At 53.5% G+C, this 68,031-nt stretch overlaps 4 protein-coding genes across 11 annotated transcripts in view; 3 read left to right on the top strand and 1 right to left on the bottom strand.

Annotated features, from left to right (window-relative positions):
* The first annotated feature begins 5,174 nt into the window (after positions 1–5,174).
* Positions 5,175–28,340, top strand: LOC125625796 (semaphorin-7A-like). 3 transcript variants are annotated; one of them, XM_048828305.2, is made up of 14 exons: positions 5,175–5,776; positions 8,314–8,453; positions 9,196–9,258; positions 9,938–10,036; positions 10,458–10,566; positions 11,354–11,452; positions 12,575–12,714; positions 13,067–13,242; positions 13,974–14,082; positions 16,628–16,832; positions 17,744–17,859; positions 18,449–18,621; positions 21,580–21,632; positions 23,260–28,340. In XM_048828305.2, the coding sequence occupies exons 1-14, from the start codon at positions 5,698–5,700 to the stop codon at positions 23,595–23,597; spliced, it is 1,899 nt and encodes a 632-aa protein (XP_048684262.1). In that variant the 5' UTR covers positions 5,175–5,697; the 3' UTR covers positions 23,598–28,340. The 3 variants fall into 3 exon arrangements, with proteins under 3 accessions (XP_048684262.1, XP_048684263.1, XP_048684261.1); XM_048828304.2 differs by having other exon boundaries at positions 5,178–5,776; positions 21,577–21,632; XM_048828306.2 differs by lacking the exon at positions 21,580–21,632 and having other exon boundaries at positions 5,177–5,776.
* A 4,064-nt stretch (positions 28,341–32,404) lies between these two features.
* TDRKH (tudor and KH domain containing) lies at positions 32,405–46,745 on the top strand. 6 transcript variants are annotated; one of them, XM_075122878.1, is made up of 14 exons: positions 32,405–32,473; positions 34,450–34,598; positions 35,149–35,255; positions 35,655–35,838; positions 37,305–37,444; positions 37,791–38,097; positions 38,866–39,032; positions 39,242–39,414; positions 39,835–39,899; positions 40,155–40,306; positions 40,667–40,801; positions 41,626–41,686; positions 44,815–44,998; positions 45,328–46,745. In XM_075122878.1, exons 2-13 carry the CDS (start codon positions 34,475–34,477, stop codon positions 44,937–44,939), a joined length of 1,740 nt encoding a protein of 579 aa, XP_074978979.1. In that variant the 5' UTR covers positions 32,405–32,473; positions 34,450–34,474; the 3' UTR covers positions 44,940–44,998; positions 45,328–46,745. The 6 variants fall into 6 exon arrangements, with proteins under 6 accessions (XP_074978979.1, XP_048684417.2, XP_074978980.1 ...); XM_048828460.2 differs by having other exon boundaries at positions 44,815–44,994; XM_075122879.1 differs by having other exon boundaries at positions 44,878–44,994.
* Positions 46,746–47,838: 1,093 nt separating this feature from the next.
* On the bottom strand, positions 47,839–52,056 carry OAZ3 (ornithine decarboxylase antizyme 3). Its single transcript, XM_048828822.2, is given in 7 exon segments — positions 47,839–48,081; positions 48,770–48,855; positions 49,830–50,005; positions 50,463–50,528; positions 50,530–50,590; positions 51,685–51,884; positions 51,886–52,056. Coding segments are annotated over 7 exon segments (894 nt in total). The 3' UTR covers positions 47,839–47,947.
* Positions 52,057–63,061: 11,005 nt separating this feature from the next.
* Positions 63,062–68,031, top strand: part of MRPL9 (mitochondrial ribosomal protein L9) — a 5,649-nt gene continuing 679 nt past the window's right edge. The window contains exons 1-6 of the mRNA XM_048828476.2: positions 63,062–63,214; positions 63,514–63,673; positions 64,503–64,627; positions 65,850–65,900; positions 66,115–66,216; positions 66,937–67,020. Coding sequence (XP_048684433.1) covers positions 63,110–63,214; positions 63,514–63,673; positions 64,503–64,627; positions 65,850–65,900; positions 66,115–66,216; positions 66,937–67,020 — 627 coding nt within the window. The 5' untranslated portion in view covers positions 63,062–63,109. The remainder of the gene's footprint in view (positions 63,215–63,513; positions 63,674–64,502; positions 64,628–65,849; positions 65,901–66,114; positions 66,217–66,936; positions 67,021–68,031) is intronic.

Genomic DNA, 68,031 nt, shown 5'->3' on the forward strand with positions numbered 1-68,031 from the left:
CCCTCCCCACGCTCCCCCTGTGAGGGGAAAACTGAGGCACAGAGATTTGCTTCCAAGTTATACTGTAAGTCATTCAAACTGGGCTAGAGCACAGGACATGCCCGAGTCCCAGGCCCTGCTTTAAATCTCTACCCCTCTGCCACAGCCGGGAATTGAACCCAGGAGTTCTGACTCCCAGTCCCCCCTGCTCTGACCACTAGGCCCAACTCCCCTCCCAGAGCTGGGAATTGAACCTGGGAATCCTGACTTTCCTTCCTCCTCCCTGCTCTCACCTCTGCCCCCCAATATGCTGTAGCAGCCATACCCAGCCCAGGAACAACTGGGCTGATTCCCACAGGGCCTGCACTGTTCCCAGCATTTCCCTGGGGCAGGCTGGGGTGCAGAGTGCGAGAGGGGGCTCAGGGCAGGGGGTTGGGGTGCAGGGTGCAGGAGGGGCTCAGGGCAGGGAGTTGGGGTGCAGAGTACAGCAGAGGGCTCAGGCCCCCTCCCTCAGGGGCCACAGGGACGTGGTGCTGACCGCTTCCGGGAGTGGCGTGGGGCCAGGGCAGGCAGGGAACTTGTATTAGCCCCACTGCACCACAGGGCTGGCAATTCCGCAGGCCGGATCCAAAGCCCTGACGGGCCGGATCCAGCCCACGGGCCGTAGTAGGCCAAAGACTCGGAAAGCCAGTTTTAACCCAGATATATTTAATTAGCTCGCTGAAAATGCATTGAAGAGTGCCATACAGTCTGTGTGTTATTCTCTGCACCATGCAATGGGAAAAGGTTTTACGTGCATCTCAGCAAAGCACAATTCACGCTATCGAGCAAAGGATCGATAGTTTCTTCCCTCTACTCCCATTCCCCCCACCCCATGGGCTTCCTGACAATCAATTAGAACCTTTGCTACTCAGTACCAGGCCAGGACGCCGGGGTTCTCTTTCCAAAGCTGCCATGTGATTTGTGACCTGGAACCGCTCTGCAGGCCTCAGTTTCCCTGCCTGTACAACAGGAGGTAGGTGGGTCTCATTCCTCCAGGTGGGGCTGCGAGGCCTCCTTGTTAGCAAAAATCTTGGCTGACAAGGGGCTGGAGAGATTTTAGGGTTTGTTATTCTTTAGTCTTCCCTGTCATTTTCTGTCCCCAGCGTTACAGCCAGGCAGGACAAATCAGCGCAAATGAAAAGAGGAAGCTGTTTCTTGAGCCTCAGCCTAAATCCAAGACCCAAGCAGTGATTTGGAACTTGCAGAGGGAGAGAGATGCCAGAGTACCTGTGTGATGGCATGACACTGCAAAACACAGATCTCTCATAAGGGCAGGGTGCGCAGGCTGTCAGACGAGGGAGCCCATGTTCACAAACGGCCCAGGCTGCAGGGAATAAAAGAGAAATAGCGGAGGGAGCCTAGGCTGGGCTTAGAGAAGAAATCAGGACTGGAGGGAGTTGGGGGGAGAGTCAGCCCAGTGGGAAGGGAGCAAACTGTCAGCAGAAGAGATGCTGCTGCCCAGGGTTTAAACACTGAACAATTCCCGAGCCAAGCGCTGGTTCCCCAGAAATCAAAGCAGGATGAGGAATGGACTAACTACGGATTGCACAGTGAGTCAGTGCTGGGGCTGGGAATAGCACCCAGGAGTCCCAGCTCCCATTCTCCCCCCTTGCTCCAACCACTAGACCCTACTCCCCTCCCAGAGCTGGGAATAGCGCCCAGGAATCCTTTGTCCCAGCCCCCCTGCTCTAAGCACTAGACCCAGCTCCCCTCCCAGAGCTGGGAATAGCGCCCAGGAATCCTGACTCCTCATCCCCATGTTCTAACCACATCCCTCCCCTCCTAGCTCCCAACCCACCCCCAACCGCTAAGAAGACCCCTCCCCTCCCTGAGCTGGGATTAGAACCCAGGAGTCCTGGTGCCCCTTTCCCATGCACTAACCACTAGCCAGGAGTGCTGACGCCTAGCCTGAGTCCCTGCCCTGCCCTGCCCTGCCCTCCATAATGCAGCAAAAAGAGCAGGGAGCGGCTGTAGATTTACAATTGCTAAAGCCCTGAAGAGCTCCATTCCCCACGCCCCAAACACACCCAGCAGCACAGACTGAGCTCCCCGCCCCCTCCAGGGCAGGGGGAGGCCCCGAGCTGGGTCAGCTCCCCATGCCAGGCAGGAAGAAATGAAAGAGTCTTGCTGGGCGCTGTGGGCCCCGACCCAGCCCACCCGTGGCGCTTGTCCAGCCTGGAGATGGGTGGGGCTTAGAAGGAAGGATCCCGGCTCAGTTTGGTGGGGGGGGGGGGGGGAGTGTCCTGGAGGAGAGGGGTACAGGAGCCCCGGGAAGAAGGGGGTTTCTGCTTGGGGAACCTGCTTGAAAGCCTTGGCTGCCCAGACCCTTGGGGAGAGGGAGGGGGGCTGGTTCTTGTCTGGGGCTCGGCCTTGGCATGTTGGGGATGCCCCCGACTCTCTGTGGCTGGATTACGTTACCCCCATCAGGGGGGCAGATGCTATGAGCAGCAGGGCTGGACTCTGGCAGGAACCATGCCCACCCTTTCCTCATGGGGGCTGGAGGGATATAACCCTTTACAGGCCCAGTGCTGGGGCAGTCACCCGTCTCCCTAAATTCCCCCTTTGCTCCAGTTCAATAACAGGTTTTAAATGGCTGCTGTGCTCCACCCGGAGGCAGCTGCATGTTAGTACCGGAGAAGTCTTTCTAATATACAGACTCAAGCACTTTCAGCCCCCCATGGCTAAGGGGAGAGGTACAGGCAGTGACATGAGACATGGGGAGTGCCGGGGGGCGGGAGAGGAGCTTATTCAGTGTAATGCTACTGAAAATGCAGAAGACAGGCTGTGAAAGCATTCGAACCCCTAGTCACTTCCAGCAGAACCGACCCGGGTTGGGGAGCACAGCCAGGGGGTCGGAGAAGCTGAAATTCTGTCTGCAAAGGGGCAGAGGAAGGCAGTGAAAATGATTAGAGGATGGAAGACCCGCCGTTCGAGGGGAGACTGAGAAGACTGGGGCTGTTCCGCTTGGAAAAGAGGTGAATACGGGGGGAAAGGACAGAGGTCCATAAAATCATGACCGGTGTGGAGAAAGTGACGAGGGACGTGTTAGTTACCCCTTCACAGACCACAGGAACCGGGGCCACTCACTGAAATTAATAGGCAATGGCTTTTAAACAAGCGTACGGTATTCTTCACAGAACGCAATTCTTCACAGTCAACCTGTGGAACTCACCACCAGGGTATGCTGTGAAGGCCAAAAGTATAACTAGGTTCAAAAAGGAAAAGTTCCTGAAGGATAGGTCCATCAATGGACATTAGCCAAGATGGTCGGGGGGGACGCAACCCCTAGCCTCAGACTGCCAGAAATTGGACTGGACAACAATTGATCATTCAAAATTGCCCCGTTCTGTTCATTCCCCCTGAAGCAGCTGGCCCCTGGCCACTGTCGGAAGACAGGATACTGGCTAGGTGGGCCATTGGTATGACCCAGTGTGTTCTTATCCTCGTTTTGCGTGGCTAGGGCTCACTCGGGCATTCAGAATGCAACGCCTTCATGGCTTCGCTCCATGCTCCATTGTCCTGGGCAAGGCCCAGCAGGAATAACCCTTTGGGAAAGTGCAAAGATAAAGAGCTCCACGCATCGTTTGCAAAGCTGGTCTAGTCCAAAATTAGACCCCGAACAGCGACAGATGAGCGCTCTCTTCTGTGGAGAGGTTGGCAGGCGAGGCTTGGATATCGGCAGTTCTAGTCCCCAACCCACTGACTCCCACAACTGACCTCTTCAGCCCAATCTGAGACATCTAGAGCCTGATCTTCAGAGATCATAGAATATCAGGGTTGGAAGGGACTTCAGGAGGTCATCTAGTCCAACCCCCTGCTCAAAGCAGGACCTATCCCCAATTTTTGCCCCAGATCCCTAAATGACCCCCTCAAGGATTGAACTCACAACCCTGGGTTTAGCAGGCCAATGCTCAAACCACTGAGCTATCCCTCCCCCAATGGGTGACCCACCAAACCAGCTGATGGCCAGGGGAGCCGCTTCTCTGAAAACCAGGCCCTGAGCATCTCAAACTGGGGCCCCCCAAAGTGGAGGCGTCGAAAGCTGAGTGGCCATTTTGGAGGTTTTGCACTTGGCCTCCTTGTGTCATCAGTGGGGCAGCTAAACGGGAAGCGAGCGAAGATCGCGGGCCTGGTTTTAGAGTCGGGTTTGTGGGCCCAGTTGGGCTCACGTAGACACCCGCCCAATTTTGCTTGCCAACCAGGTAGTCAGTCCTTGAAGTCACAGCAGCTGAGCCCATGTTTGGTTCTGGCCCCAGAGCAGGAGGCTGGGCGCGGCACCTGGGAAAGGCAGCAGTCACACAGCGGGAGGAGTGCTTGTAACCCCTCCGCTGTGTGTATGCCCAGATTTTAAATGGCTTTAGTGCCATGGGCCTGCCTCTGTTCCTGCACTCAGGGGAGAGACAAATCCAGTGTTACCCCCACACCCCTGAGTGGGTCACCAGCAGCCCTGACTGAACCTGGGATTTCTGGATCTGTACACAGGCACCTTTACTGCCCGAGCTAAGCAACTTGGGTCTGTTAGGTGCAGCAGCCGATCAACCCCAATATGTGAGGGACAGAGTGTTGCATACGGTGGGTGCGGGTAAGGCTGGCTTTGCCTTGAAGCCACCTTTCTGCTCCCAGTATTCTGGGGCTGTGCAAGGCCCTGCCTCGGCCGCAGCGCCCATTAGAGCAGCCCTGAGGCTGCTCGATTTTACGCTTTACTCCCCACGGAAGCAGGGGCTGGGCGCAAGGCAAGTGCAGAGGCTAACCTCAGCTCCAGAGAGGTCCCCTGCACAGGGGAGAGTCTTAGGGGGGGCACAATTTCAGCCCCTTGTATAGCCCACCAGAGCAGCCTCAAGGGGCCCTGGTGTAGCCAAGAACTAGGTCCCTTCTGTCTAGCACTGGGCCCATCACCATGGCAACCTGTTCCTTTGGCAGAGGCCTTTTAACTAGGGGAACTAAAGTCCCTCCTCGGCTTTACAACTCACCTGCTGTCTGGGTTAGCATCAGCTCCTGCCAGCTTCAGAGCTCCCCCGATCCAGTGAGCATCATTTACTAGGCAACCCTCCTGGAGTCCTCCCGGACGATATATGCTGGGGACCGACCTTCCGGCCTCAAGTGATCCTGCTTAGGCAGTTACACTGGGGGGAGAGGGGGCACTGATTGGGCTCAAGGGTAGGGGGACGTGGCCTTTCTGCACTAAAAGAGGTTTCATGCTGAAACCAGGACAAAATGCGGAGCCTGGCGTCTGCATTTCCAGTGCAGGGCTGATGCTTGGGCTAGAAAATCCCAGGGGCAGGGCGTCCCCACTGACCGATGAGCAACCCCTGAACGGGTGGCCTTTAAAACCACTTCGCTAGATCGCTGCAGCTCGCTCCCGCACCTTGTGATTTTCCCATCTTCCCCACAAGAGCAATTTCTTGCTGAAGCTGTTTTCTGGAGCTCCATTTTGTGGAGCTCGGAGGGGGTTATTTTCTCCTCCGTCTCCTCTCCTTTGAAGGAAGTTATGCTGACGTTACATCTCCTGGCTCAGGATGGCAGGTATAAAATGTGAAACTGCAGACGAGCCCACCAGAGAAAGCCCAAGGCTCAGAACTATACAGACAGCACCGAGCCAGCCCTGCCAGAGTCTTAGTGACAGCAGTTAACATCAGAAAGAAAATTCTCTCCAGAGGCGTGTGGACAGGCACAAATATGAGATCTCTATATTTATTCCTCCTGTCAGCGTTCTGTTCAGCCCAAAAGATACCAAGACTGAAGTTTACCCTTAAAGGTGAGATAAGATCTAATGCGTCTGTTGGTGCCATATTCCTGATCCACTCGGTATGTTTCATTTCATATTGTTTTTGCTGTTTGCTTGACTTGGCTTGTATGACGCGGGGGTTAATTTCCTATCGGCCTCCTGCGGATCTAACCATCTGATGATAGGAAATGAAAGGTGGGAGTGTTTAATGGGGGGCAAAGAGGGGATGGCATGGTGGGTTTAGAAAGCAGCTTTTGAGGTGGGGAGGGGAGTTTTGCTGGGGGAATATTTTACTTAAAGACTGGTCCATACATTAATTTGATTTGATTAAAGAGATGACAAGAAGGAAACTTTTATTTATTTTTTGGCTGCCAGTGGCAGATAACCGTCAATCTGGGCTGTTGGTCTGACAGGTGTTACAACTGCAGCCTGATCAGTGATTTCATTTGGAGTCACTTCCCATCTGATTCAAAACTGACAGGCTCAGGGTTAACTCCTAGCTGTTGAAAGAGCCAGCTGGTGCCTCCGTTACTGAAAGAGGGACTACGGATGTTATAGACAAGTCTCTGCACCCTCTGCAATGCAGATAAGTGCCCCCAGCTGCAGCATGATCCATGCCTTACTCTCCAAAATAGCCTCTACCAGGAGACCAATTCCTCAGCACAATCCAGTCTGACCCTCCCTCGTGAAAAAGTCCCTGCCCCTTGACCCGCATTCATTGTGAAGTGTTGGTGGCTTGCCAGGGGGAGAAAAACAACATCTGTGTAATGCAGCCACTGCAGTTTTCTGATGGCTCTGCGGTTTCCCGGAGCAGAGTGGTGTCTTTTTTTCCCTTTGCCACTCAACGCACAGAGAATGAAAAAGCCACATTGCACACACCGTGGCCTGTTTCAGCTCTGCCCCCTTGCTCCGGTGGGAAACCAAAGCCCGTCTTTGCTTGGCAGCAAAAGCACCAAGGGGTGTCTCGTGCAGGGCGTGGCTGAAAACGTTTGCCCTGAAAGAGGCGCTAGGAGGGAAGGAAGATCCATTGCTTTGGTAGTGACATGGAAGCGGTATGGGCCAGGGAGGCAATAAAGGTAAAGGGGCATCCATTACTGTACCCCTTGGGCTAGACTGAGAGGCAATCCCATAGCAGGAAGTCGTTGCAGGGTAGTTGCCAGCGATGGGACCTAAGAATCAGTTTCCCCCCGTTTCCCCCAAATCCTCCCCTATAAGAGTCCCCACCTGGCAGCCTGGTGGGAGGCTGTCTGTCAGAATCAGAGGCAGGGCCTGCTCCCCTGAGTTCAGCAGGGGGCAGAATTGGGCCCCCAGGTCTGCTCTCTCTCTCAGTGCCTGCAGCCCCCACCCACTGATGGTGGAGGAGAATTTTTGCTGCTGGTGAGGGTGCTCTCCTTGTCAAAGCCAGAGATGACTTAACCCTCTGTACCCTGATGCCCAGCCAACAGCCACTCCCCATCCCTGGGGTGGGTGCATCATGATGCCCCCCTCTCCCTGATCCTTAGTACCAGGACCAGAAACTCCTACATGCCCACACCCATCCCATGGTCACTACTCTAGTGAAAACATAATGGCGCTCCCTGCTGCATGATAAGCCTGTGCCAATGGGAGGCCAAGAGGGCGGGTCACTGCACAACCAAGAGAGCCAGAATCCCAGGCTGGGGGCAGGTACCAGCTCCAAGAGCCAGCCGCACCTGGTCTGGCTTCTTGGCTGGCCGCAAGATGACCGCAGCAAGGAGCAGCCCATGGCTGTGTGCTGTCCCTGCGGGGCAGGGACCAGCTTTCTGCATTGGCTTGTACAGGACCTGGCGCCATCCTGGTTACAGGGCAGGGTGTGTAGGTGCCTGGATCAGTGACCGTGGGCATGCCGCACAAGAGCTGTGTGCTTGTCTGCCGGTGCCCCCTACTGGAGCCCTGTGGACCTGCCTGTGTGCGAAATAAGCTGGGTGCCTGCTTCCAGAGCAGCATTTCTCAACCTTTGTGGTACCAGGGGCAAGCTTCCTGCCTTCCTGAACTGCGTCAAGTAAATCTCAGACACCGGCGCCAGTCCACGGACCAGTTTTCAAGAAACCCTGCTCTGGACTATTGCCCTGCTGGGGCAGATTTGGCCTGCGTAAGGCTGAGGTTTTCATGCTACCCATGGACAGGCTGAGGTCCAGGAACAATGTGCACTGCGGCACGTTCATAAAATGTGGATTAGGCCAGCCGGAGCTAGCTTTTCCCTCTTCTCCTGTAGCAGGAACTGACGGCGTCTCTTTAAGCCTTCGATAGGCAAGGGGTGGCCCCAAGGTGGTGACCCCAAGAGACACTGTGCGGTCTAGCGAACTGTGCTGCCAGCTGGGCTCTCTTCCCAGCACTGCAACTTGCCCACTGTGGGTCCCAAACTATGGCCCTGCTGTGTGCCTCAGTTTCCCCATCTGAAAACGGGGGGAGGCTGATCGCAAGATATTTGCCTTAGAGAGGAAAGAAGCCAGCTGGGAAGGACGGGCTGGGGGTAGAGTCTGGATTTCAGCCTTCAGCAAACTTTATCCTCTCCTTTCTCGTCCTGCCCCCTCACTTTCCCCCCCCAGACTCTCCTGTGCTAAGCTTCGAGAATGGGGAGAAGTCCACAGTCCTCTTCCATGATGCCGGATCTGAGCAGCTGTACATTGGGGGCAGGGGAGCGCTGCGCATCTTGACATTTAAGGAGGCGGAGGTCAACCAGACCCAGGTAAGAGGTGGGGTGTGGGGGGGTCCCTCGCCCCTCTCATTGGGTTTATCCTGGCCCCTGCCATCCCCTCCCTCCCGGGCCTGCAATGATGGTGTATGATCAGCTGGAGGCCCCAGAGCTGACAAGCCAATGAAGAGATCTGGCAGCTTTTAGAGGAGACTGGCTCAGGCACCAGGAAGAGACTCCCAGCAAGGACAGGCTCCATCAGATCCTACTGGCGAGTTTCCTTTCCTTGGGCCATCAGCCAACCCCAGCTCAGCCTAAGGAAGGCAGCTCCCAGCCGAGACCAGGCTGGGCTTTGAAAGGAGAGTCCCTTTGAGAGTCACTTGCCGGGCTCAGGGGCCACCTGCCAGCTGGCCAGGTACCCACGGGACGGCCACCTGCCATCCCACAGCAGGGCTTTCCTCTCTCGAGGCCGCACAGCCAGAGAGATCTCGGGCTGTCTCCATTTGCAGCAGGTCCCCCTGGGAGCACAAAGAGGTGCTGCGTGAGGGGCTCCGATAAACACGGGGTTAATGCCACATCTCCCCACTCCCCTTGCATGGTCGATGGGGGCAGCTCGGGGCTGCGAGGTCTGTGGGAAGATGGGGTATGGCCAGGGTCAGAGGCCTGTGGGACCCCTCCTGTGGCGGATCAGAAGCACCATCCCCTTGAGGGCTAACCCACTGGCCCTTTCCACCTGTGGCCAGGGGCATGGGGCGGATCAGGGTCTGATCAGCATTCCTCCCCGTCTGCCTCCCAGGTTCCCCTGCGGGCTGACGAGAAGGTGGAGAAGAACTGCAGGAGCAAGCCTGGGGTGGTGCAGGTGAGAGGGGACCCTGGCGAGGGATGGGCCTGAGCCGTGAGCGACTGACACCCCCAGCAGCATGTTGAGCCCCCCAGAGACGGCTAATGGAGCTTAGAGACGCCCCCACAGTGCTGAGCATGGAGGGACCCCTTGCCTCTGCTCCGGGCAGGGCCGGTGGTCCCTTCACCATGCCAGGGCTTGGCTCCAAGGAGCTGGGCAGTTGCTTTGAGCTTCCTTCCCCACCATAGTTTCTCCATTTCCTGAGCGCGTCCCGCTACCCACTGCACAGACAGCATTGCATGGTGGGGGGGGGTCTAGTGGGTAGAGCAAAGGGGGGCTGGGAGACAGGACTCCTGGGTTCTGTTCCCAGCTGTGGGAGGGGAATGGGGCTTCTAAGTAGAGCAAACGTGGAGTCTGGGAGGCAGGACTCCTGGGTTCTGTTTCCAGCTCTGGGACGGGACTGGGGTCTAGTGGTGGGAGCAGAGGCCAGGGACTCAGAACTCGTGGGTTCTATCCCAGCTGTGCCCCAGACTCTGTCACCCATCAGGGCTCTATCGTGGGTGTATAATCACACACAGAGGACATCTCAGATCTACCTGCTCAGTGAAATGCCGAGGGCTGGGTCTGTTCCTGCCATTAATGCCGGGTACGTGTAACGAGCACTAACCACAGTGCTTCGGGGCTGGTTCTCCCACAGGCCGAGTGTGACAACTACATCCGGGTGATCCAGAGGCTGAATGGCAGCTCCATCATTGTCTGCGGCACCAACGCTGGTTCCCCCAAATGCTGGTTCCTGGTGAGCATGGCAGGCTGGGGGAATGCATAGAGAATGGCCCATGGGCATAGGGGGCACTAGTCACCTCACTCATAACTGGGACATTTCCATCCCCGGGTCTATAATATTGCCCTGTGACCTGTCAAATCTGGGCTCATTCTCCTAAGACATCGCTTAAGGAAGTGTGAGTCCAGTGGGTTAAAGTAGGGGGTTGGGTGCCAGGACTCCTGGGTTCCATTCCCAGCTCTGCAGTGGACTCCCGCGGCCCCTGCCCTGTCTCCATGTGTGTAAGATGGGCACTGCCTCGCAGGGAAAATAGAATCAGAGAAATGTCAGACTGCAAGAGGCCAGTTGGGCTGAGGTCTGTGAAGCTTCTTGGGTAAGAAGATCTATAGAAACAATTAAAACTGTTGGCTTGGGTTTACCCCCACTCCCCTCCCAGACCAATGACACGACACTGCAGCAGGACAAACGGGGCCAAGCCCTTGCCATCAGCGGGGAGAGCCTCGCCCCGGCATCACCGTCTCAGCCGGCTGCAGCCATCGCTGTGGGTAAGGAGATCCACCTCTCTCCATCCCCAGATAGAGTGGGGGGCGGGGAGCCACCTAGGGTCCCCCTGGGCCTCGCCCTGGGTGCGTTCTCTGCCTCTTGCTCTCTGGATCCCAAGCCCCAGAGGAGTGGTGCCGGAGAGGGAGGTGGCATTGGACTCATGCAGTGGGCTTCCCCACTGCAGCCTGTAATATCCCAAGATGAGCCAGCCCCATGGGAAGGTCCAGTGGACAGGGGAGGTTGGGAGCAGGGCTGGTGCCAATAAAGGAGTTTCCTTCTTTGGAGGAGATCCCACTGCAGCCTAGATGGGCTTTGGAACTCTGCTGAGAGGTGATGGGGACCAGGACTCCTGAGTTCTATTCCCAGCAAGGGTTCTACTGGTTGGCGCAGGGGATGAGGAGCCTGGACTCCTGGGTTCTATTCCCAGTGAGGAGTCTACTGGTTGGGGATGGGGAACCAAGACTCCTGGGTTCCGTTCCCAGCTCTGGGAGGGAATGTGGGCTAGTGGTTAGAGCAGGCAACTGGGAGCCAGGATATGTGGGTTCTAGTCCTGCCTCTACTCCTGTTTCCCAGCGTGACCTGCGGCTGGTCATGAAGAACAAGGTTTGTTCTTTGTTGCCCATGGACCAGGGTCCTCTGTTGTCTTGAAAGTGGATATTGGCATACTGGATAATGGCCATACTCCACAGGAGGCTGGCGGGGGTTCCCCCCAGAAGGTGGGAGGGGGCTAGGGCTCCCGCCCCCCCATGGAGAACACCCATCCTCTTTTGTCTTGGGTTAATATTGCAGAGGGCAGCCTGTACTCGGCATTGTCCCAGGACAGAAGCACCATCCAGAGGAGCTATGGCCCAAGGAAGCTGCTGAGGACAGAAGATAAATGGCTCACCAGTAAGAGAGGCTTTTCCTATTGACCTGCCCCAAGGCGGGTCAGAGCAGCCAGGCTGGGCCCGACGCTTTCCCCAAAGATCCATCACCTCCAGTAGCGGCCAGTCCCTGATGCTGCTGGATCTCACCCCAAGGCAATGCACTGGGTCAAACCTTGCATGTGCCAGGGGTTGTTTGCCAATCCATCCCGCTGGAGTGATCATCTGGTTCCTTTAGCATCAGACTCCATTACCCCAGTCTCAGCTGAAACAGCTACGTGTTATATTGGCCATAGAACTGTCCAGCCCCCACAGTGTTTGCCTTGCTGAACCCCTGCAGCAGGGAGTTCCACAGGTTGGCATTTCAGAACCCTTCAGCTCAGCAATCTAGGCTGGAAAGGTAATAAGAAGAAGGTTGAAAAACACATTTGCAAGCATGGCAGATGGCATCCAGAAAAAGCTGGCACTTCAGGGGATGGGTACACTGCCCCTTACTGCAGAGATGATACAGATTCTCTGCCAGTAGAAGCTCTGATTCCCAAACCAAAATGTGGCCATGGGGATAGAGCACTGGAGTGGGGAACAGGAGACCAAGATTCTGTTCCTGGTTCTGCTGCTGGGTGACCTTGGGCAAGTCCATTTGTGTGCCTCAGTTTCCCATCTGCAAAATGGGGATAGTGATACTGACCTCCTTTGGGGAGAGCTAGGGATGATGACTATTATTCTATGAAACAGATGCAATCCAGGAGAGTCAATTCACACAACAGTCTTGCAAGCCTCACAGTAGTTAAAAGTCCTTCTTAAAGCCCCAGCTCATTTAGTCCCGGCATTGCAAGAGAATCTCAGCTTGCTTTAAAATATAAATTATTTAGCTCTCCTGGTTGCAGAGAAAAGCTGGAAAATGTGATTCCTAAAGGCTCAGAATAACCAGAACCCCGCATTTATTTATTTTTTTCAATCTCTTGATTTTAAAGCCAGTCTCGTTGTTTTGAGGGGCCTGGGGTTGGCGACACGCATGACCCCCTCCAGGCCCGTATCTTGACTTGGCCAAGGAGTTAGTGGTGGTGCTGACACACACATGGCTCCAGCCAAATTTCTTTACACACTTTGATCTCTTTTCCCACCCCATCCCCCTTTCCTCCCGCAGAGGCAGAGTTCGTCAGCGCCGCCTTGGTGCCAGAAAAGGAGTCCAACCTGGATGAAATCTACTTCTTCTATAACGAAGTCAACAAGACGGCGGGGCTGGACGAAGAGCCGGTCAAAGCCCGGCTGGGCCGCGTGTGTAAGGTACGGAGACCCCGCGGGCCGAGAGCTGGCAGTGAAAGGCAAATGTCTGTCATTCTTACACCTGATACGGGTGCGAGGGTGATGTCACAGTGTGAGCAGCAGGCCCTGGAAGCATGAAGTAGCCGGAGCTAAAAAGACCAGTTTTGTGAGCCATGTCTGTGAGCCACATGAGTTCTCAATGCGTAGTTATAACAACTCTCGCTGTTGTTATAACGGGCCGTGGCTGTGCGCTTTGGCCAGCATGGTTCAGGCCACGCGTGGATCTGGTGGCAGGGGCAGGGGGCGTTGTGGTGGAACGTTCGTGCTCTAGGCCTGAAGAGCTCTGGGATTTTTCCTCTGTCACCCTGCTTAGGTGGATGAAGGTGGGAAGAGCCTCCTGGTCGATTTCTGGACCACGTTCCTCCAGGCCAGGCTGGTGTGCGGCGGCCCCACCCATCCCCAGCGCTTCAACCAGCTGCGCGATGCCGTGGTCCTGGGCAAGGGGCAGACAGGCCGAGGGATGTTGTACGGGATCTTCGCCAGTGCCTGGTGAGCAGGGGCCGCAGCCGGAGCCGGGCAGGGCTGGGGCCACGCTGCAGGCTGAAGTCACACAGACTCCTTGCCCCACGGCTGGTGAAGGGGGCAGAACGTTGCCTGGGGGTGCAGGGAGGAGGCAGGGCCATGGTAGGGGGGGCTCTCGCCCACCCTGTTGTCCCTCTCCCATGGAGTATGCCTGCTGCTCTCATGAGGCAGGTGGGAATCACGGTGCCCCTTCGCCAGGAGAAACTCCTCACATGACCAGGGGAAAAGCATAGGCATGGTTTGACGTATATATTTGGGGGGCAGGGGCAGCTCCAGTCAGGCCAATGGGGCCAAGCGTAGAGGAGGAAATTCCATGCCTGCCCCAGACTTGCAGTTTGGGGGAGCAACATCCCCCCCTCATCCCCGGCTCCATCCCCAAACTATGCCCGTGAAGAATAGGGCAGGAAGCTGCCCAGCCCGGAGCGGCTTAGACAGGCAGGACATCCATTGGGCAAAGAGGCAGAAGACAATGACAAGGCGTCCGAGCTCCCTGGCCAGTCTCCCCCTCCCCGAGCAGGGAAAGTAACTCGGCGCTGGCTCCCCGGTTCGACTCCAGCACAGGCCCGCAGCGCCTGCCATTCATTTCCGTCGGGTGGGCCTCAGGAGCCCAGGTCCTAGCACAAAGCATCCAGTGCCAGTGGTAACCAGCTCTGCCTTGCCAGCTGCCAAAGCCTGAAGGGAGCATTTTCCCCCTGCAGGGGCACAACTGCCGTGTGCGCCTACTCCATGGACACGGTGACCCACACCTTCCGAACCTCCAAGCTCAAGGGCTACACCAGCGTCCTGCCAGCGCACCGACCCGGCACGGTGAGGCCTGCATGGGGCGGGGTTTGCGTCCCAAAACAGCTCCCCAGGAGTAACGAAGGGACCCCCATTTCTGACAGCGAACGGAGGTGTTGGGGGATGGACTCCGAGCTTCTGTGGCTTGCAGGGAATTACCAGAGAGCTGCCCAGGGCAGTCAGTAGCCACAAAGGGCCCGCTGTCAGTCACAGGGGCCTACAAGTGGCTGCGGAGTCATTTCGAAAGCGCAGCTTTGCCCTTCTGCTTTCTGGGAGCTGTATGATTAGGCGGGAGGGGCCCAGGCCAAGCACTGAGCACCCCTTTAAATGCTTGCAAATAAAAGTAACCCAGAGCTCTTCCTCCTTTCCACGGGAATTTGTAAACAACAAATTATCTCCACAGGGCCAAGCTTCCTGTCCAACCCCACTCATCCCTCTATCCACAGCCCCCCATCCCTCCAAAGGAAAGCCAGCCAACTCTTCCCTGCTGCCCTCAGCACCTCCCAGTCGCTGTCTCTCCTCCACTCTCTGCCAGCTCCTTCTCCACGGGACCCCTAGCACCAGACGCCTGGGTCCTGTCACATCTTTAGGAGCAAGCTGAACCTGTGGCAGGGAGAGGGTTAGTAGCTGCAGTGAGCGCTCTGGAGGGAGGACTGGGAAGGAGATGGGACTGGCCCAAGGTCACCCAGCAGATCAGTGGCAAAGCTAGGGATGGAACCTGGTCCCCCTGAGTCCCACGTGGGTGCCCGAAGGGGGCAGGTGCACATGAATAGGGAAGCGTTTAGGGAGGACAAACAGGTGAGCACAGAGACTGTTGCAATCTCATGGATACAAGAGTGGGGCGAATAACACATTGTTCGGTTCACTGGCAAGTCCGGAAAATCGGGGGAAGAATCATTTGGGGCAACCCAAAATTGAAATTAAAAGAAAATGGGCAAATCAAAAAGTCAAACATTTTTATTTTGGGGCGAACAAAGTTTCATTTCAGTTCGGGGCTTTTGCCTCCTTTTTTAAAAACGAAATTAAAGGGAATTTCAAAACAAAAAGTGGTTTGAATCGAAACATTTTTTGACATTTTTGAAAAAAAATGTAGGGTTTTTCCCCAACCCCGAACAATTTGCCGAAACCAACACGAATTCACAAAATGTTGCAACTGAGCCGATCCTGCATTGTTTCTTGGTTAGAAAAAAGTGTCGTATGAAACATTTCGCTCAACTCCCATAGCAGCATTTAGGTCCAGATCCTCAAAGGTATTTCGGTGCCTAACTCCCTGTGACCGGGGAGCCACACTGTGGTTACTTAATTAGGGCAAACTGCAAAGAATGGGGCAGACCATCCCCAAAGCTGGTGGTCATTCCAGTGCTTAGATCCACCAAGCTAGCCTCAAAACAGCTTCTACAACACCTCACTGGCTACCCAGAAGCCAAAACTCAGTTCTCTTAAAGCAACCCAGCCTTAGGCCTCCAGCCAGACACCCAGGTCAAATAGGATGAGGATTGCTGAACACATTATTCATCATAGAAGATAGTTCTACCAATCCCAAAGGATCGGACACATTACCTCCCAGGTTAATGAATATTTCAGATCTTACCCAAACACACGCATACAGCCAACTCTTATTAACTAAACTACAATTTATTTAAAAAGAAAAGAGAGTATGGTTAAAAGATCAGTATACATACAGACATGAGCCCAGTTCTGAGATCAGATTCACTGTAGAGATGGTGAGTTTTGTAGTTGAAAAGAGTTCTTTCAGAATTAGTCCATAGGTTATAGTCCAATGTTCATATTCAGGGTGATCCAGATGGGACTGGAGATCTCAGTCTTATGACTCAAGTTTCCCCTGCATAAAGTATCAAGCAGATCTGAGATGAAAGGATCAGGTCCCAAGAGTCTTTTATACAGTTTTCTAGCAGCCTCTTGACCATACAGTCCTGGTTGAACAATAGGCTTTTGATGTAACCTTCTGTTTCCCAAAAATCACCAGTATCAAGTACATGGATTAACATAAAGTAATTTTATCCGTTAAGCAGTTCATATACAGTTTACCACAAACTTTAAAGAGACGTAGAGACAATGACATTATTTCACCCAAAATTTGTCTAAATGTTAATATTCCCTTTTGATCTCTGAATCAATAGCTATAATAATAGACAGGAACTGTCCGTTTACATGGCTAACATCTAAAAAGATGTAAGTCAACACATACAATTAGTATTACCTCTAGTTTTCTAACAATACAGGTTTTTATTTCAAAGTTCTAGCCTATCTAACATAGAATGGCCCTAATCACCATTTACATACTTTTCTACATGTCTCTAAAGGTTGACTCTGAGTCATTTAGTGACGAGCTGCTTAACCCTTTCTGGCCATGTGTCACACTCCCATTGATTCTAGTAAGAGTTAGGTGCCTAACTCTTTTTGACACTCTGCTGGTTAACCCCCAAAATGAGCTCTGCGTTGGGTGGCTCCTCGAAGACATCACTGGAGCAGCCTGAGGGTGCAGGGTCTGTCTGTGCAGAAATTGGCCTCCCTCTTTGTTACCCCCCTTCCTCTTCCGTTCTTTCCATAGTGCGTCCCCTACAATTCCCCCAGCGCCCCCTCCAAAGCAGTCCTCAGCATCATCAAAGATTACCCCGAAATCGAGACCGTCATCTACCCCGAGGGGCAGCGCCCCCTGTATGTGCTGCAGACCAATGACACCTACACCAAGGTGGTGGCTGACAGGGTCCTGGACGCCAGCAACACTTCTCGCACTGTCCTCTACCTTGGGACGGGTAGGTGTGGAGGGAGCTGGGGATGTTCCTTCTGGGACTCAGCCTTTGTGGAGCCACGTCTGGGTGTTTAGGTTTTGTCAGTGTGGGGATGCAAAGTGGCCTAGGCCACACAGTAGAGCCAAGAATAGCACCCAGGAATTCCCAGCCCTCCTGCTCTAACCACTAGACACTCCACCCCTCCCAGAGCCAGGATCCAGGAGTCTTGACTCCCAGCTGCCTGCTCTAAGCACTAGCCCCCACTCCCCCAAGAAGTCAGGCAGCTGAAGATCCCAGGGCGAGATGCCTGCCGCATCCGCCCCATGCCAGCCACTGGTCAGGTGGGGTCTGTGCCTCCTCAGAGGGCCTGGTCGTTGTTGAGCAGACACTGGCCCTGGTGATTCCTCCCCCAGGAGAGTCTCTTCTACCCGACGGCGCTGTGTGCTTGCCCTGTGTGGTGAAGTGTAGGCCAGGACGCAGCTGGCTCAGGGCTCGGCTCGCCTCCAGGTCGCCAGTTCGATTCCAGCGCTGGCTGGGGATGGCTTTGTGCCATTCTGGTCTGACAGCTGCTCGCTGGCCTTTGTGTTATGAGCTGGGGGGGGCGAAAGGGAGGGATACCCAGGTGTCCACATCACAAACCTGGGACCACCGCAGACAGCATGTTGACCCCTTTCTGGGCAGCCCCAGCAAAGGCCAAGGGCTTGCCTGGGCCCCGGAGACGGCGCTCCCCTCCAGTGGGTCCCTCCAGGGCAGAGCTGGGGCACGGGGGCAGGCCCACTGAGGGCAACTAGCCCTGTCCCTGCTCGGACTCTCCCTGTCCTGGGCATGCAGGGAGGCCTCTGGCTGTTTGCAGGTGAAACCCTGGCCAAGCTCCCATCACCTTCGAGGGGGCCGGGCTCCTTCTTCTGAGCTCCCTATGTCTCTGGCTGCTGCAGATAAAGGGAAGATCCACAAAGTCCTGCAGAGTGGAGGGCAGACGGTCATCATCTCTGAGCTAAGCCCTTTCCAGAGAGACGCGCCCATCTCTGGGATGGCCCTGGATGCCGCCACAGTAAGCGCCCTTCCCCCCTCTCTATCTTTGCTCTGTATTTAACATTGGTTAATTTAGAGCTGTCTCTAAATGCTGTGGGGTTTTCTTGGTCCTGCTCCAGGCTAGGGGGCTCGGTAAGAGGAGCCCACGATCTGGGTCTAGCAGCCATTAGTCTGCAGAGAGGCAGCCTTGAGTAAGGTGGAGTGGGTTGTGCCTCACTGTTTTAGGGAGCAGCCTGCTTTGTCTCTCACTGCTTTGGGGTTCTTCTGTGTCAGGGTTCTGGATTCTAAGCAGGGAGGTCGTGTTACACTGCAGCCTTCCAGCAAGAGTATTTGGTTTTGTCTAACGTCTCAGTGTGTATGCCATGAACAGAACACCTGTTTCTAAGACAGACCTCCCCCCCTCCTCCCCCACCAAGTGCTTTTGCTTGTGAAGTCCATTATGGGCATAATCCTGCTGCCAATGGAGATTTCAATGGGAATTTGGCCAGCGCTTCTACTTGGAAAGGGATTGGCCCCAGTTTGCATCGCACCAGTAAGTTCCAGAGCATGCGGCCTCCTTTCTCGCTTGTTTGTTTGAACCTTTGACTAACCCAGCCCCTCCTTGGCAGGGGCACCTCTATGCAGCCACTGAGTTCGAGGTGACGCGCCTGCCACTGGCAGACTGCGGGCAGTACAGGGAGACCTGCTGGAAGTGTGTCCTCGCCAAGGACCCGTACTGCGGATGGGATCCAGACAGCAAAAAATGCTCAACCATATCCCGAGAGGCAAACGACACTGCCAGGTGTGCTCGGGCTTAAAGGCGGAATGCTTTGCTCCCAATCTGCCATCCTTTCAATGGTCTTGTCAAGTTGGGGAGAGAGGGAGGAAAGAAAAGGAGCTGGTAGCTGTAAACGTACACACAGCAATATGGAGGCAGCATGGTCTATTGGTTAGAGCATCTGTCACACAGGGAGATTTCAGGATGCCTGGGTTCTATTCCCAGCTGTGGGAGGGAGAGATGTTTACTGGTTAGAGCATGAGGACGGCAGCTAGGACACCTGGGTTCTATTCCCAGCTATGCTACTGATTCGCTGTATAACCGTGGCCAAATCACTTCCCCGTGCCTCGTTTTGCCCATCTGTATAATTTCTTCACGTTCACATTTTTGGAACACAACTTTAGGGCACCTCCTGTATTCCAAACATAGACAAAGGCTGCCCATAAACAGATCCACCCGAGCTCATGCCTGCCCCAACCACAGCCTTGACAAAGGGGAAAACTTAAAGCTGAGCTTTGCCAGGAGCCGGGAGGGTTACAAATCTGGGCTCTGGTGGAACATGCAGGGAGGAGAGGAGCAAGTTCCAAAATCGAGGACCCTGCTCAGAGAAGGCCCGCTGGTTTATCCTGAGGGAGCTCCAGGTGAGGCTGATTTCAACTTTGCTAGCAATCACAGGGGAAGAGGCTAACCATCTCATGGGGTTAATTCTTTCCCACCCTTGCAAATCACTCGATGATGTCTACACTGCAGAGCCTAGTCTAGCCACAGAGTACAGCAGCAGGAGTTCTTCTGCTGGCATAGCTCCACCGCCTCCCTGAACGACGTTAGCTATGCTGAAAGCAGCATTCTTCTGCCTGCATAGCTACATCTACACTGCGGGGCGGGGAGGGTCTCTTGTTGGCACAGCTCTGACACCAGGACATGTGGGGTTTTGTCACACCCCTGACCAACAAAGCTATGCCGCTATACTTTTTCAGAATAGATCAGGCCTCAGATTCGTGGGTGAAAGGCATTTTGTATAGAGAATTGGCAGGAAAATTTGCATTGAAAAAGTTTTCTGTTTCGACAAAACAATACGTGTCTATTTCAGTTACATTTTCTTTCGGAAAAAAAACGAAAACAAACCCATGTTGGGAATGGTGCGATGTCCTATTCTGACTTTTTCAGAAGGAAAAGTTTTGAGTTTTCATTTTAAAAAAGACTTTTTTGGTTTAGAAATTTATTTTATAGAGAATTAAAAAAAAATAAAACGGGCTGAAATGTTTCAATTGACTGAAGCGAAACTGGTGGAATTTGGTTCTGTGAAAAAGTTTGAAATTTTGGTTTTAAATATTCATTTTCAGACCAGCTGTAATGAATATATATATATATATATATATATATATATATATATATATATATATATATATATATATATATATATATATATATATATATATATATATATATATGTGGGGGAGGGATAGCTCAGTGGTTTGAGCATTGGCCTGCTAAACCCAGGGTTGTGAGTTCAATCCTTGAGGGGGCCATTTAGGGATTTGGGGCAAAAATTGGGGATTGGTCCTGCTTTGAGCAGGGGGTTGGACTAGATGACCTCGTGAGGTCCCTTCCAATCCTGATATTCTAAAAAGAAATAAACCTGAATATGCTTGCTTGGGACTTCTAAACCTAGGCTAGACAAAACCCTAGAGCAGTGTTTCTCAATCTGCCGCCCACTTGCTGCTTTTGGCCCAAGCAGCACACAGCTGGGGCCCGTGTGACATCCTCAGGGCCATACAAGGTAGTATCTATATTGTGTGGATGCAGCCTACATAACACACAGGGAGCTGCATGTGCAATTCACAAGGGTCAATAGGTTGAGAACCACTGCCCTAGAGACTGTCCCCGACTGCACAACCCTGGCAGGGGAATGGCTTGGCTGTAGAGTTGGTCAGGAAATGGGATTTTTTTCCCTATGGAAAACTTAGATTTTTTGGGCAAAAATTCAAATAATGGAAAAATTCAGAAATGCTACCATGGTGCCTCCCGGGAGTTGTAGTTCGTGCACCTCAAGCTCCAATTCTCCTCCCTAGGCTGTGGTCCACACCTGAGCTACAACTCCCATGATGCACCTTGGTCCTGCCTCTTGGAGAGGCAGTGCATCATGGGAGTTTTTGGCCGTAGTGCATCATGGTAGTGCAGCTCGGGAGCTCAGGCTATGGAGGAGAAATGGGGACATGAAACAATCAACCTACATCTCTCCCGTGAGGCACTGCGCTGCAGCAGTGTATCCAAACTGCGCTATTTCGGCGTTTCAACAAACCGATGAATTTTGCTAGAGAAAACAGATCCTTTTTGTGAAAGGATACTAACTTCTGTTTATATAGTCATCCACCGTGAAGGGTAAATAAGAAATGCAGCTACCTCTAGGCTAGAGCAAGAGAACTAGAACAGGGCCCGGCAGTGCTGCACAGTAGGAGCCAGAATCCTGTATCCTAGCAGGAGGTCTGACTAGACCCCCGCAACTCACCTTATGCTTTTGTATGTAGCGCGAGCTCCTCACCTCTGTGTTGCAAGATGTTGGAGCCACAGAGTGAGCAACAGGGGGGGTCCTCACGCCAGGGGCTGCAGCTCAGCAGTGAGGAAAGAGTAACGTTAGGCTCTCGCTAAGGCACTAGAGTTTTGGGGCCGTGTCCCTCCATTGCACCAGCACTGAGCCCTGCTGGTAGTGAGAGTGGGCATGCTATATCCCTGGCACTTTAATGGCCTTGCCTGCTAAGCTCGGTGCAGAGTAGGAAAATCCCATTGCTGTGAAAATCCCAGTAGTTATCATGGGGGGGGGCACAGGGGGTGCTGTGCCTTCCTCGGGGGCTGGGGCTAAGCATTGGCCCTTGTTAAAATGACGATCACTTTTCAATCCCCTGGATGAGGATGCAACAGTCGCGTGTCCCTTGCCCCCCTCCTGAATGATTTCCTCTCTCTCTCTGCCTTTCCTTGCAGCAGCTTCCTGCAGAGCCTGGACCCAGAGGCTGAGGATGTGTGTGAAGGTGCAGCAGGTAGGTGCCTCGGCCTTTGTGGACCCCTGGTTGCACACAGGTGTTGCTGCCTCGGCTGAGGAGACCCTCCCTGAAAAGCAGATGGCAAAAGGCCCATCTGCCTGAGGGAATCTCGCTGGTGCCTCCGTGGGCATGGAAAAAACAAGCTGCGTCTCTCAGGACTGCGAGGCCGTGTCTAAGCTAGACCAGTCTGCCTTCAGTCTCCCACTGGAGCTGCTGCCCGTGCCGCTCCAGTAATGGGATTTTCCTACTCTGCACTGAGCTTAGCTGGCAAGGCCATTAAAGTGCCAGGGATATAGCATGCCCACTCTCACTACCAGCAGGGCTCAGTGCTGGTGCAATGGAGGGACACGGCCCCAAAACTCTAGTGCCTTAGCGAGAGCCTAATGTTACTCTTTCCCCACTGCTGAGCTGCAGCCCCTGGCGTGAGGACCCCCCTGTTGCTGGCAAAGTGCCTCCCCCCTCCGTCTGAATTCGTGCATTTCCAGCTTCAAAAGCTGAGACCAAGGTACTGCAGGAAAATGGTTCGGTCGAGACCGTGCCATAAATCCAGGGTTGTGCTAGCCGTCGGAGGAGTCAATCTGTGGTAATGGTTCAAACACCCCAGTAATAAGGTGCAGAGTGGTAGAATGGTTGGAGCAGGGGGACCCAGGAGCTAGGTCTCCTGGGTTCTCATCCCAGTCCTGGGCCAGGGGCCAGCATGGAATTTTCAGAATGGCTCCAGGCCAGATTGGCACGTGCTCATCACTCCCAATGGGGATTAGATTTTCCCAACAAATTCAGGTCCCCTTTAGGGCATGGCTAGACTGCAATCCTGGGGTGTGAGTGACGGCAATTCGAGTGGATGTACCCGACCTAGCTTTCATTTAGCTAGCTCGGGTATCAAAGCAGTGAAGCTGCGATAGTCTGTGCTCCTGTGAGCGAGTACCCAGGGGCCGGGCTTGTACAGCTTGTGCGTGCGGCCATGGCGTCCTCCTGCAGCCAAGAGAGCTAGATTGAAGCTGGCTCAGGTATGTCCACACCATCTGGAATCACAGCCCGGGACTGCAGTGTAGACATACCCAGAGGCGCCTAAATAAGGGCTGAATTTTCCAAAGTTCTTAGCAGCTGCCACTGCGACCCTCAGAGCCAAACTGTCAGCAGAGTTCAGCTCCCGGCCTGCACCCAGTGTGCTGAGAGCTGCTGATAATTCCCGCCTCCTGCCCAGAAGAGGGAAACTAGAACTCCTGGGTTCTCCTGCCAGCCCTGCCCAGGAATCCTGAGCAAAGTCCTTCAGCCAGAGCATTGGCTTCCCCTTCTGCAAAAAAAAATGGCAACCATCACATTAACCTCTGTGGTGCAGCGCTGGGACACGCAAGCTCCTGCAGGTATTCACAGCACTTTGAGATATTTGGATGGGGTTCTACATACAGCAGATTGCGGCTGTTTCATTTCAATACGGGCTTTTCTTAGCCTCGCTGTCGAGGCCCAGTGTGTCCGTGTGCTCAGAGGCTGGGGCTGCATTTGGTTGGGATTTTGTGCCTCCAAATTATGGCTCTCTCATTCTTTCCCCTGTTCAGTCTCCTCTCCCCCACCACCTTTCCCTTTATGATTGCTCTGCTCTAACCCCTGATCCCTCTGTTCAAAGAACAAGTAGCGCAGGAAGCTCTGAAAAAGGTGAGCGTGGACTCGACCAGCTACATCTACCTCCCGTGCCCTCTGCGCTCCCACCACGCCATCTACACCTGGGTCAAAGACGGCACCAAGCAGTACCCCTGTGCCATGGACGGGCACTCCTGCACGCTGCGCTTTGGGAAGAACGCCCCCATGGACCAGGGGCTGTTCAAATGCACAGCCACGGAGGATGGCTACCTAGAGGAGATTACTGCCTATAAACTCACGCTCAACGCTGCCTGCATCCCACAGCTCTCCGTGACAGTGGCCGCTGGTGTTTTATTCCTGGTCATCACCACCCTCTTGCTCTAGACTTTGCCATCCAAGTGAAGATCTCATTACACTGCCAACGCCCTCTCTTTCTTTTTCTTCTTGTAACCCTCCCTCCTGATGATTCTCCCTTTAAACCCCAAACAAAACATGTGACGCTCTAGGGACAAAATTCCAGGGGGCTCTTCCTAACGCTCCAATTTGGGCATCCCATCAGCAAACACAGCCGTTGCGGTGGGGGTTTTGCTAGCCATCGATAATTACCCAGGAGCCTCCTTCTCAAAATGTAAAGCATGACTAAACTTGGCAGAGCCGGGGCGCGGGAGAAGTTAGAGTAGAGGCCAGGAGGGTAAATGGACTATTTATTTTGCTGCTCAGTGAGCTAGTGAATTTGTTCAGCACAAGACCTGCTGCATGCTGATCCCAGTTTAGCATCCAGCTTGTCTGATAGGCACTGGTCCAGACTGGGGGTTTGCTTGTTCCAAGGCTGCTGGGCTATAGGATTTTGCTGGTTTCCATGATGTGGCTTTCTAATGCTTCTTTAAGGAACAAGCCTCCCAAGGTGCTGCTGGGGGAAAGAAGATGCATGAGTGGGTCTCTTCCAACTCCAGCTGCTAGGAGCTAAATCCTTTTAGCATCCATGTTGTTTAAAGGGAAAACTCCCCTGCTGATGCCCCAAGTCTGACCTGTTCAGAGTCATGATCCAGGCTGTTCTCACTCCTGTCTTTTATGCACAGTTACCCTGATTACCAGCCTGGCCTGTGTTTTCAAGGGAAGGGAGAGTGATCATCCAGACACCCACACTCTGAGCTTACACTGGGGTAAATGCAGAGTCACTCTGCTGACTTGGCGCTTCCTGTGATGGATCCGCCTTCAAGCAACCATCTTCAGCTACCACCTTGCAGTGGTTTCAATCGGCACCATGCAGTGGCCGTGGGAGGGACCTAAGGCTTGATTCCGCATGACTGGCTCAAATCCACCACTCTGAGCAACTGCGCTGAAAAGGGACAGATGGAGAAGGGCTTCCAGCTAGAGGGGATCTCAAATCGAAAAGCAAAAGAGAGGGAGGGAAAGTTAGCGGCTGAGCTCAGTCGTACCTGTGTAAATCTGGATGGCACTCACATGAAGAGGTGCGGTAGCTGAGTGGTGAAGACACTGTCCTACCAGCCTGAAGGTTGTGGGATGAGTCTTGCTCGCTCTCATGCTAGGATGCTCTCTCCCCTGCGAAATGGGAACCTGCTCCATCAGGTTAGGGCAGTCAGGGTCCACATCAATTTCTTATGTCCTGTTGGCTCTGAAAGTGATGTGCCTTAACTGTGTCAGCCCAATGAGCCATTGGCTTGGGGAAGCTTTGCCTTTGCCTCATGAGAATGACTCCAGTCTGACACTGCTGCAATGGAGATCAGAATCTGGCCCAGAGACCAGGAGAGATGGATTCAAAACTGGCTTTCAATCTTGCCCCATTGCTCATTTCCCACAGGATTACCAAACCAGTACTTTAGGTGCTTGTGCAATGGTACGGAAAGAGTTAATCATGTCACCTTTCTCCACCTTCTGTGTCCAGAGGATACTGACCAAGCCAGTGCCCTCGACGTTAAACTACATTGGCTAAATTTGCAAGCAAACCTAAAAAAACAAAGAACATAAGAACGGTCGTACTGGGTCAGACCAATGGTCCATCTAGCTCAGTATCCTGTCTTCTGACAGTGGCCAGGGCCAGATGCTTCAGAAGGATTGAACAGAGCAGGGCAATTTATTGAGTGATCCATCCCCTGTCATCCAGTCCCAGCTTCTGACAGTCAGTGGTTTAGGGACACCCTGAACAGGGGGTTGTGTCCCAGACCATCTTGGCTAATAGCCATTGATGGACCTATCTGCCAAGAACTTATCTCATTCTTTTTTGAACCCACCCCCAGTTATACTTTTGGCCTTCGCAACATCCCCAGGCAATGAGTTCCACAGGTTAATTGTGCATTGTGTGAAGAAGTGCTTCCTTATGTTTGTTTTAAACCTGCTGCCTGTTAATTTCAGTGCATGACCACTGGTTTGTGTAAAATTCTGGTGATTTTGAGCCAGAAACCAAAGCCCTCCTTTCAGCAGGTTAGCGGCTCTGCTGAGTGCCAAAACAGCTGTCCGCATCTGGTTACCGCACCTCTACCAGAATCCAGCTGTTTCCTTCTCCTGATTTTCAGCAAAATAATTTTTTTTATCTTTGTATAAAATAGATATGAAAGTTTTTGCAAAAAAAAAAAAAAAAAAAGATGAGGATAAAAATTTCCCAGTCCCTAAACTAGCTATAGTCAGCAGCTGTATGAATGTAGCTAATGGCCCATGTAGTTTAAAAAACCCAACCAAACAGGTAGGATGTTAGAGTAACTCCCTTTGCTTGTATTTATCAGCTCTGCGTATTTATTTGGTGTTATTAAAGTGGTATTGTCTACTGAGCATAAGGCGCAGCCCCAGGCACTCCTGGGTTCCAATCCTAGCTCTGTTACCGAGTCGCTGTGCGACACTGTGCCTCAGTTTCCCCATCTGTGACATGGGGCTAATGACAGTGCTGAACCTCACAGGGTTGTCACCATTCATGTTTGAAAAGCACAACAGAAGGGCTGCATTTTACTTTAAAGCGATGGGAACGTAGGATGGGGTATCGGGAGTCTCCGAATCCCACTCTGTTACAGTCGGGGCTGTCCCCAGATAGCCTCACCTGCTGTTCTAGGTCTGCCCTTAGATTGGCTGGGAAGGATTTCACTGCCTAGGAAAACAAGCATGTGTAGGAGAAGGAGATGTGTGGGTCGTAAATTACAGTGACTGGCCACCACTACCCCTATGCTCCCGGCGGTGTGTGTGAGCAGAATAATGTCTCATTATGGGGAACTCAGAGGTATGCAGATCTTCTTTTTATAGCTCATCCGTGGTTTTATTTTTTACCCATCCCTACAGCCTACCTCTGCTCTTCTCCCCACCCATGCCCTGGGCCAGCATGTCCTGAAGGCAGTGCCCAAGCTGCCAGTGAAATGCCAGCACGTGTGTGTTTTGCAATCCCTGGAGAGGAAGCAGAGAGATTTCTGCTGCTGTGTCCAGCCAGACTTCGGTCGTGGGGGAGTAGCGCAATTTAGAGTAACTCTCAGACAAATGCCAGGGATGCCATTAGGCTGCGCCATTAAATGGAAAGTACAAAAGTGCCAGATTGTCAGGACTGGATGCTAAAGGGTTAATCTCTTAATCCAAGAGCAAGCAGGGCAGCTTTGCCCCATGCTGTGTTCTCTGCTAGCAGGACCTCGGGCTATTTTTTAACACCAGGAGGAGGCGACAGGTTGCCTGGACAATCCTCTTCATAGGCCAAGTGATGGCTAGAAATAAGGTAATTTACTAGATGCACACAAAGCAGATTGGTAGCATTTAACACTAAGTTCAGCAGGGGAGGCTGGGGTCCCAGAAAGGCTGCAGGGTTATTGGAGGGGCAATACAAATCTGTCTTGAAGCAGTAGGGGCCCCCATTGCTGTAATCGGTGTAGTTATATAGGCGGCAGCATGGTCTAGTGGCTAGCGCAGCAGCCGCCCATATCCTGCCCCTGACTGGCAGTGTGACCTGGACACATGCTGCTGCTGCTCTGTGCCTCAGTTTCCCCATCTGTGACGGGGGAGCTGATGCTAGAGCTCTGTTAATATATCTGTATATTTTATTACGCGCACCGCGGTTTGGAAGTCAAATGGGGCTGGGGTCCTGGCTGCCACTCCACCAGGGAGGAGGGAAAGAAGAGAACCTAAAAATGGCAAAGAATGACCCAGGACTATTAAACCAACAGCTGAGGTCCATAAAAACAATGAGGAGTCCAGTGGCAACAGATTTATTTGGGCATAAGCTTTCGTGGGTAAAAACCCCACTTCTTCAGATGCATGGAGGTCCGTGTTTCTGATGCCCAGCCCCACTCCACTTTTTGGCTCTGTGCTGTCTGTTTCCCTTATTACCCCACGATGACTCTGAAGAGTGGATGTAAAACTGGCCTCATGGCGCAAGTATCTCCCAGCGAGATGGGGTGGGGGCCTGTTAAGGAAGAGGTTTATATTAATATTCGGATAGGAAACCTGAATGAATTTCTTGGAGCATGATCGCAGGAAGTCCCAATGTCGCTATTGTCATATCTGGTGTTTTCCTTAAAACTCCAGCTCCTGGAGTCCTGTGATTGCAGGAGATTCTCAGCTGTCATTTAAAAAATATAGGTGTCTAGTGCAGAAAAGCTTGAAAACGCAACCCCTGGAGGCTCAAAACCCAGAAGGCAAATGAGACAAATGCCACAGTTATTGTTTTTTAAAAAACAATCTCAAGATTTTTTTAGGGGCCTGAGCTGATTTTTGCATATTTGAGGCTGGCGATGCTGGCAGTCCCATGTTTGCACCAAGTCGGGGCGCTGTATATTGGAAAAACACAAGTTTGTTTTTTTTCCCTTTCCTGTTTGATACTCTAGAACTTCCGTCGCTGGAGGAATGCAAAAAGCGACCAGAAGCTGCCTTTAGCTGCCTCTTAGTAAACAATCCTCTGCCCTCTCTTTCTGAAAGAAACAGAGCAATGTTGTCTGGCTCCCTCCCATGGCATATGCTTCCACTCCTGCAGGACCCCGCTTTGCTGTGTAGCCATCTGAATGTCTGTGTGTTCCGCCCCTTTGTAACAGGTGACTCCCCCCGCGCCCCCTCCGAAAAAACAACCTATGTTCCGTTCTCTTCTGAGTCGAAAGAAAGTGTAACGTATGCTGGGGAAAGGAATAAATGCGTGCATTCGCCAAACGCTAAGTGTCTGATGGCTGAATCTCTCTCTCTCTCTAATGATATGGCCCTATGGCAGGGGTGGCCAACTTGAGCCTGAAAAGGAGCCAGAATTTACCAATGTACATTGCCAAAAAGCCACAGTAATACGTCAGCAGCCCCACATCAGCTCCCCCCCCCGCCCCTGCTCCCAGCACCTCCCACCCACCGGCAGCCCCGCGGATCAGCGCCACCCCCTCCCTCCCCACACCTCCCGATCAGCTGTTTCATGGCGTGCAGGAGGCTCTTTGGGGAGGAGGGGGAAGCGAGGGCATGGCCGACTTAGGGAAGGGGTGGAGTGGGGGCAGGGCCTGTGGCAGAGCCAGGGGTTGAGCAGTGAGCACCCCCCGGCACATTGGAAAGTTGGCACCTGTAGCTCCAGCCACGGAGTCGGTGCCTAGACAAGGAGCCGCATATTAGCCTCTGAAGAGCCGCATGGGGCTCTGGAGACACAGGTTGGCCACCCCGGCCCTATGGTGCATAGCAGCCCATCGTCACTGTGTGAGAAAGATGCTGCTGCCCCAGTAATGTGCTTTCAGCCATGCTGCCTGCCTTTTGGCACTATGTAGAGTTAGGGGTGTTAGTACTTGGGAGCGGGAACCCAGATGTTTCAGGAATTGGGTTTGGTGACTCGCTATGGGGTGTTCTTGACTCTGAGTAACTACTGCAGCCAACATGGAGTAGGGGGACATAATAGACTTAAAATGAATGCCTTGACCTCCTACGGCCATTGAACATCCCAATGGCATTGTTAGCAAGAGTAAGGATAGTAACCCCAATGTCCTGGCTAAGTTCATACTTGGGTGGTTACATTCTTCCTGCCTTAACTGCCCCTGCAGTTCCACCGGATGATGTTGTGTGCTGTTAAACAGCTGCCGTTGTTTGATAGCAGAGGTGGCTGCATTTCAGTGGTAGATGAACTGGTGACCCGTATAATCTGTAAAGTGCTTTGCCGTGATAGGTGCCCTGGAAATGTCAATTGCCATCCTTATTCTCTCCTGCATCTTGCTTTCAGCCACATGCCCTTGGGTTATTTGGAAATCCCTAACATGGGCCAGAGACTTGGAATGTTACCTTTGTAGCAGGCTCATTCTCTGAGATCTCATGTCTTGCCCAGGTGGAGATCACCCCTTAGCAGTAGCTGGGGGGGGGGGTGCCTGTGGGCGAGAACTGGCTGGGGGGCGGTACTGGCAGGTGAGAGCTGCACAGAGCTGCTTGCGCGCCTCCGACTAGGAGCCGGACCTGCTGCTGGTCGCTTCTGGGGCACAGCACGGTCCGCGGTGCCAGGACAGGCAGGAAACCTGCCTCTGCACCCCCACTGTGCTGCTGACCAGGAGCCGCCCGAGGTAAGCCCACGCCCCAATCCCCTGCAGCAGCCCTGAGCCCCCCAAACCCGGAGCCCCCTCCTGCAACCCAAACCCCTCATCCCTGGCCCCACCCCAGAGCCTGCATCCCCAGCCCAGAGCCCTGACCCCCTCCCGCACCTCTGCCCAAGCCCAGAGCCCCCTCCCACACCCTGAACCTCTCATTCCTGGCCCCACCCTGCAGCCCTCATCCCCGCACCCAAACCCTCTGCCCCAGCTCTGAGCCCCTCCCACACCCCAAACCCCTCATCCCCAGCTCCCTTGGGTCACGGGCATCAACAATTTTCTTCAACTGGGTCCCCAGAAAAAAAGTTTGAAAACCACTGTCCTAAAGGATTCTTTCCTGGCTCATTGGTTTCTAATGGAAGAGATTACATAGATCACGAAACCAGAAGGGACTACTGTGATCATCTAGTGTGCCCACAGGCCATAGGAGTTCACTGAATTCATTTCTGTTTGAACTAAATTTTTTTTAGAAAAACATCCAATTTGATTTAATATTGCCCAGGACGGAGAATCTGCTACAACTGTAAGGAAGTTGTTCCAATGGTTCCTTCGCCATTAAAAATTTGAGCCTGATTTCTGGTCTGAATGAGCCTAGCTTCACAGCTATTGGATCGTGTTATACCTTTCTCTGCCAGGTTGAAGAGCCCAGTATCAATTGTTTGTTGTAGGTACTTTAAATAAACTGGAGTTAAATTACCCCTTAACCTTCTCTTGGCTAAACTCAACAGATTGAGCTGCTTGAGCACTGGACTGTTCCCTCTAAGTGGTAGGGAGGTAGAACTGTAGGCAATCAGTGGTAGATTAATGATTTTGCCACCCCTAGGCCCAGAAATAATTGCCGCCCCCTCCCAGCAGCTCCCCCCTGCCCCAGCTCACTTCCACTCCGCCTCCTCCCCTGAGCGCGCTGCTGGGTCCTGCTTCTCCCCGCTCCTTGCCAGTGCTTGCACGTGAAACAGCTTCACAAAGGAGGGGAGAAGGGGGGGAACAAGGCTTGCTCAGGAGAGGAGGCGGGGCCAGGATTTGGGGAAGGGGACCAAGAGGGGCAGGGAGGGGGCGGGGAATGGGGGCGGGGAAGGGTGGAGTTGGGGCAGGGGCAGAGGGCGCAAACCAGTACTGGGGGAAGCAGCCTCTGGCTGCTATTATAAATTTGCCACCCCTGCAAATTTGCCACCCTAGGCCTTGTTGGCCTAGGCATTAATACACCACTGTATACAATGGAGATTTGGGAATTTGGGGTTTGTCTACATAGGGAAATTGACTGGCATAGCTATAGGGAATAATTAGTCTGGTATAGCTATTCTGGAACAGCTCCTCATGTGGATACTCTATTCCAGAATAAATGAGACCTTAGTGTCCACATGGTACTCCTGAGGGCATTCTGTGCCAAAAAATTCTGTGCATAATATTTTAAAATTCTGCAAATTTTATTTGTCAAATGTGGAGGCTCCAGCATGGCATTGGGGAGCACAGGACACTGTGCAACTCCCCACCCCGGGACACAGACTCAGCTTTGAGGCTGCATCCAACACAATGCAAGGACCAGGCCTGCCCCAGAAACACCCCAGGGCCCCGCCCCTCTGTACCAAGTGCACCAGGTGTGAGCAGGCAGGCTCAGCAAGGCAGGATCCAAGTGTGGAGGGGCTTAGTGTGGGGGGGTCCAGGTGTGGGTTGAGAGGGTTCTGTGTGGGGCAGTCTGGGTGCAGGTGGCTCTGTGGGGGATCCGGGTGCAGGGAGGGGATCTGGATGCACAGGGGCTTGTTGGGGGGTTCTGGGTGCACCGGTAATGGGACTCTGCAGGGGGGGTCCATGTGAAGGTGGTTGGGGCTCAGCGGGGGGTGCTGGGTGGGGGGGATAGAGCTCGGCGGGGGTCTGGGTGTGGCGAGCTCAGTCGGGGGTCCAGTTGCTCGGGGAGTGGGGCGGGGATCCAGGTGCAGCTGGTTGGGGCTTGGTAGGGTGGGGATCTGGGTGCAGGGGGCTTGTTGGGGTGGTCCAGGGGAAGTGGGGCTCATCAGGGGGCTCCAGCATGGGATGCTATTGCGACCCTTACTTCTGCGCTGCTGCTGGCAGGGCGCTGCCTTCCGAGCTGGGCGCCCGCCTAACAGCCGCCGAGGTAAGGGTGGCAGTACAGCAACCCCCCCCCCCCAACCTTGTGCCCTCCCTGCACGTCACTTTTGGGGCAGGACCCCCAGTTTGAGAAACGCTGGTCTCCCCCCTGCAATCTGTGCTGTACAGGGTAAAAGCCCCCAGAAGACCAATTTCACCGGGTGGAGGGGGAGTGACCAGATTTCATGGTCTGTGACACTTTTCATGGCTATGAATTTGGTAGGGCCCTAATCAGGGGCCTCCTCAGAGGGCTGCTGCCCCCTCCTCAGCCCAGTGCATCATGGGAGCTCTCAGGGGGCGGCTGCCCCCTCCTCGCCACCCCAGTGCATCATGGGAGCACTCAGACGTGACCCCCGCCCTCAGTTCAAGATGCGGGGCGGGACCCGCTCGCTCAATACCTCTCTCTTACTGGCTGGGTACCCGGCTAGCCTAGCCTCCCATTGGTTAGAAGGCGTGGGAGCTGATTGGCCTTGGGGGAGCAGCAGCGGTGTGGCTCGCCCGGCCACCCGTGCAGCGATTGGTTCAGAGAGGAGGCGCGGCGCCGTGATTGGGGGTTGGCTGCGGCGGGCGTGTGCGGGCAGGCGGGGCTGGGGAGAGGGAGAGGGAGGTGAGCGGAGCCGGTGACTACGACGGCGGAGACAGGTGAGGGGGCTGGCTCGGGGCCGGGGGTTGCGGGGACCAAGGGGGCTGGCTCGGGGCCGGGGGTTGCGGGGACCAAGGGGGCTGGCTCGGGGCGGGGGGTTGCGGGGACCAAGGGGGCTGGCTCGGGGCCGGGGGTTGCGGGGGACCAAGGGGGCTGGCTCGGGGCCGGGGGTTGCGGGGGACCAAGGGGGCTGGCTCGGGGCCGGGGGTTGCGGGGGACCAAGGGGGCTGGCTCGGGGCCGGGGGTTGCGGGGGACCAAGGGGGCTGGCTCGGGGCGGGGGGTTGCGGGGGACCAAGGGGGCTGGCTCGGGGCCGGGGGTTGCGGGGGACCAAGGGGGCTGGCTCGGGGCGGGGGGTTGCGGGGGACCAAGGGGGCTGGCTCGGGGCCGGGGGTTGCGGGGGACCAAGGGGGCTGGCTCGGGGCGGGGGGTTGCGGGGGACCAAGGGGGCTGGCTCGGGGCGGGGGGTTGCGGGGGACCAAGGGGGCTGGCTCGGGGCGGGGGGTTGCGGGGGACCAAGGGGGCTGGCTCGGGGCGGGGGGTTGCGGGGGACCAAGGGGGCTGGCTCGGGGCCGGGGGTTGCGGGGGACCAAGGGGGCTGGCTCGGGGCCGGGGGGTCTGGCATGGGGTGGAGTGGGGGCTGTAGTAGCCAAGGAAGTAGGGGGCCTGGCATGGAGTGGGGAGATCTGGGGTGTGAGAGGGGAGAGATCTGGAGTGGGGGTGACCCTGGGACAATGCGGAGGGTAAGATATGGAGGAAACCTCGTGTGCTGGGGGGAAAGGTGGGATGGTGATCTGGGTGGGGGGGGGGGGAGACCAGAGCAGCTGGATCCAGGGTAGCTGAGGGATGTTGGGGGGTAGTATAGTGGAGGTGTTTAGGGAGCTGTATTATGGAGGAGATGGGGTGTCCTTGGGGAAGCCAGGCCTGGCCGCACAGCAGCAGCCTGGCGGGGCTTTGGTGTGGGGAAGTAGGGCAGGCTAGCATGAGTGGGTTGGGGTTGGCTTAGGCACACTGGCTGCATGGGGTGTGGAGCTGAGGTGCGTGGCATGGTGGGGTGGGCTGGGTTGGCTCTAGTGGGTTGGACGTAATGGCACAGAGGTGAGTGGTCTGGGGGTTAGATATGCTGTTGGAGAGGGTGGAATGTAGGCCTGGATGGGGGCAGGTGGGTTGGCGTGGAAGATTGTGGATCTGGGGTGATGGCATTAAGGGCAGCGGAATAGGGGGTGTCTGATTGCAGGAGTTTAGCTCTGATTAAAAACAAAATATAAAATGCCAACACTCAAAATGCTTTTGCCGATGCCTAAGTCCCTGCTCACGTCTTCCCAGGAGCAGGTGGTGGAAACCAAGGTACCAGATTAGCTGGACCTTGTGCCTGATCCCTGGTAGTAGTTCCCATGGTTGGTGGTAGTTCCCGTGATTGATTGTCAGGTGCACAAGTTTCTACTCCTCCTTGTGCAGGTTTGCTCAACAGCTGAGCTGTGCTGTTGAGAGAACCTGATGCCACAATCTGCTTGGCCTGCCAGCTGCCTTTATTTTGCAAGAATGGTAACTGTGCTTAGTGTCACGTCCAGCTGACTCTGATTAAATGTTACCTGCCAGATCACTGGCCTATCCTTTCTCTCCCACCAATAGCAGTGTTACTTGCATGCAAAAGACTTGTGCTTCTGTTTCTCTGATCTCCCCCCTGGTTTGGAAGAGTGCAGCCTGACAGTTACAGCTCGTACACCTTGACAGATCAGATTTGTGATGCAGAGCGATCCTGCAGAAGGCTTAAAAGCCTGCGGCTATCTGTGAGCAGCTTGAACAAGTCCTGGCATGTGCCAGTCGCGTTTTGAGGTTTGCCCTGGTCTGGCAGTGCCCAGGGCTAGTGGAGTCTGTGCCATTGGGACTGCCAGTCATGCCAATTGTGGTGGTCTCAGGAAGAGGAGCTGCTGTTGTGGCTAAGAGAATTCCTCTTCTCCCCCCCTCCCAATTAGAACGTGATCCATCAGTCTGGGAAAGATGTCAACAGACCAGGGTTACTGGACCAACCTGACAACCCTTCAGAAAATCGCTCTGGCCCTCGGGATCCCTGCCAGCGCAACTGTCCTGTACATCTTGTATCGCAGGTACAGAGAAAGCCGAGGTATGTATGCATCACCCCGTAGCAATGACCTTCGGGTGGCCGAGACTCCGTTGTTGTGTGGTGACTAACAGCTTGTGTGTTGCATTTAGGCTCGAATTACTAATTATACGGCCTCCTTCCACCTCCACCCCATCCCCAGCCTTGCCAAATGTTGGCAGGTGGTCAGAAATAAGCCTCTCCCATGCGAAAGAGAGAGCTGGCAGCATATCCGGGGGTGATCCCTGGGGACAGGAGGCCTGCTTTCTGAGCAGCTTTGTCTGTTCTGAATTTCCTCTGTGCTTTCTATAATGCCATCCCTGAAAGAAGCTAAAATCCTTTCACCCTCCTGCTAATTCCTTCCCGGATCCTGCCTGGTGCTTGAGGAAATGCAAACACACTTAGCACTGAAAGGTTAAATGTCTCAGTACTCTGGAGCTTTGCAGATTCCCCTTCTCTTCTGTCCTGGAGCTGCTGAACTAGCGGGATTGTCCATCTTCAGGCTGTGGGGAAGATGGCTTTGGGGGGTGGATGCGTTAGCCTGTTTAACCTGTTTACTGTGGCTTGTGCTCAGAGGAGCGGCTGACCTTCGTAGGAGAGGATGACATTGAAATTGAAATGAAGATCCCACAGGAGGCTGTGAAATTGATCATCGGACGGCAGGGCGCCAGTATCAAACAGGCAAGTGGACAGCGGTTAGCGAGTCCGGCATCAGTGCCTGGCCCTACCATTGGCTTCAGTGTATTCTTCCCTCTGGACCCCCCACTCCATCCCTGAGAGTCCCAAAGATCTTTGTATAAGCTGTTGCAGCCAGGTTGGCAACTGGTCCAGCAGCCTGGGGAGGGGAAGATTTGGGCACAGATGCCAGGGGAGGACAATACTGCTATAAAATGTGCCACTGGATGTTAATGCCCATCCCTTGGCTTTTAAAGAGCCACCCACGCTAACAGGCTCCAAGGGACAAAGGCTGAATCGATCGCATTTCCAAGAGGTCTGAGTTTTAAGGCTGATGCTCAGTCTGCTAAACCATCCCCTCTGCTGGAGAACCTTGCTAGACTTCCATGTCCTGTGTCTCCGCAGCTGAGGAAGGAGACGGGCGCTCACATTGATGTGGAGGACTCCGGTGAGGAGCGGGTGCTGCTGATCAGTGGCTTCCCCGTCCAGGTGTGCAGAGCGAAAGCTGCTATCCACCAGATCCTGGTGGACAACGCCCCTGTGTCAGAACAGTTCTTTGTGCCGCAGAGAGCCGTTGGCAGGATTATCGGTAACTGGCTAGAGACTTACCCACCCACCTCCCATTAGCCACCAGAAGAAATGCAAAGGGCCTGGGCAGAAATGACCCGGGGGCTGGTTTTTAAAGCTGCTACAGAAGCACTGACCGCAGCTGTGCTGAAACATGGTGACTGCTACATACGGCTTCAGTCTGTTGACCAGAGCATTTGCTGTTCCTATTCCTGGGTAGAGGGGCTTGGGAGAAATATTGAGACATAACAGTAAATCTGCATCCAGAGCCCGGGATTGAATAGTTATGCCCCTTCTCCACTCATTGGCTCCTTAGGGTGACAAGAAGTCTCATTATGCTGCCTCAGTTTATCAAACTGCAGTGTCTCAAATCTAAGCACCTTTATTTTGCACTTTGATCCTGGCGCACTTTAGAAGCCTGTATTTATAAAACTAGGGTGAATCGCCAACCACAGGACTGACATCTCTGGGGTAGAATACTGCTTTTGTTCGATGGAGACACAGGAGGGGAAGGAGACTATGACCTGACCAGCTGGAAACTGGCTTGGGCTGTGAGAGATCTGGGTTGAACTCCCTTCTCCACCACTGACTTCCTGTGTGACCTTGTGCCAGTCATTTAATTTCCGTGCCTCAGTTTCCCCACCTGTATCGTGGCAATAACAGCCCTGCCCTGTCTCACAAGAGGGCTCTGAGTATAAATACCCTTAAAGACTGTGTGGTGCTTGGCTAGTTCGGTGTTGGGGGCTAGATATGTATCTAAGATAACACAGAAATACAGGAAGCCCAGCTGTGGTTGCCTCAATTGGAATTTAGCCAGCAAAATCAGGCTTAGCTCCTTGCCTCTTTCACAAAGCACGAGAGATCAGGCCCTGGAATTTGCATCACATCTGAAGGATGGCCCTGTACCCCATGTGTCGTGCTGGAGCGCTTGTTACTAGCTAGCTGTACCTATAGGCTGCAATGAAAAACCTGTGGCTGCGAATCTCAGAGCCTGGGTCAGCTGACTCGGGCTCATGCTACAGAGCTAAAAACAGCAGTGTAGACATTGAGGCTTGGGCTGGAGCCGTCAGGTTTTGGGGCCTGAGCCTGAACATCTGCACGGCTGTTTTTAGCCCCATGGCACAAGCCTGTGTCATTGGCCCCAGGCTCTGAGACTTGCTGCCCACGGGGCTTTGATTGCAATGTAGACATACGCTGAGCGGCAACCAGCATCTTCCAAAATCGCAGTTGGATCTGTCTAAGTTCTTATGGTGGTGCCCATCGCTGCAGCATCTGGGTGCCAGCAGCTATTCATCCTTCGCTAAAAACATCTCCTTGGAGCGGAGCAGCCAAAACCCAAATTTCTGGAGGCGCTTGTGTTCTGGCCACAAGAAAAATGACTCTGGGGGAGTGGACGTTCCCCTCAGAGCCATTTCTTCGGCGGGGTTCTCTGTAGTTTCTCTGCTGCTGTTGCTGCGTGAGTAACCTACTTCTCGTTGCCTCTCTCAGGCAGGGGCGGCGAGACGGTGCGAGCCATCTGTCGCAGCTCAGGGGCCAGAGTGGTCTGCGAGAAGGAGACAGACAACACCCTGTGTCTGACCCGGCTCATCAGCCTCTCAGGCACCCGCAAGGAGGTGAATGCTGCCAAGGTGAGTCTGGGGTGACTGCCCTCTTTAAGAGGGACTGGTCGGCTGTCTCCCGGTCTGGCTTAAGAAAAGGTCGCTGAGCTGGGAGCTGCTGGCGATGAGCTCTCAGGACGGGCTCGAGCAGGAGAACGCTGCCAAGCTGCAGGAAGGCTTGTTCAGAAATCCCTAGGGAGGAGGGGAAGAACTAGGCTGGAGTGGATGAAAGGGAAACTGAGGCAGGGCATGCCCATACTGTAAAGATTAGCCACAGAGCAGTGCCCTGTGTGGGGGTTACCCTGTCACAGGGTCTCCTTCCACATGGGCTGGTGGCTGTGAGCCAAACACCCTTTTCCCCCTTCATCTCCCAAAGCAACTGATCCTGGAAAAGCTTTCGGAGGACGACGTGTTTCGAAAGAAACTGGCCCTGTCGGCGGCAGCCCGGTGCCTGCGCAAGCAGCCCTTGGGCATGAGGAGAGAGGATCCCGGGCAGCAGGGGGAGCTGCCAAGCCCCAGCGGCGAGGCCCTCTGCCAGCTGGTGAGCCCTCAGGAAGGGGCAGGGGATGGAAACCGGCTGCTGGCTGCAGAAGCCTTGGACCAACCACAGGAGCTCAGAGCTGAGAGCGAGTCCCCAGAGGAGCCGGTAATGGAGCCCAGCCAGGCAGTGCTCATGTTTGAGGGTGAGTGGAGCGGTTTTCTCCAGGGCTGGCTTAAACAGAGGATGCGTGGCGTACGGCCAATGGGGTTGCTGCCCTAGCCCTTTGAGGGGCATGGGCTGGCCGCTGAGACCTAGGACTCCTGGGATCTCTTCCTGGCTCTTCGATTGACTCGCTGGCCTCGGAGCAGCGCCCTCCCCACTCTGTGCCTTGGTTTCCCTATCTGTTCAGCGTGGGTTAGGTGTCTGCATAGGTTGCTCTCCTGGAGAAAAGCAGCTGTAAAGAGAAAAGGGTTGGGGCTGCATGTCACGCAGCGTCAGTCTGTGGATTGCCTGAGGCTTGGGTCCCTGGGGCTCGCCTTCTCCCTTACACCGCGGCCCTGACTCTCAGGAGCTGCCCTGCCCAGTGGGACCACATGCCACTCTATCCATGTCTTTTAGGGCACCGAGACCCTTCCTCACGGGGGGCGCCTTTGCCGTCCTGCCAGGATGGAAGGTATCTTAGCTGGCTGCTCCCACTTTGTCCTCCACAAACCTGCTCTGAGCGGGGTTGCGGTGTGCCACTCCTCTCCTGTGAGCGGGGTGCCTTCAGATCTACCCGCGCGTCGCTCCTCAGCGGTCCTAGCATGCGGTGAAATGTCTCCCCCCGCCCACCCCAAGACCCTTGTCCCTCTGTCTGGATCAGCAGCCCACGCTTGGACTTCCAGAGCTTCGCTCGTACCCTCTGCCTCCCTCTCTGGGTTACCCTGGGCCTCCCCTTCCCCTCTTGCTCAGTGCGGTGTGCCCCTCTCAGTCCCCAGCCCTGACTTCAGCTTCCACGCGGACGAACACCTGGAGGTTTACGTCTCGGCCTCAGAGAACCCCAGCCACTTCTGGATCCAGATCGTTGGCTCCCGCAGCCTGCAGCTCGACAAGCTGACCTGTGAGATGTCCCAGTACTATGGGAGTAGCAGCCAGTCGGTGAGCATCTGCTGTGGCATGCCCCACCTGACAAGACGGCTGGGTAAACCTGCCGCAGCCGAATGGAATGGTGTGCCTCCCCCACGCCCACTAGCCGAAGAGGAGTTAATCCTTCTCTTCCTCCCCTGCTGCTTGAACCTGCATCGCTTCCTGATCTAGCCCCGAGAACCTGCGCATGTGACTCCCTGCCCCTCCTTCTGTCTCGCCAGCCTGAATTCCCGACCGTCCGAGTAGGCGACATCGTGGCTGCCCCGTACGCTGATCACGGCGCCTGGTACCGGGCCCGAGTCCTGGGTACCCTGGAGAACGGCAACTTGGATCTGTATTACGTCGACTTTGGGGATAACGGGGAAGCCCCGCTGGAGGTGCTGCGAGCCTTGCGGTACGTGCAGTGGGGAGGGCGGTGAAGAGGGAGAGCGTAGGCTAGGGCGGAGGGAAAGAGGGGGCGCGGAGCAGGACTCCTGGGTCCCATTGCTGCCGCTGATTTGCTGTGGGATTCTGGGGAAGCCTCCTGGTTCGCTCTGCACCTCCGTTTCTGTAAAATGGGGAGAGCCCCATCTCAAGGGGGTTGAAGGGCCAAGCTAACGACTGTACAGGGTGTGGAGCTCCTTGAACGTGAAGGGCGAGGGTGGGTGCAGTGACGCCGCAGGGATCCCGCACTTGCACGTGCAGATCCCTACTAACCCAGAGAGATGCGGCTTAGCAGGGCAGACCTGACCTATTTCACCAGCTAGGGGGTCCTCCGGGCGCTGGGGTCATATCACAATGGTTCACAATGGTTCCTCCCCTCCCTTTCCACTAGGAGTGACTTCCTGAGTCTGCCCTTCCAGGCCATCGAGTGCAGCCTTGCTGGGATCGCCCCCGTGGGTGAGTTGCGAAGCTGTGGGCGAGGTGCTCTCTGCTGGGACGTGTCCCCGCGAGGGAACCAGACGGGCTGCCAGTGGGATAGCCTGACTGGGCTTGGCCAGCACCCAGAGGGAGGCGGTTCTTGATGGTTGCCAAGTGGCTGGTTGATGCGGAAATCTCCCATTTCCAGACCCGCCTGCACTTAGTTCCGTGGGGTTCTCTCTCTGCGTCCCGGGGAGTCAACCCCAGCCTCTGCTACGCAGTCTCTCCCCACAGGGGAGCAATGGGAAGAGGACGCCCTGGATGAATTCGATCGCCTCACCTGTTGTGCTGAGTGGAAGCCCCTGCTGGCCAAGATTTCCAGTTACGTCCAGTCTGGGGTCTGTACCTGGCCACGCATCCAGCTGTATGACACCAGCCAGGGACAGGTGAGCTCCAGAGGCTGGGTTGTCTGGCAGGCTGCGTTCTCCCCTTACAAACGCAGCACTTGCTGGCAAGGGGTCTGTAGAGCAGCACGTTTCTGCATCTCCACTCCCCTTGGTGCGGCCGCTGGCAGCCAGAGCCTGGCAAGCCCGGGTGGGCTCGTCTCTGCCTATATTGAGATCAGGATTCAGTCAAACTCCTGTCCGTCTCTCTCTCTCTCTCCCTCCAACCTGTATCGTTCCCCAAACCACCAGTGCTGCTTCCCCTCTGGCACCTGCTCCCTTCTCCGAGCTGCACCCCCTTAGTTTCTTCCCCTTGTGCTGTCATCAGCCTGCAACTCTCTGCCCCTTCCTCTTTCCCTTCAGAGCCTTGATATAGGGGGGGAGCTGGTCCGGCTGGGTCACGCCGTGCGGTGTCTGCAAGAGGAGGATGACGCTGCGGGGGACGGCGCCCCCCAGATGGGGAAGGAGGCCACGGCCGAGGCGTTCCAGAAGATGCTGGTTAGTCAATCACTAGCCCCGTGGAAGGGCTGGAACCACCATTGGCGAGCAGCTGTAATGATCCCATTTGCGGCCTGTAGGAAAAAGAGCCTGAGGAAGTGACGTGTGCTGGGCGGAGGGGAGGGGCTCTAGGTGCCCTCTGCTCTCGGGCTGCCCTGATGCAGACAGCTGTGGGATCTCGGGCACTCCTGCAGCTGGAGGTGTCGTTTCCAGCTCCGGCTGATGTGCCCGCACTAGCTTTGATCAAGATAGCAGCATGGCTGCGGCTGCCCGGGCCGGCTGCCCGAGTTCGTGCCCGAAGTCTTTGGCGGGATTGCAGTCGGGCAGCCAGTCCGAGTTGCCGCCTGTGCCCGCCGCAGCTCTGCCGCTGTTACGAGCACGTTAGCTTGAGCAAAGCTAGCGTGTGTAATCTCCCTGAGCCAGGAGTCGCACCTCCCAGCTGTTCGCCTCCCCCACATGTCCCGCTCCTTGTTCTAAGGCTAGATCATCTCTGAGTCTGTTTGCCCCAGGCCAGTGGGACGGACGCCCCCCGAAAGAGTTGCTGTAAAACAGCTTCCGTGTTCTTCGAATGCAGAGGACAACATCCTAATTAAACCCTTCTCGCTCCAGGTGGAGCAATGCATGTGAAAGCTTTGGCACTAGCTGGCTCTGTCTGCCACGGGCAGGAGCGGCAGCACCACGGTGTAGGAGATCTCTGCCTCGGGGCTGGTTTCCTCTCCCCTCGACAGACCCTGGTTGCTTCTGCGCTGTGGATCCCGACAGCGAGGAGGTGTTTATCCGTGGGCACAGTAATCGGATTAACGCTACCTCTCTCTGTTGCTCAGGGGAATGCTGCAGGGACCTCCCTCGAGAGCCTTCTGTCGGAGACCTGCGTCAGCCTTTCAGGTACGCCGTTGTGATGGGCTGAAGCAACCTGCCCTTCCTGGGGGCGGCTGCTCCAACAGAATCTGTCTGCCTTAGGGTTGTATCTTGCTGCCAGTCACCATAGTGTCTGGGCACCTTCCACATCACATCAATAGCTACGTCTCTGGCTCTTCATGTGCCCCCGCTCCCCAAGATACCAGAGGGAGCAAAAGAACCGGGAATTAAGGCTTTCTCCTTTGTCTGAGACCTGATTCTCCCTTCTGCCACATGAATGGGGCAAAAAAATTGAATCTGTGTTTACTCTAGGGAAAAACAGAACCAACTCTTTCAGGCCCAGCACTTACCGTTTTGTTTCAAGGATTTTCACAAAATTCAACATTAATTGGACAATATTCACGCAGTTCCTTTTAAACTTAATTCCTTAGGTGTGGATGGGAGAGGTATTTACTAATTCTTCTGCACTTCATAGCCCTAAGAGAACTCTGTGCCAGATGCTTGCGAATTAGAAACTGGCTGGTCAACTTTACGGGTAGTGTGACCTAGTGGGTAAGGCACTGGATGAAGACCTAGGAATCTAGAGTCTATTCCTGGCTCTGCCACTGATCTGCTCTGTGGCCTTGGGCAAGTCACTTCTGTGCCCGAGTTTCCCTTCCCTCTCCCTCCTTTGTCTACTCCCATTTGTGAGCTCTTCAGGGCAGCAACTGTCTCATGTCTGTGCAGCACCTGGCCTGATAGGACCCTGATCTTGGCTGTGGCCTCAAGGTGCTGCCGTAATACATGTAATTGCCCTGAAGCTGCCTGAAAGGCAAAAAGTAAATGGGGTAGAATCATAGAATATCAGGGTTGGAAGGGACCCCAGAAGGTCATCTAGTCCAACCCCCTGCTCGAAGCAGGACCAATTCCCAGTTAAATAGCTGGGTAATTAAAATTGAGATTTTTTGCAAATCCTTCCAGTGTTTAATAACTGGTGCTAATTCCCTTATTCCAAGTGCTGGATGGAGAGGGCTGTTTAAAGCTCCACTGGTCCTAATGCAAGAGAAGGAACATACTTGTAGGGGCTAATGCTGCCGACGGATGGGAACCAAAACCGGGCTTCCAGCTCTGTTTTCTGGGATCTAGTGAGAAGGCTGGGAATGTCATTTCAGTCGGACTTGACTTTTTGCAAGTGGCTGTGTGCGTAAGACTGAGTGTGACAAGTTTATGGAGGGGATGGTATGACAATTGCCTACAGTGGCACATGGCCTACCCGCGACTGCTATGAGCAAATATCTCCAGTGGCCAGTGATGGGACCCTGGGTGGGGAGGGCTCTGAGTTACTACAGAGAATTTGTTCCCAGGTGTCTGTCTGGTGCGTCTTGCCTGCTCAGGGTCTAACTGATCGCCATATTTGGGGCATGAAGGAATTTTCCCCCAGGACAGATTGGCAGAGATCCTGGGGGATTTTAGTCTTCCTCTGCATCATGGGACACGGGTCACTTGCTGGTTTGGATGAACATTCGGAAATATACAGCCTCCATCCACACGAGATACAAAGCGTGTATCCCTCAAACGCTCTGCAGGGGTTAAATAATCCGTTAGGCAAAGGAGAAAAATTACTTCTAGCTGTGATGGGGAGGAGAGTTGGGGCAGAAAGGTTCAAGAAACCCCCTCTAGGCTTAGACCGGGCAGCAAGGAAGCCAGGAGGAGGAAAGGTGAAGAGCAGAAATCGAGGGGAGGCTGTTTCACACAGCAGTAGCTGCAGAGGAGAAGGCTCTTGTGCCAGCAGGGGCACAATGGGACAGAGAAGAGACTGGTGTTAGAGACCTAGTGGGGTGGGGGGAGGCAGTAGGGATCTTGTGTCCATGTGCTGAAGATGCAGAGGAGAGAGCGTGGCCCAGCCCCCCATGTAATATGTGCCTTTGGCTTGGTAGATAACTCCATTGAGCAGCTCCGAAGTGACACCGAGCCCACAGAACCACCCTCCCAGAAGACAGTCATGCCCTCGCTCTGGTCCCTACGGATCTCTGCTCCCTCCTGCCCTCTGCGGGACTCGGAGGCTCTTGCCTTGCAAGCTGGCGGTGAAAAGCAGAATGGCTCAGGGGGCTGTAGCAGCGAGGGGGTGTCGGAGGCCAGGGGGTCTCTGTCAGCCACCGGGAGCCAAGCAGCAGATGACAAGTGGACATCTAGTCCTGCTGATTCCACGCATCCCACCGCCTTCTCGGGAGAGGACTCTCCCATCTCCCTCTCAAGTAAAGGCTCCAGCACCTCAAACGCCAGCTTCCCTACTGCCCTGACCTCTGGGGACAGCAGCTGCTACTCCCCCCGGGGCTATTTCTATTACCTCTCCACTTCAGAAGAGTGGTCCAACTCCTCTGTCTTCTGCAGCGGCTCAGGCTCTGCCAGCGATTCCCTCCAAAGCCCTGTCCTCATCAGCTGCTCTGACAGCGAGGAGGAAGGGGGGCTGAGGGCCCGGAGGAGAGGTATAGAGGACACCATGGGCACCGCACTGTGGTCTGGGGTGTCGGAAGCACAAGGAGTACAGATTTCTGCTGCACTGGCAGCCCTGAGATGCAGGAGTGTCCCATGTGCTCTCCCACCCCTCCCTGCTTGCAAGGGGGCAGGGATTTGTTTGGCTTGGAGTGGCAGCTACTGGTAATCTCCACCAGCTGGCAACATCTGCTCCTCCCGGCAAGGGCCTCAATCCTTGGCAATGCGTCTTACCTTTCAATGTGGCATGGGCCGTGGGAAGGTGCTCAGTGCCACTTCAGGCACCCCTGCATCGCTGGGCTCAGGCCTGCTTTCATTTCTCCTGGCGTAAATCCGGAGCAGCCCCATGTTGGTGACTGGGGTTCTCTGGCTTAAGCCAGGTGTAATTGAGATCTGAACCTGCCCACTGGGTGTCGCTGCAGCACAGATCACCTGCTCTGCAGAGCAGGCGAAGGGGGCGTGAAATGGATGCACGGGGGCTCTTAGTGTCAGCTGCGGCATGACTCTCGTTTCTCAGTGCACCGGGGCGCACAAGTGGGGAGAGGTGGTCCTTCCTTGCACCTTGAAGCAGCTGGACACTGGCTAGGGCTCTTCCTGAACAGAGCAGGTTGTCTCTCTGCAGCCTGTCGCCAGAGAAGGGGGCACAGACTCTGGCTGCACGGTGACTTGGCTCTTGGTGGCAGGCCGGCGCCGGGGAGCCATGATGCTGCGCCTGTTCTACCCGCTGCCTCTCCTCTTCTGTGCAGAAGCCGCCTCTGTGTCTGGAAGTGGTGACGATGTTATTCTGGTCGAAGATGATTTCCTGTGATCCCCTCCCCACCCCTTCCCCGAGCAGCAGCGAGCCGGAGGCGTCGCGGAGGGTGGTGCGTAAGTTTCAGTCTATTTGCGGTGGTACTGGGCCCCCGGCTGTCTCCGGGATCCTGCTTTCAGGGCAGAGGAAGGGCCCCTCTTGTACGGTGCACGGAGGCCTTGTCTGCACTGCCGTGCTTTGTGTTTGCCAGCATGGCTGCCCTGAGAGCGGGAGGCGCTGCTCAATAGCGCCCCCCGTGGGCAGGTTAAGGAGTGGCACTAGTTACAGTCTGAGGCTGTAATACACCCACTCCGGGTGGCTATTTTAAGCAAGCCGCTGCAGCTCCCTGCGCTCTTGAGCATTGCACTCAGTGCCTCTGCTTTCTTGCCTTCCCTTTGGTCCCTAGGAGGTTGGTGCCTGGATTGAGACGACCATGAGGACTCCCCGGCGGGGGCGGAAGAATAAAATACTGCGGGGAAAGTGGAAGGAGAGACCACAGCCATTGGGGACTTGTGGGACCCACCCCTTCTCCGGGTCCTGAAACAACGGGTTTGCATCGTAACCTTGTCCTCATCTGTGGGCATGTGTGTTTGGGGCGGGGGCTGCACCGCATCGAGTGCATGTTGCTGGTGTGTGACTGCCCTTCTTGGGGGCTCTCTGGGATGCGGGGGGCTGGGATGGGGAGTGGGTGTTTTTCATTGCATTTGGAGGGTGCTGGTCCTAGAGATCCTGGGGCTAACTGCCAGCGTCTGTTGAGTTGGACGCCGGGGTTCCGGCTATGCGGTTCTGCGGCGCTCCGTGGAATACAGGTGTTCCGGGGGTTGCCGTGTTGCAGTCCCCTTCTATCCCAGTTGACGGCTGCTGGGCTGTCCTGGTGTAAATCCAGAGTAACTTCACGGACTGCATTTGAGTTGTCTATAGCTGCTGGTGTAACAGAGAGCAGTATCAGGCCTGCTGGGCCCCACTTCCTTCTGGACAGCTGAGCCCCTCCTTCCCTGGACTGGGGGGAGGCCCCCACTCGCTCTCCTGCAGGCCATTTGGCTGGGTTGCGCTCGCTGACTTCGGTTTTGGTTTAAATCTCGGAGCAAGGCGCCTGCACCAAAGGCTCCACTCCGCCGTCCTTCCCACTGCAGGAGGGAGACACCGGCGCTCTGGTGACGTGACTGGCTGAGCTTTCTCTGCTGCAGAAATGGGGCCGGAGGATGGTTGTGACGCCCCGAGCTTTGACAGCACTTGCTTTAATAAAATAAAAGGTTTCTTCTTTTTGAACGTGAGAATCCTCTTAAGCTGCCAACGTTGGAGCTGCATTTTCGTTTCAATAAACGCAGACTGAGCTGGTCTTTTTTTCTTTTTTGGTGGCTGAATCTGCTTCGGTGCAGAACCGCCCCAGCATGTAGCATTTGTAGAGAGTTTTGGAGGGGGTGGTTTCTGGAGCGCTCTGCATGGACTTACTGGTCTTCCCCTTGGAGATGACGGGAGCTGAGTTAGGCCAGAAGCGGGGGCTTTGAAGATTTGCTTCATAAAGGAGAAGTCTGGGCAAAGTGTGTTTAGCCTGCTGACCACTGGAGAGTACCTGGCTGGCTCCGTCAAAGTTCCTGTCTGGGAATTGGCCAAAGCTTTATGCCTCTATCCAAAGTGGCTTTGGAAGTCTCTCACTGCAGAGGCTGCCTTGTTGTGAAGATGGGCATTTCCTGCCAGATGGGTGCATTGTTTTCACCCCAGCCCCATTTGGGGGGGTGAACAGGGGGCGATCAAACAAGGTTTGGGAGAGCTGTGTACCTCAGCCATTGGTTTCTTTCTTAAATAAAAGTTCCATTGAGAGTTTTTCTAGTGAGTCAGCCAAGTCCTTGGGGGATGCGTGGGGAGGAGGGAGGCCTTAGAACTGGGCTGCAAGATGCCAGGGGTCTGTTGCCCACCTTGCCTCTCACTCTGAGACATCATGTTAGTCGGATTCCTCCTTCTGCCTCTTGCACCGTGCTGTAGAATAGGGCTGATGATGCATAATTAGTGGGTGAGGGCCTTTGCTGTTCATGGGGGTCAAGCTCTGGGTTAGCCAGCTCCAAGTGCAAATTGAGGCCCCTGGGGGAGAAGGGCTGGCTAGTGGAGGGAGAGGCCTGCTGACCCTAACTCTACCATCACTACCTCCCCCTGTAGCCAGAGCAAGTCCACAGGCCTTGTTGGGCTCATTCCCTCACCATTGTAGTCAGAGGGTGACTGAGAGAACTGGAACAAGCCTCATTTCCACTAAAAAATTCCAAGGGTCTGCCACTTGGGGTCTAGCAGGGTCTCTGGAATTTTTTTAATGGAGCCAGGTGCAGGTTTTCTAAAGCTGTTGTGTGACAGTCTGAGAAATAGCACTGAACACAGGGCCTCGCTTCCCTTGGCCACCTGAGCAGCAGGAATCTTGAGGGGACGATGTTATAAACAGCCAGTACCCATCTGCTGGCAGCCTGTCCTGCAGAAGTCACCCAGGCTAGGGCTTCAAACTGGGGGTGGCACAAGGGCATGGAGATTGGGCAGTGAATTTTGGGTGCCTGAGGCAAGGGGTAGTGGGGTAACGTCTCCTTCCTCTTGCTGGGAGCTCCCACACTGGGAAATCAGCTGGGGCCTCAGTCCAGATCACAAGGCCCAGCACTGATTGTACAGTGGGACTCGGTTCAGCTCTGCAGCTGATCCTGCCAAGTCAGGCTGGAGGCATGTTAGTGGGGCAGTTGATTGGGACCCTATGCAGTTTTTATGAACACCTGTGACCTCAAGTGTGAGTCAGAAGCTGCAAGGTTGAGTCTTTCTTTCCTCCCTGCCCCCAGTGCATTCTGCATTGAGTGTCAAAGCCCTTCCCCCAACCAGACACCACACCTGTGCTTTCACACCTGTTTAGTGATGTTCAGTGGGGACACGCTCAGTTACACACATCAGCTCAAAGCCTCTGCCCGATCCTGCCAGTTCCAGGCCCAAGTTAAATGGGAGCTAAGCCGTCCCCCCTCCATCCTGTCCTGTCTTTGAAGAATGCCCAGCTTCAGGAACTCTCATGCCAGCTCCGGACAGCAGTCTCGCTCCAGCGGGCAAACCATGAAGATAACGTCCTCCCAGGGTGGCAGCGAGGGATGGTCTGGTCTGACCACCTCAAAGCCCAAGTAACTGAATGCTCGGAACAGGTCTCCTGGGGGTCAGAAGAGACAGGGTCACAATTATTAAAACTAGCTGTTCTGACCTCCACTTGGGATCACATGCCCCTTAGCCCCAGTGTTCGTGTTCCTCTAGAGTTACTAGACCCTGACATTACAGTGGGATGAGAGCAGAAAGGGTGGGGTGCTCCATGAACACATAAAATTGTGCGATCAGCTTCCATTGAAAAGCCTCGGCTGCATGACAGACGTCAGACCAGGGCCTTAGTCTTTTAATTGCAAAGTCAAATAGCTTCTCTTACCTACAAATACAGTAGTAATGGCTCAAAATACTGCAGTTCCTATTGTCACAGAGCACTGCAGAATTGTGTACTTTGTTTTAAAATATGGGTTCCCACTGGACATGCACCCTCTGTTCTTAAATACAGAAAAGTTGGGAGAACAATATTCTTCTTTTGACTGCTGGTCTCTGTGCATTGCACATCCAGGGTAAATAACAGCCATTACTGGACAAGCTGTATGCTGGGCAGAGAGCAGCCTCTGCTCCCGTTAACAGAAGCCACTAAGCTAGCAAGAAAAGAAAAGATTCCCATGGAAACGCATTCACTGTACATTAAGTATCAAAAACATGGCACAAGCGATTTGCACTTCTCTGTACGTGGAAGGTGATCAATCTCTGTGTCTGGGATAACCTACCAACTGCCAGCCCGGAGGGCCCCTTACCGCGATCGCTGCGAGCCAGCTGGAAGTTCACAAACACGAGGTTCACGGCGGTCTTTTCCTCCACGTATTCCAGCGTCGCAGTCAGGCTAGAAAGAAACACACCCCTGTGCTCGAACAAGCTGAGAAATAGCCCCTGGGGGGAGTTCCAAAGGAGTGAGGTGCTCAACTCCCATTAAAATCCAGGGGGAGTTGGGGGGGCTGTGAAAATTCTAGCCCTTCAATATGGATTTGATTGATACAGGATTGGTTGGTCTAGTTCTGTAGTACTGTGATTTGGTGGCACTTGGGAATTAAAACACAACACAACCACAAGCAGCAGCTGTATAAAACCCAGTTTGGTCCGCCGGAAAGAGAGAAACAACAGAGGAGTTTCAAACCTCTATGACATTTCCAAGACTGAAGAGGACCAAGGGGTTGGATTCGTTTAAGGGGGGGCTCATTTAGAAGCTGGCACAACTGTTATGGCTGAGAAGAGCTGAATAAAGTTACATGGGTCCCTCAGCCAGCCTTCCCCTGACTTAGGCAGCTTGAAGGCGCAGCCCCAGTGAGCACACAATGGGCATGGAGGGTCGGCAGTTACTGTCTATGATCTTGGACACCACACTGTGGGAGCTGCTGCCTTTTTCCTGCCAGCCACCTAATGTCACAAGGTGTGGGGGTGGGAGTGATTTCCAGCCGCAGAAAGTCAAGGGATAACTATAACCTGGCTCAGGAGACATAGGCCCTGGGATCCTTAACATCCCAGCGCTTTGAAAGAAATGACGCACAGATGGAATAAAGGACCAGTCAGCAGCACGCTCCAGAGGAGCTAACCCTGTGCTGCCCAAGGACTTCGCGGGGCGTGTCCAGCTGTCTGTCTCTAAACTGCGGGACTGCAGCACCGAATGCTTTCAGGCTCTTCGGTGTGTTTGCAAATTAAACTGGAGTTACCCTAGATCGCAAGTGTCTCAGGGAGGCAGCGTCCAAAACAGGAGGGTGATGGCTGGAGCTGCTTTCTCCCATGGCCTCCAGACAAAGGAGGCGGGAAAGCCCCTCTGCCATCCTGGGCCAGGCTCCTTACCTTTCGCGGTTGTTTTGATCCAGGGCGCCACGGGGCGTGTCCAGGAAAAGCTTGCCGTCAGTTAGGAGTCCGTGCCAGTGAGCAGAGCTGTGGGGACCTAGTTGGAAATGGAAGTCCAGCTGGACAGGGAGACCAGGGAGCAGAAGGTCGCCAGCAAACACTGTCAGGTTCCCAGCCTGCAAGAAAGCAGCGAAGCCCCGTTACCAGGCGCGCTGGCTGGCTGAGAGCCAACACCTGTTAACGCTGGGGTCTGCCAAGGGGAATCTAGCTCTACACCCAGATCCTACTGAGTGGGACCTCCCAGCCTGAACCCCTGCCCATGGCTCAGGCCCATGTGCTCTAAGCGCCGGGGAGCCTAGACTAGGATCTAACTGAGAAGACCTGGGATTTACAGGCAGGAAGCCAGCATCATGCAAGGCAGCTTCCTCCCTGCGCTATTTCCCACCTAAAGAATCTGAAACCGTTTCTTGTTCAAAGGGCAAACGTTAATGATTGCTGCCCTTCCAGTTCCTCTGGGCCCATCACCCTCCTCTGTAGACACCCCAATCCTCATCTCCTTAGACACAACCTGTAGCTACAGAACAATCCCCTTGATGCACCCTGGACTCAGCCAGGCGGCGGGAGGTTGCCTACCTTGTACAACTCTTTTAGCTCGCCCTGGTTAGCCCCTCTGCTGGCCGGGCCGCCTCCCAAGGACTCAGGAACATTGGAGGCAGTAGCGAGGTCTGACGGTCAGGCTCTCGCGCTCAGTCAGGGTGATACTTGAAGGACAAGAGAGAGAAGGACAGCAGGGATGAAATCCTGGCCCGTTTGCAAGTCAAGGGGAGTTTTGGCTTTGACTTCAGTGCGGCCAAGGTTTCATCCCAGGTCTGTAACAAATTGCTCCTACAAGGGAAAATCCATTGTAAATTCCTCAGCTCCTTATCCCTTATCAGGCCGAACAGTCCTTTATTCTGTAATTAGCTACAGTGAAGGCAGATGCTACCTCATTGTTATGGCACCAAGCATGCAGCCTGCTTTAAAGGACATTTGACTGATTGGTGTTGCCTCGGAGAGCCGTATGCCCTGAGGAATCAAATCAACGCAGCTGGAGAAGGTACTTTGAGGGTAAATACTGTAAATGATTCCCAGCTTGACTTGACCTGCAGGAAACCACCCAGAGGGGTCAATCTTTTCCACAAGGCCAGTTTAACTGGTGGACAGACTGTCCTGTTCATCACCTTTCTGCTGGGAACTAACTCTGGCTCACAGTTAGGAGCTTTATTAACAAATGCAAAACACCCTCATTAAGAGTAAAATCTGTGACTACTTGAATAGTATGTGGGGGGGGGAGGTGTTTCACCCTCCCCACTTCAACTATATACAGAGACATTGGGGGGGGAAGGGCAGCTGATTTCAGAAGATGCTGAGCCACCCTCCCCTCTGAAAACCAGGCCTTTCTAAGGGGTCTCAAGTTGGGCTCCTAAAATCACCAGTTGCTTTTGAAAACGCGATGGTTGATTTGTGGTGTGGTCACGCACCAGGACCCAGTTGTGCTAGGTGCTGTATAAATACAGAACAAAGGCCAGTCCCTCCCCCACAGACTTTACAGTGCAGTAAAATCTTGGCCTTAAGAGATCAGATATACGCCCCAGGCACCCCTTGTTGGTTTTTTGAAGGATGAATCATTCTCAAAGCTCCAAAAACAACGATCAACCAGTTACAGGCTGGCCCCCGGCTCCGGAAAACAGGGACTTCTCCCCTTTCCAGACATTTTTACCAACATAAGGGTTTGATTCCCACCCCAGTGCCAAATAGAAGGAAAGCGACAGTTCCCTGTTAATCTTCGATTGAGGGGGTGGGAAAAGCCACTCACCTCCCGTGGAAAGGCACCATCCTCCGCCGGTAGATGAGGCGATAGCGATAGCAGTAACAGTAATACGCAAAGGGGGAGCAGGGGGGGTATGAGTAGTTCCGTTTCCTCCCTCTCTCAGTGTAAGAAAGGGAAAACAGATAGGTGTGGTCCCGGAGCAGCGACGTTTCTTCAGGCAGTGCCTACCCGTGGCAAAGTGAGCCCCCGAGCCCCAGGGCCCCAGCTCAAGTAGCCAGGTTCTTTGTGACCCAGCCATTGTGACGTTTCCCCATGGGGAGGGCAGCATTGTGACATGCCCAGCCAGGCCACACCCCCCAGGGACACACCTAGGTTATTCCCCTCCCCCTTCCGGGCACTAGTGTAGGATGTTGCCATTGTGCGGCCGGCCTTCTAATATCCTGCTCTAAAGGGGACGGAGCTGTAGTTTGTGGGGGAGGAGGGGGGTCCCTGGCATCCAACATGTGTCCCCTTAATCCCCCAAACTGCAGGGTCCATATTGATGTAAACGATGGAGATTATGATGGTTGGGGGCCTCTCTAAATCCTGGCTCCCACTGTGGGGTCCCTGTGTAGCCCCCACCCTGCTAGGCCCTAGAGTGGGTCCTTTTCTCTCTGCAGCACTATGCCAACAGGGCAGATCCCCTCGAGTTTGGGGAGTCCGAGACTCAGAGAATTGGAGGCCAGACGGGACCACCAGCTCATCCAGTCTGACCACCCAGCTCGCACAGGCCCCGCACACTAAACCTAACACCCCAAAGTATCACAGCCCTCGGGAGCCTAGACTGGTCTGTGCCACCCATGCCAGAGGCCCCCGCCATGGCAGGGAAATGATGATGTTAGAAATACCCAGATCATCCCAGCAAGTGATAATCCCACACAGCAGAGAAAGGCGAAAACCTACCCCCCTCCCGCCAAGGTCCCTGCCCATCTGTCAAAGTTCCTCCCCCACTCTGAACACTAGGGTACAGATGTGGGGGCCTGCATGAAAACCTCCTAAGCTTATCTTTACCAGCTTAGGTCAAAACTTCCCCAAGGTACAAAATATTCCACCCTTTGTCCTTGGATTGGCCGCTACCACCACCAAACAAATACTGATATTTACTGAGCCCCCCAAATCTCAGCTAGGGTGAAACACTGGCTGGGATTTCTTCCTGGAGCTCTAGGAAAAACAGAGTTAATAAGACACATGCATCTCTAAATATACTACCAAGTACATAAAGATTAACAATATTTTCCACATCTCCAGGACGGTTTTAACCAGTTGATTCTGGGAAACTTTTACGGGAGAGTGCATCAGCCACTTTGTTAGAAGCTCCTGCGATGTGTTGGATGTCGAAATCAAAATCTTGGAGAGCTAAACTCCACCGAAGAAGTTTTTTGTTATTTTCTTTGACGGTGTGAAGCCACTTCAGTGCAGCATGGTCGGTTTGCAGGTGGAAACGCCGTCCCCAAACATAGGGGCGTAGCTTTTCCAGAGCGTAGACAATGGCGTAACATTCTTTTTCAGTGACTGACCAGTTGCTTTCCCTCTCAGACAGTTTTTTGCTGAGAAACACTACAGGGTGGAATTCTTGATCAGGTCCTTTCTGCATTAAAACTGCTCCCATACCACGCTCGGACACATCTGTGGTTACTAGGAACGGTTTGTCAAAGTCGGGGGCCCTTAGTACAGGGTCAGACATGAGTGTCGCTTTAAGCTTGTTAAAGACCTTCTGACACTTTTCGGTCCACTGAACAGCATTTGGCTGTTTCTTTTTGGTTAGGTCTGTCAGTGGAGCAGCGATTTGGCTGTATTGCGGTACAAATCATCTGTAATAACCGGCCAAGCCTAAGAAGGATTGAACCTGTTTCTTTGACTTTGGGACAGGCCACTTTTGGCCTGTAGGGGGCTGATAGTTCCTTGACCCACCTGGTGCCAAGGTTAGTCACTCTGTTTAGGCCTATCTGACACTTCTTAGCCTTAACAGTTAGTCCTGCCTCCCTTATGCGCTCAAGGACTTTTTGTAGATGTTCCAGGTGGTCTGCCCAGGAATCCGAAAATATGGCCACATCGTCAAGGTAGGCGACTGCATATTCTCCTAATCCTGCTAGGAGACCATCTACAAGTCTTTGGAAGGTGGCGGGTGCATTTCGCAGCCCGAAAGGGAGTACATTAGATTCATACAACCCGAGATGTGTGGTGAAGGCTGACCTTTCCTTGGCAGATTCATCCAGCGGTACCTGCCAGTACCCCTTGGTTAAGTCCAAGGTAGAGATGAACTGGGCCCGTCCCAGTTTCTCTAATAGTTCATCTGTGCGTGGCATTGGATAGTTGTCTGGGCGAGTTACAGCATTTAGCTTACGGTAGTCCACGCAAAAACGTATTTCCCCATCTGGTTTGGGAACTAAAACCACTGGAGATGCCCATGCACTTCCAGAGGGACGGATTACCCCCATCTGTAACATATCCTGGATCTCCCGTTCTATAGCATTTTTAGCTTGGGGAGACACCGGTAAGGTTGGACTTTAATTGGGTGAGCATTATCTGTGTCAATGGAGTGGTATGCCCATTCAGTCAGTCCTGGGGTGGCTGAGAACGTCGGCGCGTAGCTAGTGCACAGTTCCTTGATCTACTGTCGCTGCATATGCCCAAGGGTCACGGAGAGGTTCACCTCTTCCACACCACCAGCACGTTTCCCTTCGTAGTAGACACCTTCAGGCCACTCAGCGTCGTCTCCTCCCTGGGCTGTAAACTGACAAACCTTTAATTCTCTGGAATAAAAGGGCTTTAGAGAATTAATATGGTACACCTTAGGCTTTCGGTTGGAGGTGGGAAATGCTATGAGATAATTAACAGCTCCCAGGCGCTCTTGGACCGTGAATGGCCCTTCCCACGATGCTTCCATTTTATGGGCCTGCAGCGCCTTTAAAACCATGACCTGGTCTCCTACTTTGAAGGAACGCTCTCTGGCATGTTTATCATACCAGGCTTTTTGCTCTTTTTGAGCATCCTGTAAGTTTTCTCTAGCAAGGGCTAAAGAGATTCAGAGGGCGTTTTGTAGGTTGGTTACAAAGTCCAGAATGTTAGTTCCTGGAGAAGGTGTAAATCCCTCCCATTGCTGCTTCACCAACTGCAATGGCCCCTTAACCTCACGGCCATATACAAGTTCAAATGGGGAAAACCCTAAACTGGGGTGTGGTACAGCTCTGTAAGCAAAGAGCAACTGCTGCAACACTAGGTCCCAATCATTGGAGTGCTCATTTACGAATTTATGTATCATGGCCCCCAAAGTTCCATTAAACTTCCCCACCATGCCATTTGTTTGATGGTGGTAAGGAGTAGCAACCAAGTGATTTACCCCATGAGCTTCCCAAAGGTTTTCCATAGTTCCTGCCAGGAAATTAGTCCCTGTATCTGTGAGGACGTCGGAGGGCCAACGTACCCTGGCAAAAATGTCTGCTAGTGCCTGGCACACACTTTTAGCCCTGGTGTTGCTTAGAGCTACTGCTTCCGGCCATCGGGTGGCAAAATCCATGAAAGTCAGTATGTACTGCTTTCCTCTGGGTGTCTTTTTCGGAAAAGGACCCAGAATATCCACAGCTACTCGCTGAAATGGAACTTCAATGATGGGGAGTGGCTGGAGAGGGGCTTTGACCTGGTCTTGGGGTTTTCCCACTCTTTGGCATAGTTCACAAGACCGGACATAGGTAGAAACATCCTTGCCCAGTCCCTCCCAGTGGAATGACCCCCCCCAAACGGTCTTTGGTCCTGTTCACCCCAGCATGGCCACTAGGGTGATCGTGGGCTAAGCTCAAGAGCTTGGCCCGGTAATTAGTTGGAACTACCAACTGTCTCTGAGGATGCCAGTCTTCCTGGTGTCCACCAGAAAGAGTTTCCTTGTATAAAAGTCCTCTTTCTACAACAAACCTGGATCTATTAGAAGAGCTGAGAGGTGGTGGGTTGCTCCGTGCCGCCGTCCAAGCTCTCTGGAGGCTTTCATCTGCTTCCTGTTCGGTCTGGAACTGTTCCCTTGATACTGGAGACATAAGTTCCTCATTGGATTGTGGACCTATGCTTGGTCCCTCTGGGAGCGATGTAGGGGATGGGGCTGTTTCTGTTGACTGTGAACCGCTTTCCGCTGGTGCACTATGTTGGGATTCAGGCTCTGGCTGAGCCTCTTGTGTAGGGTTATTGGCTGCTGCCGGTTCAGGTTCGGTGGGGCCCTCTGGTGTTGAGGTTGCAAGTACTGGATTCAGTGCTGGCAATGGGTCTGGTATTGGTTGTTCGGCTGGTTCCGGTTCTGGGATTGGTTCCATCTGAGTCTCTGGGACTGGATCCACTACTGCTGTTGCAGACATTGGCCTGGGGTCCGGGTCCATCACCTCTGACTGGGTCCTGATAGAAGTTTCCAGAATAGAGCTAGGCCTCACGGCTTGTTTAGCCTGGCTACGGGTGACCATTCCCTCCCTCTTGGCCTGCTTCACATGATTGGCCAAGTCAGCATGGGGATGGGATAATCATCATAGACTGCAAAAGTCCACGTTCCTGACCTGCCCTGGTACTGAACAGGCAACTTGGCTGTAGGCAAATTGAATAGTTGGACTTGAAGGGTTGAATCGTCACTTGGATCTTTGGGTTGATTAAATTGGGGTCCTCTAAGGAAGCATGGATAGCTAACACTTGTGCTCCAGTGTTCCTCCACGCGGTGACCTTCTTCCCGCCCACACTCACAGTTTCCCTCCGCTCCAAGGGTATCTGGGAGGTATCTGGGCCTGTGGACCTCTGGTGTGATCCCGGTGCAATGAACTGTAATCTGTTGGGGTTCTTGGGGCAGTTGGCCTTTACATGCCCCAGCTCATTACATTTAAAACATCGTCCAGCTGACGGGTCACTGGGGCAAGGTGGGTTGCTGGAGAACGGGGTGGTGGGACGATAAGGGGTCTGGAGGGTTCTTTGGGAGGTATGTGGGGCTTTGGGCGGCCCCCGGTGATAGGGTGTGGTCTGGGGTTGTCCCTTCTGGTCTCCGCTCCCACTACGACCAGTTTTCTTCTTCTCGGCCACCTCCACCCATCTGGCTCCAATCTCTCCTGCCTCGATTACAGTTTTGGGCTTCCCACCTAGGATGTATCTTTCTATTTCCTCAGGAACACCCTCTAAGAATTGTTCCATTTGCATTAGGAAGGGCAAATTACTGGAGATTCAACACTTGCTCCTGATATCCAGGCATCCCAATGTTTCACAATGTGGTAGGCATTTCGGGTAAATGACACGTCTGGTTTCCACCTTAGGGCTCTGAACCTCCGACGAGACTGCTCGGGTATTATCCCCATTCTGACTCTCGCCTTGGATTTAAACAGTTCATACTTGTTCATGTGTTCTTTAGACATTTCAGCTGCCACCTCAGCTAAGGGTTCACTGAGCTGCGGCCTCAGCTCTACCATGTATTGGTCAGTAGAGATGTTGTACCCAAGGCAGGCCCTTTCGAAGTTTTCTAGGAAGGCCTCAGTATCATCGCCTGCCTTGTAGGTGGGGAACTTTCTGGGATGGGGAGTGGTACCTGGAGAAGGATTGCTAGGGTTTGTTGGTATATTCTGCTGAGCCTTTATCTTCTCCATCTCCTCCACATGCTTCCTCTCTTTTTCCTTCTCCTCCAGTTCTTTGGCCCTTGCCTCCATTTCTTTGGCCCTTGCCTCCATAGCTTTCCTGTGAGCAGCCGCTTGGTGTTGTTCTGCCTCTTTCGCTGCCTCCCTTTCTTTTTCCTTCTCCTCCTTCTTCAGCCGCATGAGTTCTGTCTGTCTTTCATGTTCCCTTTGTTTTTCCTCAGCCTGAAATCTGGCTAATTCCAGCTTTTGTCGAGCCGTGGATTTTGTCATTCTAACCTCTCTGTTTTTAACTAACTTTACCCCCGAGGTTTAGAAATAAACAAGCAAGACTTGGCTGTAAAATTTTGCTGTGCTGTAATAGAATACCTATTCTCTGATAGTGATTGTCAGCCTACAGAAAAAGACAATTCCCTTGTCTCTGCTCTGGGCCCAAATCAAAGCAAAAAACCTCCAACTATTTGGAAACCTGCTTACCAGCAGCCTAAAGGAAAAAAAATTCCTTTTCAAACTTGTGCTCCTTGTAAAAAATCAAAATCCTAAAAAAAACCCCAAACCCCTGCCACTTTTGTCTCCAGGCAAATGGGTAGAACACCCCCCACCCCCACCCCCGTTTACTTTTAGGGGAAAAAAAACCTCTGGGTTGGAAGACTGTGAATTTCCCTGCAGAAGTTAAGTACCCTGCCTCCAGGCAAAGAAAACCTGCAATTCACAAAGATAATCCCCTTTTGTCTCTGCTTGGCCACAAAGCAGAGAAAAAACAAGCTGCTTTCAGTTTCAGCTGCTTTCTGGACTTCCTTTCCAAAGGAAAAAAAAATTCCTTTTTAAAATCTGTATTTCTAGTTCAAAAAATCTCAGCTGGATCTCAAAATGATTTCAGGTTAATCCCCCCACTCTGCCACCATGTCAAGGTTCCTCCCCAACTCTGAACGCTAGGGTACAGATGTACCTGCATGAAAACCTCCTAAGCTTATCTTTACCAGCTTAGGTCAAAACTTCCCCAAGGTACAAAATATTCCACCCTTTGTCCTTGGATTGGCTGCTACCACAACCAAACAAATACTGGTTACTGGGAAAGAGCTGTTTGGAAACGTCTTTCCCGCCAAATACTTCCCAAAACCTTGCACCCCACTTCCTGGACAAGGTTTGGTAAAAAGCCTCACCAATTTGCCTAGGTGACTACAGGCCCAGACCCTTGGATCTTAAGAACAATGAACAATCCTCCCAACACTTGCACCCCCCCTTTCCTGGGAAATGTTGGATAAAAAAACCTCACCAATTTGCATAGGTGACCACAGACCCAAACCCTTGGATCTGAGAACAATGAAAAAGCATTCAGTTTTCTTACAAGAAGACTTTTAATAGAAATAGGAGTAAATAGAAGTAAAGAAATCCCCTCTGTAAAATCAGGATGGTAGATACCTTACAGGGTAATTAGATTCAAAACACAGAGAATCCCTCTAGGCAAAACCTTAAGTTACAAAAAAGATAGACAGAAATAGTTATTCTATTCAGCACAATTCTTTTCTCAGCCATTTAAAGGAATCATAATCTAACACATACCTAGCTAGATTAAGTGAGCTGTAGCTCACGAAAGCTTATGCTCAGATAAATTGGTTAGTCTCTAAGGTGCCACAAGTACTCCTTTTCTTTTTGTAAAAGTTCTAAGACTACATTCCTGGTCTATCCCTGACAAAAGCAACATATAGACAGACAGGTTTCAGAGGAACAGCCGTGTTAGTCTGTATTCGCAAAAAGAAAAGGAGTACTTGTGGCACCTTAGAGACTAACCAATTTATTTGAGCATGAGCTTTCGTGAGCTACAGCTCACTTCATCAGATGTTTACCGTGGAAACTGCAGCAGACTTTATATACACACAGAGAATATGAAACAATACCTCCTCCCACCCCACTGTCCTGCTGGTAATAGCTTATCTAAAATGATCAACAGGTGGGCCATTTCCAGCACAAATCCAGGTTTTCTCACCCTCCACCCCCCCACACAAATTCACTCTCCTGCTGGTGCTAGCCCATCCAAAGTGACAACTCTTTACATAATCAAGTCGGGCTATTTCCTGCATAGATCAAGGTTTTCTCACATCCCCCCCACCCCCATACACACACAAACTCACTCTCCTGCTGGTAATAGCTCATCTAAACTGACCACTCTCCAACTTGAAATCCAAGTTAAACCAGAACATCTGGGGGGGGGGGTAGGAAAAAACATGAGGAAACAGGCTACCTTGCATAATGACTTAGCCACTCCCAGTCTCTATTTAAGCCTAAATTAATAGTATCCAATTTGCAAATGAATTCCAATTCAGCAGTTTCTCGCTGGAGTCTGGATTTGAAGTTTTTTTGTTTTAAGATAGCGACCTTCATGTCTGTGATTGCGTGACCAGAGAGATTGAAGTGTTCTCCGACTGGTTTATGAATGTTATAATTCTTGACATCTGATTTGTGTCCATTTATTCTTTTACGTAGAGACTGTCCAGTTTGACCAATGTACATGGCAGAGGGGCATTGCTGGCACATGATGGCATATATCACATTGGTGGATGTGCAGGTGAACGAGCCTCTGATAGTGTGGCTGATGTTATTAGGCCCTGTGATGGTGTCCCCTGAATAGATATGTGGGCACAATTGGCAACGGGCTTTGTTGCAAGGATAAGTTCCTGGGTTAGTGGTTCTGTTGTGTGGTATGTGGTTGTTGGTGAGTATTTGCTTCAGGTTGCGGGGCTGTCTGTAGGCAAGGACTGGCCTGTCTCCCAAGACTTGTGAGAGTGTTGGGTCATCCTTTAGGATAGGTTGTAGATCCTTAATAATGCGTTGGAGGGGTTTTAGTTGGGGGCTGAAGGTGACCGCTAGTGGCGTTCTGTTATTTTCTTTGTTAGGCCTGTCCTGTAGTAGGTAACTTCTGGGAACTCTTCTGGCTCTATCAATCTGTTTCTTTACTTCTGCAGGTGGGTATTGTAGTTGTAAGAAAGCTTGACAGAGATCTTGTAGGTGTTTGTCTCTGTCTGAGGGGTTGGAGCAAATGCGGTTGTATCGCAGAGCTTGGCTGTAGACGATGGATCGTGTGGTGTGGTCAGGGTGAAAGCTGGAGGCATGCAGGTAGGAATAGCGGTCAGTAGGTTTCCGGTATAGGGTGGTGTTTATGTGGCCATTGTTTATTAGCACTATAGTGTCCAGGAAGTGGATCTCTTGTGTGGACTGGACCAGGCTGAGGTTGGTGGTGGGATGGAAATTGTTGAAATCATGGTGGAATTCCTCAAGGGCTTCTTTTCCATGGGTCCAGATGATGAAGATGTCATCAATATAGCGCAAGTAGAGTAGGGGCTTTAGGGGATGAGAGCTGAGGAAGCGTTGTTCTAAATCAACCATAAAAATGTTGGCATACTGTGGGGCCATGCGGGTACCCATAGCAGTCCCGCTGATCTGAAGGTATACATTGTCCCCAAATGTGAAATAGTTATGGGTAAGGACAAAGTCACAAAGTTCAGCCACCAGGTTAGCCGTGACATTATCGGGGATAGTGTTCTTGACGGCTTGTAGTCCATCTTTGTGTGGAATGTTGGTGTAGAGGGCTTCTACATCCATAGTAGCCAGGATGGTGTTATCAGGAAGATCACCGATGGATTGAAGTTTCCTCAGGAAGTCAGTGGTGTCTCGAAGGTAGCTGGGAGTGCTGGTAGCGTAGGGCCTGAGGAGGGAGTCTACATAGCCAGACAATCCTGCTGTCAGGGTGCCAATGCCTGAGATGATGGGGCGCCCAGGATTTCCAGGTTTATGGATCTTGGGTAGTAGATAGAATATCCCAGGTCGGGGTTCCAGGGGTGTGTCTGTGCGGATTTGATCTTGTGCTTTTTCAGGAAGTTTCTTGAGCAAATGCTGTAGTTGCTTTTGGTAACTCTCAGTGGGATCATAGGGTAATGGCTTGTAGAAACTCGAGTTGTCACTTTGGATGGGCTAGCACCAGCAGGAGAGTGAATTTGTGTGGGGGGGTGGAGGGTGAGAAAACCTGGATTTGTGCTGGAAATGGCCCACCTGTTGATCATTTTAGATAAGCTGTTACCAGCAGGACAGTGGGGTGGGGGGAGGTATTGTTTCATATTCTCTGTGTGTATATAAAGTCTGCTGCAGTTTCCACGGTAAACATCTGATGAAGTGAGCTGTAGCTCACGAAAGCTCATGCACAAATAAATTGGTTAGTCTCTAAGGTGCCACAAGTACTCCTTTTCTTTTTATATAGACAGACAGAGACCCTTTGTTTTTCTCCCTCCTCCCAGCTTTTGAAAGTATCTTGTCTCCTCATTGGTCATTTTGGTCAGGTGCCAGCGAGGTTACCTTTAGCTTCTTAACCCTTTACAGGTGAGAGGAGTTTTCCTCTGGCCAGGAGGGATTTTAAAGGGGTTTACCCTTCCCTTTATATTTATGACACCATCTGAGCTGGGGGGCAAATTCCTTTCTGGCCCCACCTCTGGTGATCAGTTAGGCCCTGAGTGTGTGAGCAAGAAGTGCCAGTCAAGCACCTATGAGATGCTTGGTGCCCCCTCAGAGCATGGCCTATCTCCAGCTGTGGCCATCCCTGATGCTTCAGAGGAAGGAGATAAAACAACCCAACCAACCCGCAGAATACACGGGGGCAGCAAATCCCTTCCTGACCCCTGCTCGTGGCCATCTGAAACCCTGAAGCATGAGCTCTAAAAACATAAGAGATAAACCAGAAGTGAACCCCAGAGCTGCTGAGCCCTGCCTCCCCCACCACCACCACAAGCAACCCCGTCATACAATTACACTCATATATTTTTCCGGGGGCCTCTAGCAACTGGGGTGACCCCCCCCTTTTGAACATGGAAATGGGGACCCTTGAGAATAAGTGGCCGCAGTTCAGCAATTGGGAGGGAGGGGGCACAGACAGGGGACATGGGAATTTCTGTGACCATGGCCATGAGGGCTCCTGGGAATTACCCCTCCCCGACCTAGGATCCCAGAATATTGGGCACCCTTCCAATGGTTTGAACCCCCCTGATGCTTTGGGGGGCAGAAAGCATGGACAGTGGGTGGGGTCCCAAAGGGGGAAAAGCGTGGGGATCCCTGAGGGGTCCTTGAAGGGCACTGGGAGAGAGTTGGGGGGAACAGTGGGAAGGAGACCCACGAGAAGTATGAGGGGGGGGAAGAGGTTCTTGAGGGGACCAGCAGGGGAGAGGTTCCCTTAGGGGAGCAGGGATTTTGGGGAGGGAGTCTCTGGCTAAGATGGGGATGGAGGGGACGAGGCCAGGAAAGTAGGGGTAGAATGGGGATATTAGAGGGATGGGGGTCCCTGTGGGAGGCAGGGGAGTGTGGTAATAGTGGGGGGTTAGGAGGATGGGGTTCCCTGAGGGGTGCAGGGAGGTGGGGGTACAGTGGGGGTTAAGGGGTCCCTGGGGGAGCAGGGAGGTGGGTTACAGTGGGGGGTTAGGGGATGGGGGTCCCTGGGGGGCAGGCAGGTGGGGGTACAGTAGAGGTTGGGGATTCCTGGTGTACAGGGGGTGGGGGTACAACGGGAAGGGAAACAGGCATCCCTGAGGGGTGCAGGGAGGGTTAGGGGATGGGGGGTTCCTGGTGTACAGGGGGTTGGGGGTTCAGTGGGGGAGGGGGTCCCGGGCGGCAGGTAGGGGAGGGTTCAGTGGGGGAGGGGGTCCCGGGGGGCAGGTAGGGGTGAGCCCGTAAGGCGGAAGCGAGGCGCTGCGGGCGAGGGGGCGCGTCAGGCGCGCTGCGGGCAGCCCGGGCTCGGGGTCCTTCCTCTGGGCCGGCGCGGCGCGGCGCGGGCCCTTCCCCCGGGCGGTCGCAGGCGGCCCCGGCGGAGGATGCTGAGGCTGGGAGCGGGGCGGGGCTGCGGCCTCCTGCTGCGGGGGCTCGGTGGGGAGCAGCTGGGGGCGCAGAGCCGGGGGCTGGGCCTCTCGCTCAGCCGGGTGAGGGGCCGGGCTGGGGGGAGGGTCCCACGGGAGGGTCCCACCCGGGGCTCGTCTCTCTCTCGGGGGGTCACCCCCCGGGCTGGTCTCTTGGGGGCGTTATCTGGGGGGATGTAAGGGGGGGTCACACCCTGGGGCCGTCTCTCTCTCTCGGGGGGTGGGAGTTCAACCCCTGAGGCTGATCTGGGGGGGTCATGCCCCAGGCTGGTCTCTCGGGGGCTGGTTTTTCCCCACCTGCGGGGGGGTGGTATTTGGGGGAGGTCACCCCCCCCCCCGGGCTGATCAGTTTCTCTGCGCAGGGCACTGTGGTGGTGGAGCGCTGGTGGAAGGTCCCGCTGAGCAAAGAAGGGCGCCCGCCTCGCCTGCACCCCAGGAGGCACCGCATCTACAGGCTGGTGGAAGACACCAAGACCCAGCCCAAGGGGGAGCTAGAGCTGATCCTCACTCAGTCTGTGGACAGTAGGTTCCCAGTGCAGCCCCCGCCCCCACATAGCACAGTAGGGGCATTTGCTTTCCACACTGAAGAGCTGAGGTGGTGCAGGGTATCTGTCATAGGAGTCTGTATTTCTTTCCTGATTTGCACCAGTCTGTTACAAGCTCGGTGTTAGCTAATGGTTAGAGCAGAGAAGTGAATCAGGACTCCTGGGTTCTGTTCCCAGCTCTGCCTCTATGCCCCTAGCAGTCAAATGGGGAGATCACTGCACTACAAAACAGGAGTGATCGCTGGATGTGGGGTGTTACCTGTTAAGACACAGAGTGGTTTTGGAGTTTAGGAATAAAGGAGTTATGGAAGTAACTATTATTGCACTGGTGCTAAAGCCTGCCCTCAGATCTCAGGCTCAGGCCCAGACCCAGGAGTTCTGACTCCAAGTCCTCTGCTTTAACCACTACACAAGAGAAACTACTCAACTTGGTGTCCTTTGGTTTTATTTTTAAATGTTATTTTTGGATAGAGCTTTTCCTTCACCATAATACCCTAACTCCAATTATGAGTGTATACACACACACATGCTCATATATTCTGAATACGAAATGTGGTATAGTGAAGCAGCTGATAGTCCCCATACAGCGCTCAATCATCTCTCATGCCTCTGTCAAAACATTTCTGCTTTTTAGGCCCTGTTTTCCAAACTCTTTTTGAAATGCCATTTTCCTTTTCTTATGTTTGACGTGCTCTGGCATCCTTCTTGTGAGGAATGTGCTGTGTAACTATATAAAAGCTCTCTAATGACCTGTGTGCTGGGTTTGCCAGTGATGTCATATTGTGCCCAATGTCTCTCATTCACAGACTTGGGAAGCCGCGGTGATGTTGTCTCAGTGAAGAAATCTCTGGCTCGTAACAAGCTCCTCCTTGAGGGGCTTGCAGTTTATGCCTCTCCGGAGAACAAAAAAATGTTTGAGGAGGAAATGAAGGTGAGTTTCAGGAGCGAATTGCCTTTCCAGCCCACATCGTGCTCTTTGCTGTCCTAATGTGCAGAATTCTGCCATGAGCAATTTGAGATTCTTACTGGATTCAGCAGGAGCAGCATGCAATCTCCTAAAAGCTAGGATTTGGCTCGCACAGTTAACCTGTGATTTCGTTGGGGGAAATATACCAGGCCCTGAAAGTTTAGTGTCTTCAGCAAAACATCTAGGTAGTGCAACCTCAGAATGAAACTGCTGCTCACTTGGGGCTTTGTGATTTTTTTTTTGAGATTTGCAATCAGGAGACTGTAAATCGAGAGTAGTTTTGTTTTCAAATGGGTTGATAGATTTAACCTTTTTTAGCAAATTGTGTGTGTGTGTGTGTCTCGCACGCGTTACTGGGATTTGAATTCCTGATTGCTGTGGCTCACGAAAGCTCATGCTCAAATAAATTGGTTAGTCTCTAAGGTGCCACAAGTACTCCTTTTCTTTTTGCGAATACAGACTAACACGGCTGTTCCTCTGAAACTTGTTAGAAACAGACTGCTGAAATCTTGCTAGCAATGTTAAAGATGTATTTGGGAACACCCTGTAAAGACTATTGAGCTAAAATCAATTGTTTCTAGTATCCCCTATAAAATGAGTGGTGTATAAAATGCCTTTCAGTTAATATAACCTTGCTAATGACCAGGAGACCCATTATAAATTGCAAAGTAACAGGTCATTTAACAAATTCAACTTTTTAAAAAGACATCCCCCCTAGTACAATGGGCTGCTGGTCCATGATCGTGGCTCCTAGGCATTACAGTAATTCACATAATGATCAAGGATTCTGCATTGCCAAAAGTCCCTTCTTCACCTGCTTTGACAAGTGCTGTCTAATTTCAATGATGTAACACTGAATACACTAGAAACCTACCATACAAAGCCAAAAAAGACCCCTGCTATTAAAGCTTTGTTGCAAAGTGGCGTGAGGACTAGGACTTTTGACAGTTGTTGGATTTGCTGGCTCGTGAAATGGGAATTAACGAGTTGTGACTCACTTATAGCCCACCGGAGACATCCTATCCCAAAATACCCAGAATGGGGACATGGCTGACACTAAGGCATTTTGAATTGAGAACTCCAAACCTAACCCCAAATCCTGGCCTGTACAGAGATGAACTGCGAGACATTGTTAACTGTGTGTTCATCTCACTTTTCCCCCCCCCCCCAATCTTATTTCTCATAGCTGCGTGATGAAGGGAAGCTGGAGAGACTTCAAACCCAGAGCGGAGAAAAGGTGAGTAGAAGGGATATTTTCCTGACTTTCTGGGACCCTCCTGCAGGCATGAGTGGGGGGAGGGGGAAGTTCATTCTCCGTGGGCTGTGCAGTCTTGGGTTCTGTTACTGCAGTGGTTTCATGATGCAGACACTTGTCCACTAGAAATTCAACTGAGACCTGGCCATTCCTTGCACTCATGCTCTCCATCTGTCATCCTCCTGCCCTTCTCTAGACCGTCCAGTTCCTGAGGAGCTGCCGTCTGGAGGTGGGGATGAAGAACAACGTGAAGTGGGAGCTGAACAATGAGATCGTTGCCCGCCACTTCCTGAAAAATGTTCGTAGTCTGGCTATGACTGGCGCTCGCGTGCGGACTGAGGGTAGGGGAGGTGGCTAATTTAGCTCTGCCCCCGGGGTGCTGAGAGTGTTAATCCCAGACAGCAAAGCTGGCTCACTGTAGGTTGGGATTTAGTGAGCGGCTCGAGTGGAGGCTCGTGAATTTATCATAAGGGGCTAATCAGGATAGACCAGAAATCTAGGGTGAGGCCAAGGCCTCCGCGTTCTCGGTAGACGGCTCTTGGCTGGGGTTAGGATTTACAAGGCCAAGCCAGTCCTAGTGTTAAGCTGGAGGGCATCTGCAGGAACCTGTCTACTCCCTGCAGGTCTCTGCCATCTCCAGGCCTCCCAGCTCACCAACACTCAGGCATCTGTCTCAGCAGACCGTCCCTGTCCAGCCCTCCTGTTTCCAGGCTTCCCTGCCTGCGCTAGGAGCGCTCCTTTACACGCCCCAGCAGGCAGTCACATCAGTCTGGCCCCTGGCCCCCTGTTCCCAGCTGGGGCTGGTGAGCCACTTCCAAACTCCTGTTCTTAAAAGGGCCATGCAGGACTAGCTGGCCTCTGACCCCTGCTGCCCTTATAGGGGCAGACCGCCTTGTTCCACCTAGTTTAAGCATTGAACACCCACCAGCCACCGTTTGTGGTGAGAATAGAGGGACAGCTGCAGGCGTTGGGTTGGAATGAGCATCCTGGGGCTAAGTCATGGTGCTGATTCTTTCAGCTTAATGTCTTTGTGACGCCGCATGCGGTGAAGCTGCCCGATGAGCCCATCACGAGATGGGGTGAATACTGGTGTGAAGTGACGGTAAGTGCACGTTTCTTTGGAAAGGGGGCAGCTGCTTTTGTTTAAAGGTCACTTAGCTACAAACGGCTCCAACTTCCTCATTCCCTACCCTCCCTGTTACCCTTCACAGTGGGTTTGGAAGATGACAAGGGCTGCTGGCTAGAGCCAGGAAAATGGGAATTGGGACAAATTCTGATCTCAGCTCTGGCCACCCGCTCGCTGGTGGCTTTGGGCAAGTCACTTCCCTGCTCTGTGCCTCAGTTTCCCCCCTCTGTGACACAGGGAACATACTTGTTGCCTCTTGGGGGGGGGGTTGGGGGGCTTTGTTGCTTACTGGGCCTCCTTTGAGATCCTCAGGCACGAAGTTACTGCTGCATCCCACATCTGCACCACCTGATCCACTCCAGAGTGCTTTACAAACTAGATACCCACGGAAACGCAGCCCCTCTTTTCCTTCCTGCCCACTTGGGGGAGGAGAGCCAGCTCTGAAACTTGCAGGCCGAGTGCCGAATTGGTGTCATTTATAGCTGTACCAATTTGCATCGCCTCCTGCTTAATTTGCTGTATTGAAGTCCTGATGCATGCGTGCGTACGTGCTACATTTCCATGTTGGTTATTGCAGCTCGGCAAGCTACGGGCCTGTAACGTACCAGTATCTTCTCTACATGATGTAACCCCGAAAGAATAGGGAACAGAATGGCCCAACGCTGAGAGGGAGAGAGAGACAGGGGAGAAAGGAGCTGATGTTGCAGGCTGAGATTTGAAATGGAACTGGAGGGATACAGGAGATTTCAGAGGGGAGCAGCAGAGGTGAAGGCCCTGGTATCAACCGTGCAGGAACAGAAGACTGGGTGTGGGGCGATGGGGGAGTCGGGCACAGTTTGTCAGGTCAGCTGTAGCAAGCCCATGAAGGGTTTTAAAGGTGAGGTTGCTTGTGCAGCTAGATTTCAAGCAACTCTAAATGTCTTCCCTCTCCGCGAGGCATTGGTAAGCTTGTGTCTGGACCTGCCCTGAGTGCTCTCTGACCTCAGG

Source organism: Caretta caretta, chromosome 24 (genome assembly GCF_965140235.1).
Source record: "Caretta caretta isolate rCarCar2 chromosome 24, rCarCar1.hap1, whole genome shotgun sequence".
NCBI classification, from domain to species: Eukaryota; Metazoa; Chordata; order Testudines; family Cheloniidae; genus Caretta; species Caretta caretta.

Coding starts and splice junctions, on each gene's coding strand:
- LOC125625796 (XM_048828304.2), top strand. CDS start 5,698: ATGAGATCTCTATATTTATTCCTCCTGTCAGCGTTCTGTTCAGCCCAA. Junction 10,037..10,457: donor CCCCCAAATGCTGGTTCCTG/GTGAGCATGGCA, acceptor CTCCCCTCCCAG/ACCAATGACACGACACTGCA. Junction 11,453..12,574: donor AGAAGATAAATGGCTCACCA/GTAAGAGAGGCT, acceptor TTCCTCCCGCAG/AGGCAGAGTTCGTCAGCGCC.
- TDRKH (XM_075122880.1), top strand. CDS start 34,475: ATGTCAACAGACCAGGGTTACTGGACCAACCTGACAACCCTTCAGAAA. Junction 34,599..35,148: donor CAGGTACAGAGAAAGCCGAG/GTATGTATGCAT, acceptor GCTTGTGCTCAG/AGGAGCGGCTGACCTTCGTA. Junction 37,445..37,790: donor AGGAGGTGAATGCTGCCAAG/GTGAGTCTGGGG, acceptor CATCTCCCAAAG/CAACTGATCCTGGAAAAGCT.